The sequence below is a fragment of the Dermacentor variabilis genome, chromosome 10 (genome assembly GCF_050947875.1).
Source record: "Dermacentor variabilis isolate Ectoservices chromosome 10, ASM5094787v1, whole genome shotgun sequence".
In the NCBI taxonomy this organism is placed as follows: domain Eukaryota; kingdom Metazoa; phylum Arthropoda; class Arachnida; order Ixodida; family Ixodidae; genus Dermacentor; species Dermacentor variabilis.
Genome location: NC_134577.1, coordinates 81,863,772 through 81,935,860, shown reverse-complemented (window position 1 = coordinate 81,935,860; position 72,089 = coordinate 81,863,772). Strand labels below are relative to the sequence as shown.

Below are 72,089 nucleotides of genomic sequence, written 5' to 3'. Positions count from 1 at the left end.
CACCCACATTTAGATGCGGCCGGCGTGATCGGGACTGACACCGCGACCTAGAGCTCACGTGGGCAACGCCATAACTACTAAGAGCTACCTCGGTGGGTACAATTCTATCATATTTTCGATGGTGTACACATATGTCGCTAGTTTCTCTGGCATAGTAACGCAGAAGTTAAGGGCTCGTTCGGTCCAACGAAACAACGGCAAAGGTCACCTTTGAACACCAAACTTTACACCGAGCTATCAGTAGCGAAGAACAAACGTTGCCTTGCTGGACGGTGTTAAGAACGGCCAGCTGAAGTGCAAGTTTTGCCAGCCAGTTGCGACAGCGGCGGCAACTTTTCTTGGAACGCCACCGTTACGCTCTAGCCTCGTCGCCGTTGTGCCTGAATGCGATCGGCGGACCAACTATTGTTACTGAGCCCGCCACCGCCGCCCTGGTCTGCCGCGAGCGAGAGAGTGCTCGCGGGAACGTATTTCGAGGCTCCTTCCCACGCGCCGTTCGAGACGCAAGACAATGGGCACCTGGCGTCGCGCTGCGGGGGTCAGCTCGGGGAATAAAAGGCGCCTTTTCTGACGTAAGCTCCGAGTTCTACGAAGTCCGTCTGACGTCGGCTCCGGACCGTGAACCTCGCGCAAAGAAGTGTGTCTGTGTGAGTGTGTGTGTGTAAGCCGTCCCGCAGAGAGGCGACTTGTTTACGATGACTGGACGGCCGTTTCCCTCACCATGGGATCGAGGTAGGACCGAGTGTTTATAAACCGCTGTTGTGCGGCTGCTCAGTGCGCTTTCTCAAGCAGTCATGTTAGACTGATGTACTTTTCTCTCGCAGTCATGCTAGACTGATGAACTAACTGCATGTAGATACTGCAAATAAACCCACGTTCCTCGTTCTTCATGAGAAGCAGTCCTTCCCTTCAACAACGTCCTCAGCGAGGATAAGTTGGACGACGGCATGGGCCAGCTGCCTTCTAATTCATGCCCGACTCCAATCTTGACAACGAGTTACGAACGGTGAGATTGAGCCGCCAATCCTAACAACGGGCATACAGATTTCGTCTGCCGTCTCCACAGGATCTACGCTCGAAAGCCGGTGAAGCTAGAACTCTAACACGTGACGCGTAGAAGAAAGAGAGAGAGAAGGGGAGACGGAGAAAATGGCAGTATCAACTGAGTTTGACGCATAAGGAGTTGGGTAGCCGAAAGGAGGACAATTAACAAAAAAATAAGTATTTTCACAAAAAGCAGAGGGCGGGAGGAACGCTGCGCGGCATGAATGAGTGGCGCGTCGTGGCACTGGCTTATTTAGACGAGCAGGCAATAAAATAATATAAAAAATAAAAAAAAGGAAAAGGACATCCTACGAAGCGGCGCCGCTGGAACTCCAGTCGAAGACGGAGAGACCCTTCGAAGAAACGAAACAAAAGATGGCGAGAGTGACTCGACAGTCGTTCATCTGCCGAGGAAGGAACTTCGAGCTTTCTTGCCGGGACGGTGCCGGTTGGGAGTGGCTGCGCGGGCAAGTCGTGTGCGCAACGAAAGAGAGAAGAAACAGCGAAGGAGATGCGAACGGCACACCGCCGCTGACTCGTGACGCCAAGCTCGTCGGCGATGGAAGCGGCGCCCACAGCGGGGCATGCGTTCGGGGCCCGACATCCATCAAACTTCGGGTTGGGAGGGGGGGGGGGGGGGCTTCGAGTTGGCGGCTGTCAGAATGGAAGAAAAGGAAAACTCTGCAGCAGGTGCCGCAGGCCTGCATGCGTTTCCGTTCCATTTCTCTCTCTCTCTCTCTCTTCCCTCTCTCTCTCTCTCTCTCTCTCCCCTCTCTATCTCGCTCTTCCTGTCCCACCAGTTTCGACTTAGGCGCACGCTAAGCCCTCGAGCGCGTCTCTGAAGCGGCAGCGAACTAATCTCGAGAACTCCAACCGCACTCGAACCCGCGGGGAGGGATTCCACCGCTCGGTATGAGCCAGGTTACGACCTTTTGACCATCAGTGTACGGCCTTGAGCTCCTATAGCGAACGGCTCCCGCGTATCGAAGTATTCGTGGCCGAGGGGACGCCGAATTGGTCCTTCCAAGCGCACCAAGCCTGTCACGCACCCGCATATATACGTATGCCGTAGGCAACACAACTCCAATTACACGCACGCAGCGCATGGCGTTTGCGGGTATTCGTCTCTGCTGAAACCATTTATCATGTCGGGCACGTCACGCACTCTGCGAGATCGATGCATGCGAATGCAGGCACGATGGTAACACAAAGAAGAGAAGAAAATAGTGGAAGGGAACAGATTGGCACGAAATGTTGTCACGATGGATCGGTGAATGTAGCGTTCCGGTGCCGAGTGCCAGGTCGAGGGTTCGATTCCCGGCCGCGCTGCAGTCGCATTCCGAAAGGGACGGTATGCTAAAACTCTCGCTTACCGTGCTAAGGGTGCACGTTGAAGCGCTCCGGGCGGTTAAAAACGTTCCGGAGAACTGTAAAGGGTAGACGTATAAGCCATACCATTAAGAAGAAACAATAAAGTATGCACGTGTGCAGTCTTCATAACCTCAGCGCTGTTGCGAAGGGTGATGAGGTGAGCGTGACGTGACCTTCCAGAACGATCACACACCGCGTTGACAAATCAGTTTATATGTCGCGAATCGAAACCGCCAGTCTTCTCCAACATAAAAAGAAAAGACAAGAACGAAGTGCATGAGCACACAGAGCGCTGACTTTATGGACTCCTAAGTTTATTCACTTAACACATATGTAAAATCTGCCCCGACCCTCGGCCAATACCCGTGAGTGGATATGCGCCAGGGAAAAAATTGCCATCCACTCGAATTGTAGCACGAAGCTACAAAGGAAACCCATACGGGTTTCTCAGAAAGAAAGATTCGCAGTTGGAGAAAAACTCGCACCAGTTGCTGACCAGGACGAATTTGTCTTCAGCTGCGAGGCCTTCTTTATGAGAAACACGCATGGGTTTTCTTTGTAGATTCGTGCTACAATTCGGGTGGGTGCCAATTTTTTTCCTTTCATGCGCTTTCCTCCACCTTGCAAGCTTCCGCATAACTGACTTGCCATCTGCCGAAGACTTTAATGTCGTCGTCTCCATCATCATCATCATAATCATCATAATCATCATCATAATCATCATCAACACCTCCCAACTGCATTTATTTGAAGAAACAAAAAAGGAAGAAAAATTATACGCATGCGTAGATTGCATGCTTAGGAAAAGCAGAGAGAGAGAGAGGAAAGAAGTAAAGAAAGAGGGAGACGGCAAGAATATTTGCATACCACCTGTGTCGCTTCAAGCCGGGGAGGCGTGCTTTTTTGTAAGCGTGCCATATCTACGCCTGTGGTATAATTTTTTTGCTTTTCATTGTGTGTTTCTTCAAATAAATGCAGTTGAGAGCCAGCGTTCTGGGCGTTCACATTGTTCTTGCCCGTTGTCTTTCTGCCCGAGGCTCCTGGCTCCCTATACCCAACCCCAGAATGAGCCACACAAAGTCCACATGGATGTGGCAGCGCGTGCTTCGAGAGGGCCAGGTTCTCTGAGGCGCCTATCGATCGCTCCCAAACCACCACCTTGACGCCATCCGTAAAGGAAGCCCCAGCAGAAAGAAAAACTGCAGCGCTGGTTATCAAACAAGGTGAGCTCTTGGCGAAGCCTCACACGCATAGTCACAGAACTTGCAGCATGCAGGTGTGTCGAAATCTCCTGACAGGCACACTCCCAAACACCGTGGTAAATATGTTAGGCCACACACTCACACAATGCCCCCAAATTACGTAGGACCCCGGGCCGTACGGGACTAGAGGGGGAACGAGACGGCGAAATGCTCCAGCTCGAGAGCTATAACCAATTCCTAGCAGAGTCAACGATATACCCGCGCCCAACTGTCGCGGTCGACTAGAAACTCACCGTCTCGATCGCGTAGTCCATCCGCCACCGCACCAACAGCTGAGCACAAACGATGCTGCGAGTTCAGAGACGAGTTCAGAAAAACTACTTCCCAAATCTCGCAAAAAATAAAGCGCGATGTATCCCACACAGTACCCGCACACATTGGCCCACCTGGTGTTCCGCGATCGCCCCCACCTAACCAGCGACATCTCAGAGTTCTTTCAACGGGTGCGCCGTGCGGCCAAGGCCAGTGGAATCCTGGAATGAGGAAACCACCCGCGAAGCTGACGAGCAACCGTAACTGTATGAGTATAATAATGTTTTCGCTCACTCACTCTGTCACGCTGCTGTTAATAATGAGGCTCTTCTAAGCTGCACGTCAGGACGTTCTCTCCGTGCCCACATTTGTCGGCAACCTTTCTTGAAACAAAAACACGCCTTTCGTAACTTCTTTGCCAGTCGTAATACACAGAGATAAAAAATGGATATATAAAGCAATGGAAAGACAGGAAGGTTAACCCAGGGTGTATCCTCGGTTCGCTACCCTGTACTACGGAAGAGGAAAAGGTGTATGAAAGAAAGAAAAGAGAAAGGAAACGAAAGGAAATAATGAACAATGTAGATCTGCCTGTGTGGGCGCTGTCACACAGTTTGTGAAGGAGCCACATTGTCATAAACAATGTCGATGTCTCATTCGCACATAAAACACCCCACAATTCACAGCCACAATTTGTCGCACAAACCGCTCAGGAAACGCGGCAGCGTCATTTCAACGGCTCGCGATGGCATTACCCTTCCAAGGGTCCCGATTGTAAGAATTCTTTTAATGTTTCATTCTTATTGAACGATAACGAAGGCTTGGCAGGATGCCAAGCTTTCGTTATCGCCAGTGTAGACCACTCGCAACTGTGACTGGTGATAAGAAATATGAATAGTATCGAAGGAAAATAACCCTTACATATTGTATAGCCCTATTTATCAAAAAAGTGCAGCAAATTTTACAATGAACGCGAGGGCTCGGGCGATGTCGAGACGGGGCGAAATGATTTGACGTGCTTCTTATTGGCGGTACATAGCGACGTCGGCGGAGTCCGACGACGAAATCATCCTCACCAACGAGTGCTTCGCAGATCACAGAGTGGCGTACTACTTTTCGACGCGGACGTTGTCATCTATCGTCTCTCTTCATCTTTTTTACGTTTTCTCGGTTCGCCGTCTCCCGTAAAGGCTATCCGTCCTACTTTCACACCCACCTTACGGACTATATGGAACGCGTAAATTATAAACGACAACCCCGATTGAGATAAAAAAAAAAAAATGCGAGCGGCTGGCGCTCGCTCGATTTTAAGGACCCTCTTCGGAAACGTGGCCGAGGTTAGGAAACAGTCGACGATAAAGGAAGATAAAACTTAGGGGACGGAGAACGGGGGACGAGAAGAGGGGGGGGGGGGCAGAGCGGGTGTGTACGACCGCCGAATTTCCTCAAATTGGCGTCGTTATATTACCCAGCGAAGAAGACGACGACGACGATTTCTCGCCTCCCGGTCTACTTGTGCTGCCTTTTTCCAAACGATCCTCAGAAAAAAGGAGGAAAGAAAAAACGGAGTCCACGTACAAACTGACGCGCCGCACGACAGAGACAGCTTTGCCGGTGAACCGAGTATAGAGGAACACGCCGAGCGATTCCTCGAGAGGCAGAACAAACAGAGATATATCGTCAGTTCCAAGAGGCGCTGTGTCAGCGGTGCGGTGGAACACCGGGAAAGAAGAAAACAGAAACAAATAAAGGACGCCGCGGAGGCAGCAACCGGAGACGGTCGTAAAGACGACCTTAACGAGATATAGTAGAACAAGGAAAGCGAGAAAAAGAAGCCCCCCCCTCCCCATCCTTGCTCAACCCCCTTTCCGTGCCTTCATACCTCTCCAAGTCCTCCCGCGACAGACTGAGAGTAAAGCCGAAATGTTCTCGCCACCAACGAATCGGAAAGCAGAAGACGAAGTTACAAACACACACGCCCGCCCGCACCATGGCGGCGTGCCTTGAAGTTCATTCAGCGCGGCGCCGCGCGCGAAGCTTTCATGTCACGTCGTGCGTTTCCCTTCGTCGGAGGAAAGAATAGAAAATGGAATGTGGTCCCGCCGTCGTGTCGTGGCGCTCGACATATCAAACTCGAAGCACTGCTGCTTTCTTTCTTTTCTTCTTCTTTTGTTGCGTGCAGCACCAGCAATAGCGCAGTCTCAGCACTAAACCCTGGTTGACTCCGAGGTAAAGTGTTTCCTTCCGGCTACGCATTCGTACAAAATGCGGCGGCAGAGCCTATACTACAGCAGTAACGTTGCGGAGAAGCTCCCAATGCTCTGGTGTCAGGAGGCATGTGGACTCATTGCGCAAGGAAAGGAAAACGCGCGACGTCACCAGGAGGCGCCGAACTCTATAGACCGACCACTTGCATTCATTCATTGTTTATTCAGAGGACGACGACACAAAAAGAATAATGTTTTTTTTTTATGTCCAGGAGACTGAAAAAAGAGAGGCACGAATACCTGCGTATACATGCCGGTCCCGCTCCGTGTCATTCCGACTCGCGTATCATGTAACTACATCTCTCTCTCTCTCTCTCTCTCTCTCTCTCTCTCTCTCTCTATATATATATATATATATATATATATATATATATATATATATATATATATATATATATATATATATATATATATATATATCGGAAAATCAAGACAAAGAAATGGTCATGGGCAGGACATGTAATGAGGAGGGAAGATAACTGATGATCATTAAGGGTTACGGACTGGATTCCAAGGGAAGGGAAATGTAACAGGGAACGGCAGAAAGTTAGGTGGGCGGATGAGATTAAGAAGTTTGCAGGGACAACATCATGGCCACAATTAGTACATGACCGGGGTAGTTCGAGAAGTATGGGAGAGGCCTTTGCCCTGCAGTGGGCGTAACCAGGCTGATGATGGATGGGTGTCATATATATATATATATATATACACATGGTGGAATACGAACCCAGTTCTTGGCGTTACGCCTGCGTAATTGGTAATAGCATAGCTCGCACGCGTAATGGGAAGACGTGGGTTCGTATCCCACCTCCGGCCAGTTGCTTTTCATACACTGGAATACAGCAATGGCGTAGCCCCGCCCCTCCCTCCCTTCCGCTCCCGCCACCGGCTGCGCCATTCCTTGATTCCGAGACCCTCAAATCAAACAGGTGCCAAAAAAAGCGACCCGATTTCAGTGGAGTGAAATAGCTCAAGCCACGAATAAAAGCACGATATAAAGGCACGAATAGAGTTCCATTAATGATCAACATATGTCTTAACTGTATGAAGCTTAAGAACATACATGTCTTTTCATTTCCCATACACACAGTTCTGTAGTACGCGCAATAATAACCTACGCTGCAAAGTCGAACTGTATGCGTCACTTCAAAAATTTTGTACCTACCGCTATAAGTCCAGATTTGCGGTGATTGCGCGCATTAATTGTGGCGCAGCGATAAGCTGTACACTATAAACCTTGTAGACTTCAACAACGAAGTCCCTAACTAGCTCTCGGCTGCTCCCAGAGCTACACGTGCATATTAACGAAGAATACTCCTCTATGTAGCCCTGACGTCGCACGGAGAATGGAAGCACATGTTTGACGATGGATGAGATCTGCATCGGTCAGTCGGATCGCGCGCCGATTAGCGACGCATCGATGCACGGGTGGCTGAGGCTGAACGTTTGCTCTATCGCAAGTTGAAATCCAAGCATCGGCTTAGTGCTACCGCTGAAACGAGATAGACGATTCGATCGATCTCCGTTAACGGCGATTCGCTGGCGCAGCAGACATGGCATTCGCGGCATACTGCGCTCGACTCTGCATTGCACGTCTCAGGGCTCTCACAATACGCATGCGCGTTCTAATGAGACCACAGCAGTAATAATAATAATATTTGGGGGTTTACGTGCCAAAACCACTTCCTGATTATGAGGCACGCCGTAGTGGAGGACTCCGGAAATTTTGACCACCTGGGGTTCTTTAACGTGCACCTAAATCTAAGCACACGGGTGTTTTCGCATTTCGCCCCCATCGAAATGCGGCCGCCGTGGCCGGGATTCGATCCCGCGACCTCGTGCTCAGCAGCCCAACACCATAGCCACTGAGCAACCACAGCAGGAAATGGGATCTATGGTAATACGATGCTGTGATGGTCTTGCTCGGAATATTTGAAGCAGGTGTACCGCCAACGTTCGCCCGGGTTGCACAGAGGACGGCGTTGTGAGCGTTGAAAATGATTCGCAATATGGTTGTTAATACTAATTAGCTTGCTTCCTTTTGTCTAAATGCTTTGCTTCGAGTCCTCATTGACGGTTTGTTTGGGTAGTAGAGAGCTATGGCCCTATATTTTACCTATAGATGGTATGCTGTTGTACAACTGTTCTTAAAGTTATACACATCTAGAGTTGTGGCGTTCGCTTTTGTTACGGTGTTGGTTTTTCGTTCTGTTCTTTTCAAGAAGCTCGCGCTGCTTGTGTGATTTCTGCTTATTTATCTGCATAAATGTTTCTATTCATTGCCTTGCTGCTACCCTTGCACATGCTCATTGTGCCACACTTTTTCTGCTTGTCGGGCTCTATTTGGAGGAAAGGCTTCTGCCAGGCTCGCTTGCGGCCTCAGGAACCAACGCGCCTGAATGTGCAACGAGTCCAGTAGTGGACATTCAGATTCGCTGGACATTCCGCCTCGGTCGGACATATCGTTTCGCCGGTCATGCAGCCCGTTGGACGTTCCGTCTCGTTGGACATTCAGGTCCTGAACCTGTCAGGCTTATATGTTTTAGCGGCTCCTTCGCTTTTTCCCGCAGGAGCTGGCAAATGATTAAGCAGTTCACGTCAGTTATCTGGTGCACTATGGCAATGACACTAATGTACCAATATAGCGGCACGTCGCCAGATGCACGCAGAGCGCTGCGTTAATTGCAGAGGACAAGGAATACCACAGCAGCGCGCAATCAGGATGCAAACACGGCGAAGACTGGCTAAATAATAAAGCACTTTTGCCCTAAATCGAGACGACCAATTCTTATTGAGCCTGCGGAAAGACAGGCATTCTTACTGAATGTCTGTAAATTATTGATGAGAGGGAACCTGCCCCATGACTTCTCACGGGCACTGGCGTCTCTGCGTAGCAACCGCCTGGTCACCTGCAACCAAGTAATTCGGAACATTCCCGACTTGCATCGATTTCTTTCCTCTTGAATCTAATAACCCACTATTGGCCCTTATGTTGGAACAGGAAGGCACATTCGAAACTCTCGAATAGGGAACGCTTTGAATGGAATAGCAGAGGCTATTCGATTCTCATTCGAAATATCGCATGTTATCGCGCACCTCTAACGAAGAGTTCGTTTTTGCCACGCGTGTGCGGCAGACATTTACGGACACTGCTCGGTGCTGCACAGAATTATCCCGAGAGAAGTATGCTACAGGCGATGAAAGGAATGAATTAAGACGAAGCTGAGAAAAAAAGAAAGAAAGAGAGAAAGAAAGAAAGAAAGAGAAAAAGGAAGAGAGAAAGAAACGACTTTCCGCAGAAGGTAAGTGGAAGACACGCTGGCTGATTCTCGGAAAAAAATGGGGGGGGGGAGGGGGAGGGGGCCAGAGGGGACAGATATATGTGACATCTAGCGGCTGCTCAGCAGTTGACGCTATGAATGCTAACATCCCCGTGGAGACGGCGATGATGACTCATCCGCCGTGAGCCGGCGAGCGGACGCGACAAATTTCCGGCTAACGAGGCCACAGAGCTCAGAGCAGGGATGACCGCTGGAAACTGGATCGCCGCCCAGAAGCCGGGAGGTTGTGTGTACTTGAGGGGGCGAGGCGGCACGGGGCGTCGAGGGTGAGGGAAATCAAACAAGGTGTACGTGATGAACGCCTTTCGAGTGGCATGAGGGTTCGTGAGGTTCGTCGGACTGTAGCGTTATTGCATCTTATGTCGCGCTCTCTCTTTATTTTCACGAATTACATTCTTGTTTGAGCACGGACGTTTCAAACGTAATACTGTTTTTACTCATTACAGGGCTTGAGCGCGTGTTGGCGTTGGAATCGCTGCGTAATGTACTAAAAATGCAAAATGCTCACGCAAAATAATGTTGCGTTGGAATGCCTTTTCCTGTACATATGTATATTTCTTGTTGTTGTAATTTTTAGTATATTCGACACTAGGTACTACCAGAGTCCTTCCATGTTTTCAAACATGTTTCCAAACATGTTTCCATGTTTCCAAAATAATGGAAGGACTCTGGTACTACGATGAACATACACTATGCTCTAGCGAGGGGCCTATAAAATAGCGTAAATAAAGAATCAGTTAAGAAGCGCCGCAATTGTTATTGGAAAGCACGCAGTGGTTGCAATTAGCGTCAATGCCTTTTCTCTGGCGCTTTTCCTTTGAATGGAACGAGTGCCAAACAAACTAGAGCGACTGAAAGCTCGGAGCTTCAGCGTCTTGTGCTACTTTGGAGGCGTTTGGCTTTTTGCAGTGTTCCACGCTTCCGTTGCAAATTCTGGCGCAAGTGAGAAGATGCAAGTCGTTGGACCATACATTGGACGTCCAATGCCTATCTCTCCAGAGTAACTTAAACCGTCTCGACTTCAGAACGCTCTCACCGTCTAAAATACTGGTGCAGGGGTCTCATCGGTCGTTGCCGCGAAATAATTTTCAGCCAATTAATCTGTGAGATTGAGCTTGACGAGAAGCTCCGTCATATTCGCCATATCGTTTTCCAATGGTCAGGCAGCCGCATTCCGGAGGTACGTCATTGGAGAAAAGTATCCTGGTGACAAGAATTAAAAAAAAAGAAAACGTAGTCCCTATTTTCTACGTCGCGCACGCCTGATGCGCGAAACGTGTACAAGACGTCGACACGAAATTAAGAACAAGTGAGTGAGCGTCAGCAAGAAACGTGAAAAGTCGGCAACGCATGCTTGCCGGAGGCGCGAGCAACTGCTCCACTGTTCTACGGGAAATAACATTTTACAGAGACTAAAGGGAAACCGTCTTGCGCCTAAGGGGACAAGGCTTGCTTCGTAGAAGTAGAAAAAAAAAACATACAGGCAATGAATGTAGGGCGGTCGCTCGAATCTCTTTTTTCCGTGAAGCGACCTTAAAATGTGCGGTGTCTATACCCGCTTGCCTCATCTTGTCGCGGAACCGCGACACCCCCCACCTCTCTCTCTCTCTCTCTCTCCTGATTTGCGCCAAAAGAGAACCCCGGAGACTTCGCTATCCACAGTGGACGACGCAATGAGAGGGCGAACAGGCTCATCGAGCACCTCAACGGGGGCGAGTTTGTGACTCCTGAGTCCCCCCACCCAACCCCCCAACAGGTGCGCGTCGTCGAGCCACCGCGCCACGCACTGCCATGCAACAGACACGTCTCGTTGTCGTGTGCACACGATGTGGTCGTCTTCAAATGATGTCACACGCTCGCAATCAAGACACCTCAACCCCCCCCCCCCCAGCCAACACCCATACACACACACGTGCATGCACTCATGCGCATGCGCATTCACATTATACGGGTGACGCAGGGCAGCCTAGACAAGCATGCAGCTCAATATCGGCGACGTGTGCAAAACGTGTTCGCATGCGTGCTCGAGCGGCGCCAGTGCACGTCCAAATGGCGGCCTGTCAGTCGCGTCGTGGGATTAGCCGGGTGCGCGTTTTATCGCGTCTTGCTGGACCCAGTAAGTTTATTCACTCACTCACTCACCCACGTCGCACGTGACCACGCCACAAGAAAAACTGAATTTTTTTTCTTGATGCCGGCGGACTTTCGCCCACGACGCTGTATCCAACGCCAAGAACGTATGCTATCAACAACTGTCAGTGTTTCTTAATCTTCTTTTTTTCCTTTTTGCCGAAGGCTGTCGGTCGGACTCGATCTTTCCAAGGCAGGCAGTTCGCATTTCAAATCTGGTCAGCCTGCGTGCGCTAATTTGATGGCTGCGTATATAAGCGGCCGTCGCCGACGCCCGCGTTGTCTTGTCACGATCAGCTCCGTTAGCTGACTTCCTTCCTTCCTTCTTTCCAGCCTACGTATCTCCTTTGCGTTCGCCCACCTTCCGCGCTTCGTTTTCGCCTTCCCCTAATGGCCCGCGGTGACGCGTTACGAATCTGCCCTTTTCGGCGAGCCCTAATTGGTCGGGAGCACGCGACGCGGCTGTGACGAAACACCGGTAGGGCGGAGCCCCGGCCTCGATCCGCCCGCGCCTTGGCGTGAAGCTTAGCCTAAATGAGAGATTAAAACCGACTCTTTTCGCGGCAGTGTATGAGAAAAAAAGGAAAAAGCGCGAAACGAACAAGGATAAAAAAAGAAAGAAGGACGGAGATAGGGAAAGTCCCTTTATCTTGCGTCGATCGTTCTGCGGTCCTTGCGCATTCTTTTTTTTTTTTTTTCATGCGCGGTACTCCGCGCCTTGATCGTACTTCATCGTACAGTTTCTCGCCGCAGTACCGCTTCCGTTGATCATTAGCATGCATGCGAATTAATGATCGACCAAAATTTTATTTTCTGCAATGAATATAGTATAACACAAGGATATGCTGAGCATCCTGTTTAATGTTTGGTCTTATATACTAACTTCGCCGCGCCGCTTCTCTTCTGTTCTTCTAGTTGGGGTAGTTTCAGGACCGGCAAAATGAAAAAAAAAACAAAGTGCATGTGAAGTGTGGGAAGCCGGTCACGTAATATATATATATATATATATATATATATATATATATATATATATATATATATATGCCTGACGGTGGTCTGCTCCTGAACACTGTCAGTTCCGCTTCGCTCCTCAAAGAGGTAGGACGCGTGTCGAGCAAGCTCCCGAACAAGACTTTGTAATGTGGTGAAGACGGTGGTGAATCCGGGACCTCAAAGAGGTGCGAGGTAGTGCCAACGCCTTTCTCGAAAATTTAGCGCTAAAATCGTTACATAACCTCTTTCTTTTTCTTTGCTTCTCTGCTTGCTTGTTCTCCCCTTTTCTTTTTCTTACCCCCTGCGCTGTGGCGAACGCACAATCTCTGTTTTTTTTTTCGCATAGGTTGCCACGCGGCATAATGGGGAAACTGAATTATACTAAAGCCACGAAGGCCAGGTTCATGCGGATACCGCGAGATCTAATTGCGAAATGCAGTGCCCACGAGTCATCACTCATAGCCGTCAGATTGTTCAGTTCTCAAGTTCATTAAGCCACATGTCATAAGTAGGAAGTGGGCGTGACTTTCTATGCAGATGCAGGAACAGAACACTTCGAAGACATTGTGCATGGTCTCTAGGGGAACACTCCGATCTATCTGATCTGGTTCGTACATCTACTTCATATTCAGCATCATCACCACCACTATCACATCATCATCATAACCTAATGATCACCTCCTTCCTCCTCTTCCTGCTGCATCATCAACATAATTCTTTTCATCATGGTCTTGCATTATCATACTGATCATCATCATTTCTTCATCTTTCTGCCTCTTACTTCTTCGCTATAACAGCATCATCTCCTACCTGCTCGTCCTTCTTTTTCCCTACCTTCTACTACTTATTCTACTACTACGTCTTTGATTTCCATTCTTTTACTTGTTCCCTTCCTTCCTTCGTCCTTGCTCTTATTCTGCTTCTTCCCTTTCTTTACCTTTTATTTCTTCCTTCCTTCCTTCTCCTTCAGTGTTACAGTCACTCTCTCTCGCGCGTGCGCGAGCTGTTCAGTGTTGCGCAACGTTCCCACGAATGACATAACACAGGCAACGCCATGATTGATATTGACTTCAGCTGAACTTGTTCTTCCTTCGTGGCATCCATAGTCAACTACTGCTTTCGTCCGTTCGCTTACGAAAGTATTGGCTCCTGCCTTCACGGTAGGCTTCTTTCTTTCTTTCTTTCTTTCTTTCTTTCTTTCTTTCTTTCTTTCTGTGCGGTTCGTGTCACGCGGCGAGGACAGCCCGGCGAGTCCGGGGTTGGGGAACACGCGGCCAGGCCACCAATCTCCTTAACGTTAAGACCAGAAATAGGCGCGCGCACGGTGAGCTGACGCGCAGGTGCATCGCTGGGCCCCACACCTCGTAAACTCCGCGCGGATGTGTGTCGCGCGCGCCCCCCTGACGCGATTGTCTCCTCAGAAACGCGTCAAGAAAGAAAGCGTGGCAACACGCTTCTGTTGACTCGGGCCAACAAAGTTCGCGTAAGACTCCGCCAAGGGAGGACAAAAAAAAAAGAAGAATAAGAAAAGAAGAAAGAGTAATGTTCAAAAAGAAAGCTCCCCATTTTGTTTTACTTTATTTCAGCGCTGCGCGTGCCTTTTGCGCAAGTGAGTGAGTGACGCAGACTTCCGGCGTGCCCGTCTTCGACGCAGCGCCGTCGTTTGTCAAGACCAATGGAGCGTGGTCGAATCACTCCGGCCGAGCTGTAGGAGGGACGGCGTAAGAAAAGGAACGAAACCAAGCCGGAATAAAGGAACGAAAAAAGCTACGGAGCCATAGCGCGCGCCCCCGGTGAGCTAGCTACATGCATGCACTTGCTCGCTACAGCCAAGTCGAACCGCTCAAAAGCTGCCTCACGCGGAAGGGCGTAACTGGCTGCATGCGGCGTCGCGAAACATCTTTTTTTTTTTTCGAAAGTCAGTTTTTCTCGGTATCCTTTCCTTGACGCCTGCAGCGAGCTCTTCAAAGAAAAGAAAAAAAAGAGGAAAGCAAGAAAGAAATATTCTCGAAAGCAACAAGAAAGAAGAAACGCTCGTGCCTGGGTTCGAAACATGGGGGTTAGCGTATTTACCACTTCCGAGTGGCTCGCACAAATGCTAGGGCGTCAGGAAATAAAAGTTGAAACACTGTTTCCGGATGGTACGCTCAGTAAGTTTACGCTCGCGCGATCCACTTCAGCTTGCCGTTCCTTTTGTTGTCTTTCCACTTCGTTCTCAATCCTAGCCCGGCTTTTTTTTTGGGCAGCCTTTATTTCTTTTCTTCTACCCGCCGTGGTTGCTCAGTGGCTATGGTGTTGGGCTGCTGAGCACGAGGTCGCGGGATCGAATCCCGGCCACGGCGGCCGCATTTCGATGGGGGCGAAATGCGACAACACCCGTGTACTTAGATTTAGGTGCACGTTAAAGAACCCCAGGTGGTCGAAATTTCCGGAGTCCTCCACTACGGCGTGCCTCATAATCAGAAAGTGGTTTTGGCACGTAAAACCCCATAACTAAATTTTAATTTCTTTTCTCTCTCTCTTTCTTTTCCCCGAATCTTTGTCAAGGCGTGCATCCCGCTCGTCGCCGACACGCAGCCCCCAATTTACCGGCACAGAACGCGGCCCGTTTGCTCCAGGTACGCGGTAAGGAAAGTGCTGCTCTCGACCCCGACCAAGGCCGCTTGAAAAGGCTCCAATTGAAAACCCACGCTGCACTTCCTCGCGTATCGTTCCTTGAGCGTATCGGTTAAAGGTGTCGCGCTGATACGCTATTGAAAGTCGCGGGAAAGTTCGAAGAAACACTTCAGGGCCGCGGGTCGCAGGAGATACGGCGTCGGCGTCCGCCGTCGGTGGCGTTGTCCGTGAGAAAAAACAAAATCTATCTATCTATCTAGTTTACAACGACCTAGAGCTCCAAGTCGTCTACCTGATTAGGCCACGAGGTATGTGCTCCTGGTCGGTATGCCGTCTTGGTCGTTTCGTTGATGTCATTCCAGGATCTCGTTTTGCCGTCGTCGTCACACCGTCTACCTCCACCCATTGGCCGTTTTGTAATAGCACCACCGGACTTCCATGCTCTCCCACCAAGTCGGAGCTTCTGCTTTACAGAAAAGAGAAGAGAGGCAGACCCAAAGATTGGAAGCCGGCCTCCGCAAGCAGCATCAGTCTTCACACTTGTGACCGGGGAGGGGGAGGGTGGGTTGATACCCAGGGTCGAGGTCATTCGGGTCCTGGGCGTGTTTGTCGAATTCAACGGCGGTAACAGAACGGCTCTTTGCAAGATCATCGCAAAGATGGACAACGCTTTCAGCCTCGTTCGCGGAATCGCAAAAATACAGCGTGGCATGAAGGAAAACAATCTCCCCAGGCTGATCAACGCCTTCGTAATGACGCCATTCCCGCATTCTGAAGAAGGTGCTCAGGAGAACGACGAAGAGGAAGATCGAAAGAGCTCGTTCGTGGTTTGCGGTTATTCTGCCATCTTGGCTGTGACTATTCTGTGTCCATCTTGTAAATATAATTTTGCCTAATCTTTATCTACGTCACATTTTTGGCGGAGAAGGACGTACGTACTTGATTTCTATGCACAACCGGCTCAGAGCGGAGCGAGGCAAGCTCAACGCTCTCATCCGCAAAGTAGTCAAACGGGCTCTCAGGCTACCCATCAGGACCCATGACGAAGGTCTCCTCAAGCTGGGGGTACACAACACCGTCGAGTAGGTTGCCGAATCCCAAGAACGCGCGAAACTAGCTCGCCTGACCACCACAGCGGCAGGTAAACGCATTCTCGAAGAGCTCAGTTACCACCCTGCGGGATTCTCGATGGTCAGTACCGCGATCCCTAGGTGCATTCGAGACAAGTTCGAAGTGGACCCCGCGACCGAAACGTCCATCCCTTCCACAACGAGGGCAGACGAAAGGCCAGAGCAGCAGCGATCCTCAAACAGATCAATAAACAAGACAGAGCAAACCTCGTCGACGCCGCGGAGTATAGCGATGGGAAGACCTTTGCCGTCGTCGTGGCCGACTCCAGCGGCAACATTTCCAATAGCACCTCGATTCGCACTTCAGACCCCGAAGTCGCCGAGCAAGCCGCCATCGCCATGCGAGACAGTCGTGGGTCCGAGCTCTACAGTGATTCCAAAACGGCAGTTAGGGCTTTTCAGAAGGCTTGCATCGCCAAGCAAGCTGCTCGTCTTCTTAGCAGCTCGAGTCCATATGCTCTCACGGATCATTTAATCCACTGGTTTCCCGCTCACGCAGGCTCGGTCGAGGGTGCTCCCCCGAACCTCAACTAGTCTGGTCACGATGCTGTGCGCGACCTCACCGACCACGCTTCCTCTGTAAGAAGCGCCGACTCTCCCCCCCTTCCCTACGGCTATAGGGACACTCCTGCTACTCACAATAAGGTTACGAAATTCTTCTACGTGTCTAGAAATGTCTTCCCAGCCCCTCACCCCAAGTTGAATAAGGCGCAAGCCGTTCCTCTTAGACTCTTACAGACCGGGACATATCCGTGTCTGGGCGTTCTACACGAAGTTTGCCACGATGTACATCGCGACCACGCCTACTCGTCCTGCAGGCAGACCTCCACTCTAGCACACATGCTCTGGGAGTGTGGGTCAAGTTCAGCAATGAGGAGTGGGTCTCGCTTCTGCGTAGCCCTGCTCCAGACAAGCGAATCCTGGCTGTCTGGCGTGCCCGCGAACATGGCCGGTGGGCTAGACCTGCCGGTCCTGATCCTGGACTAGCTCGGTGCGCGACGAGTTCGCGTCCTCGCGGGACCACCTTGATGGACCTTCAGCCACTTTCGACCTCAATAAACAGTTGCAAGTAGCACCTTGTCCTGGTCACTGTTGTTTCTTCATTGGTGTGCTGTCTCTGTTGGCGCTTCGTCATTTGAATTATTTCACTCATACGCTCGTGGTAGTGATGCCGTCGTGGTCGTCGCGTTGTTGTCATTCAAGCTTTGTCATATGACAATCGCCATGCCGTTGTCGTCGCTACATCGTCGTTATACAGCCGTGGTCATACAGTTTTATCATTGTCATCACTTCAGTAACGCCATCCTATTGTCGTCATGCCGCCTTCGTCGTTCCAGCGACGTCAATCTTTCTTTGACGATTTATTCTGATCATACGGTTATCGTTCAGTCATGATTGTGCCGCCCTTTATATGCCGCGATTGTATAACTCCGGCTTCGCCGTCCAATTCTCGTCTTGCCGTCCTCGTCGCGTCATCGTCATCTTACAGCTTTCGTGGTACAGTCATTGTCCTCGTGCCGTTGTCATGGCACCGTCGCCGCTGCATCGTCGTCTTACAGTCGTCGTCATGCATGCCTCTTCGTACTGTCGTAGGGATGCCGTCGCTGTCGTTCACCGTCATCATTGTAACTTCCACGTCCGATCCTTGTCATGCCGTCGTCATCGTACCGTAGTCGTTACGCCACCTTTGCCGATCGATCGACGTCTTTCCTTGTTGGTCATTCTATCGCAATCATGCTGTCGCCATTCAATCGTGATTATGCCTCCGTTTCTTTTTTGCAATCTTCTTCATTGCGTCGTGGTCCACAAAGACGCTATCATGCATCCGCTGTCATGCCGGCCTCATGTTGCCGTCGTGGTCGTGCCACCAACGTCATTCCTGCTACTTCATGTGGTGGTCACCGTGCCATCGTCGTCGTACAGTCGTCGTCATCTCATTGCCCTCATAACGTCGCGGTCACGTTGTCGTCATTATGCCATCGTGATAATTTATCGGCATCTCATTGTCGTCAACCCATCGTCGTTATACGCTTTTGTCGTTCCATTGATATCATTCCTTCTTGATTATCCCTTCGTCACTGCGTCGGCGTCACACCATCGGCGTTATGAATACATGCTTGTGGGCGACCTTGGCATGCCAGGGCCATAGCAAAGTGCGACAATGTCCGAGTATGTGGCATATAGCCGAAGCAACGTCCCGGAATCGCCCCTACCCGTCTTAAATAAACGTGACGTCATGAGTATGGACTGTCGCTGCATTGCTGCATTGCCATTCGCATTACCGTCGACAAACATCGTGAGACGAGTCCTGGCGCAAGTTCTTTTAGTTTCATTGTCACTTCTTAATTACAAATTTAGTTTAGTAGTACTGTTTATTTATTTTTGCCGCATGGCACAGAAAAATGGAGTAGCCGAGGTACTATCTACCTTATTCCCACCCCAGTATAGCCAGTATGTATACACACTCGTATAAAACGTAAAACAGAACAGGACGGATGGGTGCAGCTTATGTGCTGTCCCTCTGGTTCCAATTTGCATCCGGGTTCGCACTTCTGTCGTTCTTTTAACTGCCACGGTTCCCGGCCTATTAACCGTTTTAAGGCGAAAGCCTTAGATCTGTTTCAAGATCGCGTTGTGAGGTACAAAAAATATCACGTGACCCAAAGAAGGCTAGAAGCGAACCAAAGCATGTTCAGAAGAGATGATCAATAATTAGCAAACTTAAAGGAGTACTGGCGCAAAAATTCGAAGTCGAGTTAACGCGAGAGATCGTTTTATGTGGGCACACGCACATTGCCTGCAAAATATAAACGGCGAATATAGCTTAAAGCATACTAAAGATCAATCTTAAAGTACGGGTGCGCGCTGCCAACCGCAAGACGTAGCACTTCGCGACATCGATATCAAGGAATGAATGTAAACACGAGAGAAAATTCTACGTCACGAGTTTGCGCTGCCATCGGGGCGGGCCCTGCGATCAAGTTTCTCGCCGCTCCGATAGCCCCGATTTTTTTTTTTCGCCGCTGACGGCAGCACGAAAAATCAGCTAAAATTTGTTTCCGACACGATATAACTCAGAGTAAAGTGACCTCGAAAGTGTGCATGTCGTAAAAGGTTGCACGAAATAGCAAATCGTTGGCGTGATTTTGACTCACGAGCTCAGCGCAGCCGCCGCAGCAATCGTCTCTGCGAAGCGGCTCGCCTGGATAACGTGTTTTCTCATCGCTATACCAAGGGCGTCGGGAAAACTAATTGTATTGTCACTTGTAAGCGACATAAATGTGCAGACGTTGATTGTGTTGACGAATATTGGTGCTTTGACGAATATGCCGCTTCGCAGCGATCGCCAGCTCGCCTGGCTTGCTCGTTCGCTACCGTCGGCGTCGATGAGCAGCAGAAGTGGTCCGAGTTTGAGCGCGCCGCTGGAGGCTTAGAATTAACCCCGCTGAAGAGCAGCCAGATTTGCACGTTTCATCTCGAGCGTGCCTGGCATATGCAAAACCCGCCGAGCTTAGAGCAGTCCGATGATCTTCCACCAAGACTACGTACCCACAAGCCTGATGCTGTGCCGACTTCGACCCCCCGCCTTGTGTCCTGCTCCGGAATATGCTTCATTCCCAAAGCGCCCTCGACGAATGGTTCGTAATACTTGTAGCAGTGTGTACGCATACTAGCTGATAGCTGTCGCTGGCCGCACTTTCTGAGTCGCTGCTTTGTAGTGGATCCAATCAAAAGTGCCCTGGCCACGTCTAATACGGCGGCGGCTCCCGCCTGCAGGAAAATAGTCGCCGCTGGAGGACGAAAACGAGGACCACGATGATGGCGAGCAGACGAACTAGCAACAAGAAGCTCGCGCGCCGGAAAGCGCGCTGGCGTGCGTACGTCACAGTTTTGTGCGATCACGTGCCCGGCTGTGTTTACATTCCTTCTTTGGCCCATTCGTTGCTCTCTGAAACCGAAACTTGGACTGGTCGCTACAAACAACACTAAATAATTACCTGTCGTACTCTGAAGCAAATGATATTTCGTGCCGTGATTACTTGGTCATTAGCCACTTATTGCAGTGGACAAAACAAGATAGAAATTTTTTGTGCCAGTACTCCTTTAAAGGGACACTGAAGGTTAATATTAAGTCAACGTGGACTCTTGAAATACTATCCCAGAAACCTTGAAACGCTTGTTTCATGCGAAGAAGAGACTTATTTTAAGAGAAAACACGTTCTCAAGCGTCCGCGTACCTCTAGCGCAGTTCAAATCGCCCGCCCTCCGATCGAGGGGTGGTGACGTCATGGTTTCATAGTGACGTTGCGCCGTCGGTGAGTAAAACGGCGCCCGCAGACGGCGCTACGGCTTTTCTGCGCAAAACGCAAACGCGCGGCCAGAAACAGAGCCAGGACAGAGCTGACAGCAGCGCGAAAGCGGAACTATGGTGGCTAGCGGAAAGGAAAGAGCGCGACGATAAGCTGGTTCTTTATTTTATGACGCCAACTTTGACGCTCGTTGCAATGCACGACCCTGACAACGACACATTGGCTCGCGATGCTGGGCTCGACTTCAGCGATTTAAGCACTGATGAACGTGACCTGCTGCTGAGGGCTCGCGCTGCCGGCGTCGCTGCGTACTACTACGACGGCAACTGTATGTCATGGCTGTACATATTCGCACATTTGTAGCTTTTCCTTCGTGAAAACCAAATGCCGCACTCACCGCCCCGTCTTCGACCTGCAGTTGTTCCTGCGCTTCGGACAATGCAGGCAAGACCGACGGAACAGCGCTACGGGAAAGCACTGCGTTGAAAGGCACTCCACGCGACTGCAGTAAGTCGGCGTTGAACTCGTAATCCTCTGGACGAAAGTGCAGCGAGCACAATATGCGATTTTCGGGCTCTTTGCCAACGCGCTGTGGTAGAGGTACGGCACTTAACCACTTGGAACGGAGAGGTACACTCGTTGGCACACAGTAATAAGTAACGTTGGATTCGCCGCTGCAACTGCCCTTGGCCAAGTTCCGCGGACCGTTCGCGCATCCCACGACATCACATGGACGTGGTATTCTCGCTGCTTGTTCCAAATGCAAGTTTCGCGAGCCAGTAGAACCAGCACAGCAAGACGCGATAACGAAACAACTAAAACTCCGAAGCGCGCGCGGCGCAGAGTCGACGAGCACAGAGTCGAGCGAAAACGAAACCTTTCGACCAGCCATACTACTGAAGGAAAATGTTATTTTTTCTTAGAATCCAACAGAAGTAGACAAGTAGCATTTTCTTCCATCTTATAACCTAATAAAATGATCTTTTTAATATAAGTAGTTGAGTACTAGTGACATAAATTATGGTGAGGAGTGCCTTCGTCATCAGGCTAGTACCGGAATGTCGCAGGGGGGTCTGAAATCGTGTCATGCATTTACCTCAATTTCTCAGTTACCTAAGCTCTGTTCACGATTATATTGACGCCTTGGATGTTCTAGAGCATTGCTTTATCACTTTAACTTGACTTCATAGTAACCTTTAGTGTCCCTTTGAGAGGAAGCTTTAGCTCGGGCCCAACTCCGACGCGGCCTATTCAAGTACATGTAAAACGCAAGTGGTGGTGGTGGTAAAAACTTTAATTCGTCAACAGAAAATGGTTTATGAGATTAGATGTGGGAAGTCATGATGGCTTCGTGAGGTGGCCGTCAGACCGCGTCTCACGGCGACTTCTAAAGCCCAGCTCACGGCCTGCAGTTGAACCGCGGGTTCCGAGCTGGTCACAGCAGCCTCCCACTGCTAAAAACGTTTGTGAGATGACCACTGGACTGATTTGAATGAAATTTGGTGCATTTGAGAGAGAACGTTAAATTCTAGTGACTGCTGGTAGCGGAGTTTCAATTTAGGGCCGTAAGCTTATTAAAACGATTTTCAAAAATTCTCCAGTCTGAAAGAAATAGAAGCACGAAGTTTACAAATTAATAGCTATGACCAAGAAGAGATATTGCGGTTCGGTAAACGGCATCCATTAGAACATTCAAAGTGGACAAATTTCATATGTCATTTTATATCTTACGTGATTCTGTTACGTTGTGCACAAGGGTTCCGCAAAAGCTGTATTTCCATATTACAAAATTTTTTTTTAGATTCATGTGTAACATATCAATGTTGTCCGCTTTTCATGTAGTATTTGATGCAATTCATAGAATTGTGATGTCATTTTTCATTGCTGAGTTAGAGAGTTGTAAACTCAATCGTTTCGTCTCCTCAAAATTTTCTATTTTTTGCCAATTTTTGATAAAAAATTGATCTAAACAAAAAAAAAACTTGGAGGACGCTTAAGCTTCGCCTTCAAGAGTGGAACGCGACCGCGTCATCGCGCCCAGTTCGATGGTTCGAGTGACGCACGCTGGAAGTTGGAAGGGAAGACAGCGAGAAAACTTATTGAACGCAAAGGTATTGGGGCATCCTCGCACCGGTCCCCGCACGGCCTCAATGCGCTCAAACGAGGCGAAGGGGAGAAGCGGGCGAGTGGCGCGCCAGCTGTGGGGGCAGCGCCGTACATTGCGAGGAGTGGGTCTTCTGTGTTTGCCGCAAGATGGCTCTGCGTGTGCGCCAAGCGCAGAAGAAATGTAGCGGAAACGTACTTCGCTACTCGTTTAACTGCGACTTCTGTAATTTACATGCTCATAATTACTGATATACACCGCAGTATAACTTTCTACGGCACGTTTCTAAGGCAACGTCGCATTCACTAGAGGCGCATTTGTCCCGCTTTGAACCATCGAACTCATAGCTGAGTAATGCAGGTGAAACTATTCTCCCTATTCGAGATTATTTTATTCAAAGCGTGTCTTATATTAGAGATGTGTTTAAGGCTCAAAAAGAACAGCCATAGTGGCGCCCATTAATGGACGACCTTGCTCAACTGAAACGCCTTTAATCCTTTGGTGTGAGCTGGCGAGTTCACCGCTCGCATCTTTTACTTGTAAAGTGATATAAGTGTTTCATTGTGTCATGTGCCAAGGAGGCAATAAAAAGACTCATGGCTGCGTGGTAGCGCATCTTGCAAGTCGTTTTTATTTATGAATAGCCTTCCGTCATTTTTCGCTCACGGCCGACGACACGAGCTCCTTAGCGCTGTCGCGTTAAAATTGGAAACGAACAGTCACTAGATTTTAAGTTTTTGTTTTAAATGTAACAATGCAACAAAGCTCGTCAACTTTGGTGCAGTGGTTGTCGAGAAAACGTATTTAGATGGAAGCACTCGAGATAAAGCCCACTGTCAATGCAGCCAACCGTTCCAGGAACACTACTCAACGTCATCACGACTTCAATGGAGCCACCTGGCCCAGCACTGCTAACATATGCTATATTCAAAAGCCTCCGTACATGCTCTGGATATAATGCAGACTAGACAGCATAATTACATCGAATTTCGGGCAACCATGATGCGAACATCTAACAATGTGAAGATCTTTCTGCTTCCTTCATAACCTCTAAGCTAACGTCTCCAAATGCAAGGCCTGGAACGGCGCTGCAGACATACGTGCTACTAATGGGCACAAACAAAACCTGGTGGGATGTTGATGAAGAGACGTTCTTGAAGAAGAAAAGAAAGCAGGCAAACTCAACGCCAGTGGACATCTCCGTAAATCGAAGCATTCTTGGTATAAACGCTGTGTGTGTATACAAGGTGTCCTACCTAAACTTAGCCAGAACTTAAAAATATGCCGATGCACTCTAAGGCGATGCGAACAAATGCGTGTTGTTGACTATTGTATACAGTAAGTCATACCATTTTTTTACTTAGCTTAATTGCACAATTAATCAAGATTTATTGACCAACTTCTGAAGCAACAAAGTTAGGCAAACAATTCAAATTAGGAAATTGTAGAGCGCTTTGCAAAACGTCCAATTAAACACGTTCTAACTTTCTATCTATAAGGCATTAGTGCATTTCTGCTTACTGCAGATGCCCCCAAATACAAAAGAATACCACGTGACATACCCGCTTGCGCGTCGTGATTGCAGCGCCCTCAAACGTTTCTCGAACAAACGTTTACGTAGCATCTTGCAGGGTGTGCTGCCGCTTAAAAGGTGACAGGGCACTGACACAGGCGTTCACTGTGTGATTTACGCCACCTCTGTGGTTCCCTCGCGGCAGTTCATGATAGCGATAAGCAGGTGCAGTGGCAGCACACCCGGCTAAATGCTATGTTCACTTGTACGCGGAGCGTTTAGAAACGCAGAAATCACGGCGGGCAAGCGGACGTGTCACGTGGTATTTTTTTAGACCGCAGCTCTTTGGCGACCGTTCCTGCGTTTCGCGGCGCCGTTGAGCTTCGCCGTCGGTGTCGCCGTAACCAAGGTCATGCGCTGCTCTAGCTGCGCACGCTCCTGCTGCCATCTCTCGGGGGCGGGGCGAGTATTGCTCTCCTCTTGCCCTCCAAAGCCGGATCACGTGTTATCGCCTATGCTCTCACCCCCTTCCTCCGCGCAGCGCGGTTGCGGTGACTCTCGGCGCTACCGTCCACTCCGCTCTCGCCGTCCCTTCTCCCGCTGTCGCGGCACTGCCGCGGTGCCGACGGCGGGCGCTCCTTGCCGCTTCGCGCGTGATCCACGGCTCGCTCCTCCGCGTCCGCGTCGTGTGGCCGTACGGCTCTCAGCCGTGTCTCTCGTTCCCCGTTTGCAGGGCGCGTTCCTCAGTGGCATTTGTCGCCTCTGGCAGGGCTTACACCTGGCTGTCCTTCTCCCGCCTCCACTCTTGCGCTATACACCTCTTACCTGGCGCAGTGCCGTTGCAAATACAGTTACAGCGTTTCGTCCCCTTCTACTTCCCACACCAACATTGTGTGACCACACTGAGGTATGTCTGTGAGTGAATGAGTGTGTGACCTCTACTCAATGCCCCTGTTCTCCACCCGTTTCCTCATCCCACCTCAGAACAAATATTAAATAATAATTGCAACTCTACCCCCCTCTCCGCGTCGGTGACCCACTATAACATGGCGCGATGGCACATCGCCGGAGTGCCGGCTCGATAGCGGCGCATCGCGGTGTGTGCTGCCCAATCCGAAACCCAGAACAGCCTCCATTCGGCAGTGCCTGTTCTGTATGCGGTTGCCTGTTGTTACAGTAAGGCAGCAGCTGCACTCAAAGATCGCATTACCAACAGGCGTAATCGTCGACCATGTTTTTTTTTTGTATTTCGCGAGCATCTCCAGTAAGCGGAAAAACACTAATGTCTAATAGATAGAAAGTTATAAATGTGTAATCGGACGTTTTGCAAAGCGCTCTACAACTTTCTAACTGGAATTTTTTGCCTAACTTTGTTGCTTCTGAAGCTGCTTGATTAATCTTGACTGATTTCGCAATTAAGCAGATTACAAGAAATTAGTGCGGCTTATTCCATACAATAGCCAGCAACATGCATTTGGTAGCGTCATAGTAGATTTTAGTAGTAGATACTTTAAAACTCTGGCTAAAGTTAGGTGGGACACCCTGTATATGAAATGTGGTTTTGGAGGTTTAAATACATGTATTTATAGATAGCAGCACGCTAAACGAAGAATATATATATATAACTTCCAGGCGTCCAATGCACTGTGGAAAGTGCGGAGCTATAAAGAAGTCGACGAGAGAGCGCGCTTGCTCGACAGCTCCCTTACCCCTGTCTCTCCCCTGGCTTTCCCTCGCCCTGCAGTACTCGTGTCCGCTGCGTCTGGTATGCCGCACGGGTTGCCACATATAGCCGGCTGCCTGCGCCCGAGTGCTATACGGCGGGTGTCCCGGCAGCACGTATTTCGGTATAGCGCCGGGTGCCCGACCGATATTGAGCCACAGCGCGGCTGAAACGCTCGGTGGCTTAAATAAACAGGAAGGAAGACCGGGGGGCGGGTTTCAGGCTCGGGGGAAAGGATGCGCTGCGCCGCGTCGATCGAGGAAGACGAGAGACCACAGCACGGCTCCCTTGGGACGCATATTCGTCGGAGGGGGGCTGGGAGGGGGCGGGGGGGGGGGGGGGGGTTCCGACGGGCGCGGTAGCGCGTCCATTAGCCCGCTCGGAGTGGACGCACCGCCTCGGCTTGTGCGCCCGTACGCTTCGTCGTTCGGTCTATATCTCAGCGCCCGAGTCTCTTACCGCGAGCGTAACGACTGCTGCGCTGAGGCGTGCGCGAATAATTCATTCATTCGTACGAATAACTTCAGCTGTATAGCGTAACTATACGTTATGGCGTCCCCATCCTCATTTGCGACGACTTAAATATCTCGTCTGAAACCAGGAAAAACGCAGCGTCTGTACAAGATGGGGATTGGACCAACAAAACAGTTTAAGTGGCCATTCATTCATTCATGGAAAAGTACTCGACCATCCTTTCCGTTTGCGACCAGCTAAACGGCTTCCATGCGCCACAAGCCGAGAACGGCACGATACACAAGTTGGAGTGGCCGGTTAGCTTCAGCAGGAGATCCTTCGTTAGTTCACTCGTTCACTGCTCTCAGGATGACGAGGAGAAATTCTAGAATACTACAGCATCTACGAAAAGGTGTTTTAAGGCACCCTCGAATACTTCCGACGCATACAGAAGTCTCGTGCTTACACTTGCAGATGCTACAGTCACGTGGTCACGTGCCATCAGCCAAGCTCTCGGCACGCAGAACTTGTTTATCCGGATTTGCGGCCCGCGGTATCAATATCATCGATCGAGCGGGCCGTACGCAGTTCCCGTAACGAGCAGTTTTATTGACACTTAAATGCATTCAATCAATCAATCAATCAATCAATCAATCAATCAATCAATCAATCAATCAATCAATCAATCAATCAATCAATCTTTATTTAGCATTCATTCATTTACAAAAAATGAACACTAGGACAAGAACTAAAAGCTGCTTTTTTGCAGCTTGACAAGGTTCTTGCCCCTATCTATGACAACGGGGACAGAATAATGTTTGTACACTTTAGTGTGTGCAATGCACAAATGTATAAATGAAAAACTTGTGAGGCTAAATGTACAATCAGTGATACAAGATGATACAGTACAAATGACATATATGAATATACACTCCGTGGTTTGTGGTCGGACTTTCACCGCCACTACGAAGGGCGCCAACGCGTAGAACGCGTCCTCCCGCGCAACATTGCGGTGCATGTTTAATACAGCCCCCGAGACTCGGGTGCTACCGTGCGAGAGCTTCGGGAGATGGCCGTCGCCTTCCCTGCTGGCGTGAGCGGCGCGAGCGAATAGGCTTGTATGTGTACAGCCACGCATACTACCGCCGCAGATGCGCTAGTTAATGACTCCGTTCTTTACGAAACTACGCAACGAAATAATAAAACGCTACTTAAATATCATCCCTAGTCACGAATTTATGCGCCTTCAAACGCACTATTCCCTTAACAAATGCTTTTACTGTTTTTTTTTGCCCGTCAGACTGCAATAATAATCATCGTCGATGATTTGTGGCTATCTGCACAATTCTTTCTTTCCTACATTGACTCTTTCAACAGGTTTGTGAAAATTGCCTTTGCTAGAACATTTCTCATGTCACGTCTGCACGCCTTTCTCGCCACTTGCTCAACTTTCAGTTGTTCTGACCTATTTGTCATGTCACCTCATATTATGGTACGCAATTTAATGCTTCAATAATTTATGGCATGTGGAGAAGCTAGCGATACAGCAATTGTCAGCCGTTCCAATTCATCCCAAATCAAATCCGAGCACACCCGAGCGTTTCTTATGAGTTGTGAATGCGAAAGCATTAAACGTTAACGGAACGCCGCTGAGCGGTCCTTCAATTTGTGAACTGCATGCTCGCGGGCAAGCGAGCGCGTTTTGAGTTGGCCTTACCGAGGAGCAGGCGCAGTTTGAACGCAGGCGAGATCCTGCGCGGGCAAGGATCACGCGGATAACCCAGGCTTCCGCGAGAGAGGGTGACGGGGCGTCGAGGCGATGCCTTTGCCCCTCGCGCGGCACCTGGCGCGCTACTACAGCAGCAGACGTTCCCTTTCGCCCGCTCGGCTCCCTCGAAGCACGTTCCTGCCATTGCTTCGCAGCCAATGGGAACTCCGCCGAGGCATGCTCGTGGCGTGGCGTCGCAGCCAATGACAACGGGAGCTTCGGTGCCGTTTCGTTGCTATAGGCCACAGGTGCGAGGCTTTTTCGCTCACTGGGCCATAAATTTGACGCTCTCGCACGAATAAATGGTATCTGTGTAGCACAAGTAGCAAGCGTCACCGGCAGCCTCCGCGATTCGCAAACATCTGCTAGTTGGTTGCTAGTATAGTAGTTCGTTGCTGTATCAGGTTGCCAGTAGTAGTTGGCTAGTTGGAAATGGGCGAAAGGCGCGACTGCCATAAATCCTGCTGACAGCCACTGTACGTTATATAGCACGTAGCTTTCAATCCCTTTCAAGCTAGCTCGGAAGCCGTTTCATAAAATCTTCGTCCCGCGTGTGTGACATCAGATGCATGCGGAATCGTGCAGAAGTGGTTTAAGAATATTATTGCAGTCATCGCTAAACAAAATTGGCACTAATTTAACGAAGATCGCTTTCTCGTCACGGACGACGAAAAACACGCACGAAGTGACTCGGTATAACGAAAGATGACATTAAAATCCAGGACGGGGCAACAGGCCAACCAACAACATCATATGTGACACCCTCATCTTCGTGTTTAGGGGAAGAGAAACGGTTTGATCTTTACAGACACGGGGAAACAATGAAATCATCCACGCACACTCGGATGCTGCTTTCAGCATAGAACAGCTGTATACTTAAAGGAATAATAGATGCAAATACTACGTCGCCATGGACTGTTTACATACCATTCCAGAAGCCTCGCAACGGCTGTGTCGCGCCAGGAAAGACTTAGTTCACGATAAAATTGCATCTGAAGGCTCCGAATACATTTATCACAATTCAAGTATCCCGCCACCCAACCGGGTTGGTGACATCGCATAGGCCATCATCGCTCTTTGATGGGGTCGGTGAGTAAAACGGCGCCCAACAGAAGGCGGCACTGAGCCAAGAGAGAGCGGTGGATGATTCACCACTGCAGCTGCTTTTGGTTAAGTGGCGTGGGCAGTTCTGGCATCCCACGACATCACAGTGAAATGGAATTCTCTGCTACTTGCAGTTTGTGCAAGTTTCGCGAGCCAGCAAAGCCAGCGCAGTACTACGGGATAACGAAACTACTGAAACATGAATGTGCAGAATCGAGCAAGAACGAAACCTTTCGATCGCCCGTGTCGTTGTCAAGGGTAACGTCAATAGGTCTTTCTTCTTTTTTAAAAAAAATGAAATAGAACTGGTAAAGCAGCATTTTCTTTCCTCTTATAATGCAATAAAATTACGTTTTCATAACTTATGGTTGAGAACTAGTGACAGATTTTAAATGAGGAGCGCTTTCGCCATCGGTAAAGTAACTGAATGTTCCGGGGGAGTCTCTAATCATGTCCAGAATTTACTTCCATTTCTCGATTACTAAGGCTCTGTTAGCGACGATATTGACGCCTCAGAGATTCTCGAGCACTAATCATTTTAGCTGACTTAACATTTGAAGAAGAAAAATATTTGATGTAGAAAAATAAAAGCGTGTAGCGCCAAGTGATCGGGAGAATACGACCTTTGCAATTACAGTCCTATGCGTTCTATAATCGACGTTGTTAAGAACGGCCAGCTGAAGTGCAAGTTTTGCCAGCCAGTTTCGACAGCGGCGGCAACCTTTTTTTTTGGAACGCCACCGTTACGCACTAGCCTCGTCGCCGTTGCGACTAAACGCGATCGGCGGACCAACTGTTGTTAGTGAACCCGCCACCGCCGAACTGATCGGCTATGAGCGGGGGAGTGTCCGCGGGAACGTAGTTCGAGGCTCCTTCCCACGCGCCGTTCAAGACGCAAGACAATGGGCATCTGGCGGCGCGCTGGCGGCGAATAAAAGGCGCCTTTCCTGACGTAAGCCCCGAGTTCTACGAAGTCCGTCTGGCCTCGGTGTTCCGGACCGTGAACCCGTGCGGAAGTGTGTTTGCGTAAGCCGTCCCACAGAGAGGCGGCTTGTTTACGACGACTGGACGAACGTTTCCCCCACCTTGGAATCGAGGGGGGGGGGGAGGGGCGAGTGCTTATAAACCGCTGTTGTGCGGCTGCTCAGTGTACTCTCTCTCGCAGTCACGCTAGACTGATGAACTGCGTGTAAATGCTGTAAATAAACCCATATTCCTCGTTCTCGATGAGAAGCAGTCCTTCCCTTCAACAACGTCCTCAGCGTGGATCAGCTGGACGACGGCATGGGCCAGCTGCCTTCTAATTCATGCCCGACTGCAATCTTGACAACTGGTTACGAACGGTGGGATTGAGGCGCAAATCCTAACAACGTCAGCACCACAAGATGGCGTCACGAGCGCCACTGCGTACGGCTGTGTCTAAGTTAATTTAAGGACAAGCTCAAATTATCTGCCGCAGCTGGCAATACGTTTGCGCAAAGGAGTTTTGGAGAACATGATTGTTGCAGTTATAGCGTAGGGTAGCAAAGTGCACTCAGTCGGGTTAACCTCTCTGCCTTTCCTTCCTCCCTTATCTCTCTCTCTCTCTCTGTCTCTCTAGTTCCGGTGTGCTATACAGTTGACGTGAGCGTCTGAAGATGACTTCACCTGTACCGCCCGGTACGCGTCCTTGTCTCCAGAGTTCCAGCATTCCCTAAACTGTACGTTTACGCACTGGCTCAAACCAGCTGAGACTCCCTAGTATTACATAGCTCTAGCTTGTCCATAAACGGCTTTTCGTTGTTTACAGATAACCGGGCTATCGGAGCCACGGACGGCAGTACAGCAAATCTGACCACCGACATGTCCTGACACTTTATTTATTTATTTATTTCAAGGTTACTGCCAGCCTCTGGTTAGAGGCCTTAATCAGGAGTGGTTACATACATGACGAACAATACATTGAGTACAAGGTGTGAAGCGTGAGCAAAATGAAATAGCACTGAATCTTAAAATATAAGCAGCGTGTCATTTGTCCAAGTACACTGCGTTTGAAGCAGTTTTGTGTCACGTGAGTGTTCTCGTCGGAGGGAAATCATATAGGACTGTACGTTAACGATTACGCCGCCGTAAACAGTTTACACACTTCACAATGGAGTATGAGAGGTCATTGCAGCATTATTACCTGTGTGCGCGCTCAGGTTAAACCCTGCGTCACAAGATGCCGCTACCACCGCCGCTGCTATACCGTATATACACCTCTCCAACAACACGGATTTTCACTAAGGGCCATGAGTTTGAGGACAGGCTAAAACTCTCTGTATTCACGACGGTGCGGTACTCACCGCTGCGGTCACACTGCCGCTCCCTTTCACGAACGAGCTTGCGCCCACATCCCAGGCGTCCACTTCCGGAAGCAGCGAGCTTCGCTAGCCAACCGCTCGAGGCAGCTGCGGCGAGCGCGCGTTACGGTCGTCGCGCGGCGAGCAATCTCTTTGCGCCGCTCCCAGCGGTGTTTATATTTGTCACCCTCCTCTCCACCGTCGGCCATCGCCTTGTCGTCGTAGGCACGTGCCGAAGTCAAAACACGCCGCGCAATGGCCCGCGCTAGCGGCCGATATAAATAACGCCGCGGCGCCTCACGCCGCACACGAGGCGTCTGGGGGGCACGCGCTGACGGCGACACTCTCACCCTCCCTCTCCGCCGACAAACCCTTTCCCCCCCTCACTGGTCCTAGCTCGCAGCAACGCCTTTTCGCGAGGCGCTCAAGCCCGCTTCGCGTTTCCTCTCGCCGGTGTCGCTCTATCTTTTTAGCGTCCTTCAACTTTTAAGGAAGTGCGCGTGACAGTAGCGCTCCTGCGCGAACGTTGCAAGCGCCACTGAAAAAAACAACAGCATTTCCATTTGTTGGGCGTGTTGGTAAACTGACTTGGAGAGCATATTTAGCGCCAGCAAAGAAGGACGGAAGGGAGACGACACCGGTTAGTTAGCGCATTGTGGAGTCGTCTGCCTTCTGTCCTTGTTTGCTGGCGCGAAATATGCTTTCCAACAACAGCACACACACACACACACAAAAAAAAAAGGACAGAGGTGAGCAGTCGCCAATATAAACCCAGTAGACCTACGCGGTTTCACCGCTCATGAAACGCATACCGGCGGTGTGAGCTGAAATGAGACTATGCCGCCACGTCCTCCAGTATGGCCACGGGTTTTCTACAGACCAAGGCAATGATGCATAAGATCACGCGTGAGGTCTTAGCAATGGTTGTGGCCGCTATAGAAAAAAAAAAAACATTGTTCAAAGCGGTGAAACGCGAAGAAGAATGGAAGCGCATCAACGCGCTCACCATGCTTGTTTTGCCTGAACTATGCCTGTTTATTTTACAAACACGTGGTTTGTTTATGCATATCAAACACAGGGCGCTTGCACAGCTGCGCTTGTCATCAGAAATCGAAATCAAATGACAGTACGGACGTTAACACTTTCCTTGCCGCGAGCCACGCATGCGCAAGCATTGACTGAGCCATAACGGTGCCTTTCACCCGCTGCGGTTGCTCAGTGGCTATGGTGTTAGGCTGCTGAGGTCGCGGGATCGAATCCCGGCCACGGCGGCCGCAATTTCGATGGGGGCGAAATGCGAAAACACCCGGTGATCGAAATTTCCGGAGTCCTCCACTACGGCGTGCCTCATAATCAGAAAGTGGTTTTGGCACGTAAAACACCACAATTTAAGTTTTTAACGGTGCCTTTCCTTTAGCCACCCGGCAGCCTGCACGAAAAGTTACGGCACAGCCGAACAAGAAAGAAATTGTTGCAACGCATTACACATTCGGGAGCCTTACAACACCTGATGAACACTTATTTCAGTTTGGCAAATTATACCCATTATGGCCATGCTGAGCTCTTACAAACGCGACCATTCCTGCTTGGATGGACAAACGTATTGCCTAGCTACGCCAGTTTTCTTTTTCGATTTTCTAAGTTTGCCTTTCCTAAACCTACGCTCTGCTACAGAAAATTTTCTTGTTGTCATAAACCTAACAAAAGAACACGCGTGAAAGTGCCTGCTTCTTGACCAATCCGCCGTATTGAGTATGAGCCAGCGTTTGGACGCAAGAACAAGGGAGCACGCGCTAACGGCGAGGGACAAAGAGGCGACAACGACGAAGGAGACCAGCGCGCGATATACCGCCACTGACCGAGACGCCCGAGACAGAAGGACGATTCGAACAGTGCATAGTTCGCGCACCAGAAGCCATGTTTCGCATCCCGAGAAGCCACTTGAACCGGGGGAGGACCCTAACCACGCCCACTTCAAGCGCCCTTCAAGCGCCGCCAGCATCCCAGCCGAGGGCGATGCGTGGTCCAGGTAACATTCATACCAAAGCTCCCACGCCTTTAGCGTTGTGGCTAAAGCTGAAGAACGTTAGGCTTAGTAGCTTCGCCTTTAGCTTAGCATAGCTTAGTTATTGGTTTAGGTTAGCTTACTTTGTTCTTAGCTTACGTGGTGCGTTGTGTCGTCGGCGGTGCGCCCAAGTGGCGACAGAGACGCCGCCGTAGAACGAGGGGGGGGGGGGGGGGGATCGCGCCGCAGGTCTTAGCAGGCTGGCGTTCGATGTCATAGAAGGAAGGAGAAGTGTGAATAGTCGAAGAACCCCTCGTATAAAGGCCCGCTTAATTATCGTGACGCATCGATACACAGATGCATGCGTGGACGACATCACAGTGTGTAGGTCCGCTTAGGCCTGCATGAGCAGGCCTTCAAGAAGCGTAGAGTAGTGGAATGCTCGCTAGTATGCATAGTAAAGGCCCCACATGCTGACGTACAGCGCATTCGAACACCTGTCCCGCTTCCAACAACAGTACTCGCTATAGCCTACGTGTGTCCCATTGAGTACAGGCAAAGGCTTGCTGCGGCACGACTAAAAGCGCTCACACAGGGGGCGACTTGCTAACGCTTACATTTAGCTTCTATTCTTTGAACCGAGCAAAACCTAAAGCGCTAACGTCGCCGAATCACGTGGAAGTCGCTGTGAGGATACCGGTAACTGTTGTAGGGCTTAACTGTTCGGTATATATTACTGGTGGGGGACCACGGAGGCTCGAGAAAATGAGTGCAATTACTCTCACGGGCGTCGTGTTGAGCTGCAAGTAACTGATTCTACGTATCGGTACTTAACGGTAGCTATCCTGCCATAGTTGTGAATGACAAAAAAAAAAAAAAGATTTTTGAACGGCTGGTTGTGCTGTAGGAAGAACGCCTGATAGCGGCCATTCCCGTGTTCTCGACAGCCGTCTTGAGAGGTGTGAAAAAAAAAAGTAATTTCTAACGTTCGAAACGATGCGCTGCTTGCGCAAGGGTTCCGTAGTTTTACTTGCCAAGTGTGGATTAAGAAATAAGGACCTAGGGTTGTTAACCACCAATTGGTGGTGCAATGAGAGGCGTGAGGGTTTGCACCATCTCCTGAGATCTTCCAGGCGACGGGCAAACTGCTCCTAAAAGTATAACGGCATTGACATTCAGTTAACCGTTGAAACACAGCAGGACGTGTTCAGGCTGACAGATATAGGCGGACTACAAAGGCGGCGCAGCTGGCTTGGTTTTTCTTTATGGTGCATCTTCCGTCCTGAAGCAACACCTTGTAGGTATAGAAGGCCTGCGCGTTTAGAGCTGTGACGTCACACAAGATGCCGAGAGCCATTAAGGTACGCTGGCAGTGCTTAACCCGGTCGTCTTCCAGAGTTGCTCAGGGCACTTCGTCCACTTTTCGCACCGTCTGTTACAGGGATGATTGTCACGTTGATGATCATGTCTTCTCGGCATATATAGAAGCGCTAGGAAGAAGGCTGGGCCGGGATGGTGTAACGTACCGTTCCATTCCAACGCTATACTCCTTCTCACTATTCATCAGTTGCCCGCATTTTCCCATCCATATATAAACACATCCGAACATTGGGTGTTTTTTATAAGGGCTGCCCGAATACGTTGATAATACTAGAGCTGACGTTCATGGGGCATATGCGTTTTCTTTTTTGGGTATGGACGTCACACCACAAAGCGCAAGGGCACCCTGTGTAATCTAGGGGGCGCCAGCGCCGCGGAAGCGAAAGGCCGACGTTTGAGAACTGCTCCCCCACGCTCGAATCCCACGTTGCGCAGGAGACAACCACAGGCTGTTTCCGGAGTGCGAGCGCCCCCGTTCAGGCCTCTCCTCGTGCCGGGGGGAGGGCGCATGCCCCTGCGGACGCGGTCGTCGCCGCCGACGCCCACGTCGAGGCCGTCGACGGCAGCCCAGACCGGGACGACCAGCTCCGACGGCGAGGACGACGACGACGACGCCGAACGGAGGCGTGGCTACGAGTACGTGGCAACGCGTCTCTTCCTCTTCACATTATCTATCTATCTATCTATCTATCTATCTATCTATCTATCTATCTATCTATCTATCTATCTATCTATCTATCTATCTATCTATCTATCTATCTATCTATCTATCTATCTATCTATCTATCTATCTCTTTCTACGTGTTAGGCGTTCACCTCGTTTCGTCTGTTAGCTTTCGTGGCTGGTCACGCGAGAGTCATATATAAAAAAACTTAGTACTAAGAGAGAGCTCTCGCGCTATAGTGTCCACGGGAGCTGCAAGCGTGGCAGTTCAGTAAACGCGAGAATTATGGTTAGTATGCAAATTTGCCCTAAACGTCGTTATTCCGATTTCAAATGCCTCAAATCGACCATTTGTGAACAACAAACACTATTGAAAAAAAAAAAACAAAGGTTGTTGTCTTCACTGTAACCGGTTGTCACACTATTTCCTGCAGTTAGTAACGGTAGAGTTAGTAACGTTACTGACAAAAAGAAAAGGCTACTCGATTTTACAAATGCGTTTCAGCTAGTAATTCCAAACGCAGTTAGCATCAGAGGATACAAAGTCTCTAATATGTAACTCATATATCGCGCCCACTTTGGAATACGCCAGAGCTATAGTCTGATTTACGCGTTATTGGCTAGAAACCTTGCATCCGGTAATGCCAACTGCGTTTGGAATTGGTAGCTGAAACCCATTTGTAAAAGCAGCTAGCTCTTCTTGTCAGTTATGTTACTAACTCTGCAGAGTTTGTAACATTGGTAACCAACTGCAGTTATATCAAGGTAGAAAATAAACGAGGAGAAAGGGAGTTGACCGAGGGGCCCGATTTTTATTAGTCATATCATAAGAAGCCAACAAACACTGACACCAAGGACAACATAGGGCAACCTACTTGTGCTTAATGAATGAAGTAAAGAAACGATAAATTAATAGAAATGAAAGTGGATGACAAAACAGCTTGCCGCAGGGGGGGAACGATCCCACAACCTTCGTGTGTCAATAGAAAAGTGATGACAACCTTTCTTTAAGAGTTAATATATGGCTTTACAAACGCAACAAATCGCAACGATTGCGCGTGCGCCGAGTGAATGCGTCCTTAAATACGTGAACTTCGTTTCTAGTTACGCGACACACACACGATAGTTTAAACGGTATACTTTCGCTGAAGACCTTCAGCGTGACCTTGTCACAGGAGTTACATAAACAGGGGTAAAGGGCCTCAGACAGGACGACCACTTTATCCCTGTTTATACAACTTCCATCCTGCAGTGTGTTTCCATATGTCGGCGCCCCCCACCTTGACTTTGGATTTCAGTGCGGCTTTGTTTCTTATGTTTGCCCTATGCTTATCTTACACGCACGACAAGCCGACGGCCACGTGACCACAACCTGACCTTTGACGAAGGCGGCGGTGCATGCGTCGTGGTCGTGGCTCCGGGACCCATGGCTGCTGCCGCGGCCGCAGCCTCCAAGCGACAGGTACACATGGGCATCGGCTCAGCGTATTTGCGCAAGAAAGTGTGCCTGCCGGCTGACGCACAAACTACGTCATGTTACTTACATTTCGGCCCCCGCTTCTAATGGTGCTACGGTTGTCAGCTTCTGTTCGTCTTTTTTTCTTTTTTTTTTTGACGTGGTAGCGTTTGTGATACGGATTCTGCTGTACCCAGAAATTTTGGACCTTGTCCATTCGGCCATCTGTCCAACTTCACCACAGTTCACCAGAATAAATGAACGGCCATCATTTTAATTTCGAACGATTTTAATCCTGGCCAAAACGATGTTATAACGTGGCAGGGAAGTTACGATTAGGTGCCGTAAATGCGCATTTACCAGAAAAGAGTATTCAACAGATGTCCCTAAAGGGCGAGGTTCAAAATTTCTAAACATTATTACGGCTTCTGCTATATGTATAACATGTTTTCAGTTAGTAAACGTTAGATGGAAGTTAAAGCGTGGGCTTTACTTCTCCCTTCTGCGTTCGTGGTTTATTCCCGCTAAAGGGGTTGGTCCACGGGTGTCTCTGTCACAGCGCACTTGCGTCGGGCTGCTAACATGCAGCTACTACAAAAACAGAGCCAGTGTGGAGCTTACTACTTGATACACAGTAAGAGATATTAAACGACTGCAGCGTGATGTTTAAAATGTATACGGCGTGTTTTGTTTTTGAAACAGAACAGCGCGGTGTTCACGGGGACAAGCAGGGAGAAACGATAAGGACGAGCGCTGAAGAACAGCGCGGTGTTCACGGGTTTCAAATATGTCTTACCAATTGCCATTTGTTGGGCGTGTTGGTAAATTGAAAGCATATTTAGCGCCAGCAAACAAGGACGGAAGGGAGACGACAACACAAGCGCATTGTGTTGTCGTCTCCCTTCCGTCCTTGTTTGCTGGCGCTAAATATGCTTTCGATGTCTTACCAACTCGCACAAACGTCTGTTTTAACGCGTTTTGTTTCTTTTATCGCTAACGAAATTTTAAAAAAAAATCGTCCGTAGCATCTAAGACTAATTTACTTCTTGAGCGAGATTACTCTCAGAGGCGGGCACTCTCCGCACGAGAACTCAAAATAAATATTTGACTAATTAACACTGTTTTGCAATTTTAAAGTAATCACATTACTGAACATCATTGCAATTTTTTAGAATTGTAGTCGGGGACGTTGAAAGTGATATCCACTTGGAAAGAATCCCGAGGATGGCAACATTTCCGAGATATGCGTTGCCAAAGTCTGCGACAAAATGCATTGGTGTTACAGCGATATTGGAGCCTCCTGGCAAAAAAAAAAAAAAAAAGGCATTTTGTTTAAAAAGTAAATTAAAGAACAGCCTTTAAAACAAATTACAGCCTTTATCTCATAACTGTTTCTAGCTTCAAAATTCCTCCATCACTGGCTTGATTGCGTTAATGCAATATGTGCGCTAAAGTAATTGTTCTGAAAGTTGATTAATGGAATTTTAGTAATGTGTCAAATATACCATTTTGATTTGCTTTGTAGGTAATGTCTGCCTCTTCGAGTAGTCTATCTCAGTGAGTAGGTTTGTTATATGCTACTGGCGATTTTTAAGCTTTTCTTTACCATAAAAAAAAAAAAGAACGCCCGTTATAATGTCCTGAGGCTCAGTAAATAACAACGAAGAAAAGCAAGCGTTGTGAACCTCTGGCTCGCAACCTACTACTCGCTGAGAATAGCGCTCCGCAAAAAAGACCCGCAATCTAATTGACATTTTTTTTTAGCTGGAGAACAGAAACACAAACATTGGTTAACTGCAGCAATTAAATATAAGACGCAAAAAAGATCCGCACAAGGCCAAATAATAATTTTTTTTTCCGGTTTTCTCTTCGGTGACTTTGGCAAATGCGAAACCACGACAAGCGGCGCCTGCCACGCTGATTCAGTATCTGCTTCCGCAAGCCGAAACACAAAGCGCTGTCAAACAATGCCGGACTACTTGGCGCAAGAACACGTGTGCGGAATCACCGTAACTGTAGCTCGCTCTTCACTGCCACCATGGAGGAAGGAAAAAAACAACAACAAAAATTACTAGGGGAGCACGACGTCAGGCAGCTAGCCTCGGTAAGCTGACGTCACCACTCCTCCTTCGAGCTCATTTGAGCATTGACTCTTGGGAAGCAGGCCCTCCATGGTTACCGGACCCCTCAAGACTTCGTTTGGCTCCTGGTAACATTTACTGACGTCCTCGTGGTGATTGGTCCTCACTACCCGCTCTACTTTCTTCCAAAGTCTCGATGCGCTCGCCTGCAAGAAATTATCGCCTGCTTACGAGGGCTTGTTTCCGACAAGTAGTTCTTTTATTATATAACGACCATGTTTCAGAACTGGCACGTGACGCTACCTTCTAGTCTTTTTTTCCCTTCGTTTATGGCTGCTGCGAGTGTAGCAGTCCTAACAACCTAGCAGTTAACGGAAAGACGCTTCTTTATTGTGCCTGCCCAGCGGTGGCTGAGCGTGTATGGGGTTATGCTGCCGAGAACAAGGTAGCGGGTTCGATTCTGAGCAGCAGCGACTGTATGTAGACGCCGTTGAAATGCGAGGACGTTCGTTCTCTATACCATTAGTTGCACCCTTAAAATAAACCTTCACAGTCCCTTAGTACCCAATTGGGTTCGGGTAACTTTTATTAATCCTTTGCAAAATTAACTAGCACGCGAATACACAAAATATCCAGCCCAGATATAAAGTAATGCACGTGGACCTGCGTGAAATTGAAGCGCATCATTGCCATCTGCCTCTGTCAAGATTCCTGCATATTTCGTCTGGACTGTTGTGTGGTCGCAGACGAAAAATAAAAGCACCTGGAAAGTGCTCTTCCTATAATATCCATCGAGCTGAACACCCGAAATTCCAGGATGCAGTATCAACGTACCAATGTATACCACGTGATTACGCTAACCTCCATAATGTGATGTTGCATCTTGGTCTCTGAGTTCCTGAGATAGTTCCGTTATTCCACTGTGTTGCCTCAAGCGCTCTATGGAACAAAGGACAGAGACTAGTGCACAGTGGCGCTAACAAACACAAAAGTGCATTTAGTGCATCTTCTAAAAGTTAGCCATCTAGCCGAATCACACAACAAATGAAACATTCCGGTGGAACACGCTGAGAAATAGAGGGATATTCATGGCGTAAAGGTACCTAGTGATCGCGGCTTACGGCGCGAGACTTCAGTATCTGCGCAAACAACGACAGCTTTACCCCCCACCACACAAGGGGCTAAACGCACAGGAAGCGCGGGACTGGAGACAGCTCCAGACCAAGACTTTCCCCAACTTACACAAATGCAGCTTCTTCTCAGAACACTACAAAGACGCATGCCCCTGGTGTAACGAACAGCCCACTGCCTACCACGTCACGTGGGGGTGTACGGGCCCCAAACCGCCAGACATACAAACACAACAGCCGGAGGAGCAGTGGGAGGCCACCCTGTCCAGCTCAGACCTAGAGACCCAGCGCGGACTGGTAATCCAGGCGAGAGCAGCAGCCAAGGCCACTGGAGTTTTGAAATGAAGACTCCACTCACTGTACATTTCTTTTTTTTTTCTCCGTATTTCTTTCCTCTTTTGTGAATAAATGTTTTCTACTACTACCAACGACACACATGAGCGAAGGGGAAGGCGGCCGCGGTACTGCCTCGTGCGCGGTCCCTCGACGCGCGACGAGGTCCCTCTCCCCAAAAAGGAGGAAGCGAGTTCCCCTTGCGCCCCGATATTCCCGCCGTCAGGTGACGCCAGCACAGGAGCACTCGCGCCCTCTCTCGTACTATTCCGCAACTACACCGACTTGCAGCGCGACATGTGTTACGCGGGAAAGCAGGATGCCAGGAGACACGCGACAGCCATGCGGGGAAAGCAACATCATGGGACGCGGGGGGGTCTCGAGCGTCCCCACAACACCGCTTGCATATAGAGATCCGGCCTCCAGCCTCTTGGGCCCGATTCGCATAACCGTCGTACATAGCCGTCGCCCCGTCTTGTCACCGTCCCGGCAGCGGCGTCTGTTATGACATAGCGTTCCTAACCAGTCTGTTAAAAACAAAAAACAAATAACGGACGCACATGATGAACAATTTCAAACCATAAGATATTTGGCCGCTTAACGCAAAACGGTAATAAAAAGGGAAGGCAGAATGTGAGCGCTTGCTTCGTCCCCTCCCAAATTTATTTCCGTTTCTGGCACAGGTCTTATGGTCTCAAATTGTTCACTGTGAACCAACAAGCTCAGCAACACGTACCACTGCGTATATGATGGCTGTGTGAATGAGGCCTAACCTCGGTTGCCGACTCGTAATGCCGACTCGTCGTATACGAGTCGGCATTAAGAGGGAGCTTTAGCTCGGGTGCTCCTATTTAAGTACATGTTTCAAGTTTTATTCATCAACGATGTCAGTTTTACAAAGAATTGTATACAGAATTAGCACTACACAGGGAGTCCCAAAGTTAGAAACTGTCAGAGGGACTCCCATACATGTACATGTACAAGAAGAATTCGTTTTTCACGGCAACCACTGCACCAAATTTGACGAGGTTTTTTGCATTTGAAAGAAAAACTTACATTCTAGTGACTGTTGGAGTGGAATTTTTATTTAGGTCGTCAATCTTACATTAAAGATTAGCAAAAATCGCAAATTTTCAGAAAACGACAACTATCTAGTTTACAACTCCGTAGCTCTGCAATAATAATGATATCACAATTATGTTAATTGCATCTGATAGTACATTTAACGCGGACAAAATTTATGCTACACATGAATCTGAAGAAATTTATTAATACGGAAATACAGCTTTTGCTGAACCCTTGTACAGGAGGTAACAATACACGTAAAATATAAATTCACATACCGAATTTGTCCGCTTTCAATGACCTAATGGATGCCGTTTACAGAACCACGATATCTGTTCTTGATGCAGGGCTATTAATTTGTAAACTTCGTGCTGCTATTTTTTTTTTCAGGCTTTCGACACTGGGAAAATCTTTTTAACAAGATTCAGGGCCTAAAATAGAAATTCCGCTTGCAACAGTCACTAGAATTTAACTTTCACTCTCAAATTCAACAAATTTCATGAAAATCGGAAAAAAAGCATTTCTGCGTTTTACACGTATTCGAATAGGTCGCGTCGGAGTCGGACCCGAGCTAAAGCTTCCTCTTAATAGCGTCCTCGAGCGTACATGTGTCGTTCGGGTGCGACCTGCCTCTCGGTGTTGCAACGCAGAACCGGCGCCGGCGGCCCCCGACCCCCGTCGGGGGCGACGGATTCCCTAGCGTCCGCGACGAACTGCGCACCTGCACCACGACGCTGAGCTCGGCCGTCGGTGTCCCGCACGCCGCCACCTCGTGCGCCGCCGCCGGCTGCCGTTCCTCGTCCCCTCCTTCCTCCTGCTCCACGGCGTCCGACGACGACGACGTCGGGCCAGAGCGACGCGGCCGGAGGAAGAGCGCCACCGACGACGCCAGCCAGGACCGCCGAAGCGTCGGCAGCAGCCGAACCAACACGGGCGAACCGGCTCCGAGACGCCTCCGCCACCACGTGCGTGTCTCGACGGCTCGCGGAGTATAATCCCTAGGGGGGGGGGGGGCGAATTTACAAAGCTCTTCGTTCTTATGTGAAGCTCTTTGCCGTGGGCCGGGCCTCCTTCGCTAATATGTCCAACGAGAGGATTGGCCAGAAATTTGTCTTACGAACGTGCGTTTCTGGCGTAAGAGGTTCTCGTGAATATGTGGGCCACGAGTTCGACCTGAATATGCCATACATACCTGTTTTTGGTCGCGACTGCCAGAAGCAAATGGTACAAAAAAAAAAAAAGAAGATGAATCCTTTCACCTACATCTTGCCTCACCCACTGCATAACGTATTGGCGATATTTTGTCATTATCATGAAAATCAGGGCAGGGATAATGTAACGATTCCATCCGAATTCTATATGTTCCTTTTTCTGCTTCGCCAGTGGTTCGAACGGCGCTCCGCCTTGCGCCACGACAGGGATCGGCCGGTCGCCTCGGGAAAATGAGAAAGGAATGGAATCGAGCGAAAGGGAATCGCTGCCCTTTACGTGCCTGCAGTATAGTCCAGTTATTGACGCTCGTATAAGACGCCACTTGTTTCCGCGAAAGTGTACCGTTATGTGTCCGGTGGTTCCACAGCATTTCGCATCGGCATGCAGCGCATTTTTAATGCGGTACGTTGTGCCACGTGCCCCTTCGAGGTCGTTCGCGTGTAACGGAGTCGTAGCTCAGTGTCTCGCGTGCGTCTATGTCGGCGGGCTAGACATCGCAGTATAAGTAGCGAGCTGAACCTTCTTTGAACCTTCTTCGCGCGAGACGCCACCGCCGCAGCGGATGGTTACAGGAAACGACGATGCGCGGATTCAGTGCAACGTCATGTGCGGGAAGGATTCTTGCTTGAATACCTCCGGTCCAGGTGTTCGCGGGTACACCGTCGCTGATTAAAACAGGCTTAATGAAATAACGCACTTCTACGGGTGAGATGGGTTTCTTGCTGTCTGCCAGTTTATAGTCGTAGCAGTGTAACGTTAGTAACTATTGCTTGTGTAACTATATACGGTAAATATCAGTAGTGATGTTGGTGGTTTTTCGATCATTCGAATAACGCTTAAATATGATAAGCCACGATTTTAAGATATATTTACCTGATTACTAGTAACACATTCGAGTTTCCACATTGTGCGGCTATAGGTGAGACGTGCGGTAAGGGCAGATTTACGCTCGAGCCTCCCATCGCCGCAAGCCGCACGCGTGCGGTCGCGCGAAAGATTGCACGTATCAAACACTTGTGCGCAAATTTCGGTTTGCAATGTGTAAGGTATACACTGTGCACACAGTGTAAATGGTAATTTGTGGACAAGTGCTGGGTACGTGCAATTTTTCGCGCGACCGCACGCGTGCGGTGTGGCTTGCGGCGATGGGCGGCTCGAACGTAAATCGGCCCTAAATCGGCCCTAAGGCGGGCACGTATCGGTGTCTGAAGGGTGCGGTGCCCCGCGCAGTCCAAGCTTGGAGCGCGCCTGATGCTGACGGCGCTGGGCGGTTCCTCGGTGGTGCTGCTGGCGCTGCTGCTGGCCTACAACACGCAGCTCGAGCAGGACCTCATCCACAGGCGAGTCCCTGTCGGTCTTATCTCTCGCGCACCGGCGTATCGTGGAGGACGCCGTTGCTGGGAGCTCGGCGCTTGGAAACTTTTTTTAGCGTCACTCGAGAACAAGTTATGATCATCGATATTGCGATTTCTAAAATTGTTTACCGATCTTACTTTGCATTTTTCTTTTGTTATAGTATTAGCGTAGCTTGTCCTTACCGCTCTACTGACTTCTATAGTTCAAGGTTACCTGCGTATGCTCTTGCAAAAACACTTCTGTTATGTTTTGTACTATTATTATTATTATTATTATTATTATTATTATTATTAAAAGTGTATTATTATTAATAATAAGTGTTCGCGATATTTTGTCAGTATGTCGAGATTCCCCTATTTTACCCACCACTTTTAAATTTGAGTCGAATGTAAATTGAGCAGAATGTTCTTCCAATTGCATGCTGCAGTCATGCAGAAATTTACTCGTTACAGCCAACGTAACGTGCACGTAACGTGCATGTAAGCTGCATCGGATAATCTCGCATACTTATACAACTCGTAGTTAAGGCAAGCGTTTTAATCATCATGTAAGATCACACAGATGCGTACTAATTCGTTCAAGTTTGCCATGAAGATGCCTCATCAGCCCTTATTAGTCTCCTTTATTTTCGAGGTTCCTTACAACGGAATTCTACCGAATTCTCACAAACGCTTTAGCTCATTCTAACGCATTTCAAGTAGTCTCAGCAGAATCATCGGAAGAACAAACTGGCAAGAATACACTCGAAAATATTTTGCACACAGTGGCACTTATCTTGCGCCTAGTCTATCATCATCATCATCATTACCACACCATAATAATAATAATAATAATAATAATAATAATAATAATAATAATAATAATAATAATAATAATAATAATAATAATAATGAGCCTGGTTACGCCCACTGCTGGGCAAAGGCCTCTCCCATACTTCTCCAACTACCCCGGTCATGTGCTAATTGTAGCCACGTTGTCCCTGCCTAGTCTATAATGGTCATCAATCGTGCGTACGCTTCCTTTGTTCAACACACAGCGCTCGTTGCTTTAGCGCACGGAACGCTATCTCACTTTGATAGCTATGATACCTGTGTGCCGTTTGTGACCGCCGAGAAGAATGTTCGAGAGAGAACAAAAAAAAAAAAAGAACGCGCGCACGATGACGATTATTGCGAAGGACAAGATAAGCCCCAAAGGATGCAATTTCTTTAGGAATATATTCTTCGGAAGCGCGTTCGGCTGCAAACCCTCTTCGCCGCACTATCTGACCGACTCACTAAGCTTTTCTAAGGAGCCAGATGGGCTAGGACCGAGCTCGCAAAGGTTGTCGCTCGTATCCGAGCGCCATTGCCCGGCCGCGCCTTCGCGAACAGTACATGTCCAACAACGCGACTGGCCGGCACAGTCCTGTATGGATGCATAGATGGCACGCGTCCCTCTCGCAGGGTGAAGTCGGTGTTCGACAAGGGCCAGGGCAAGCGGCAGGCACGGGCCGACGCCAACTCCACGCACTACACTGGTGTCGCCGGGAGCGGTGAGTGCATGAATGTATATATGGGGTCGCGTTGCGGTTGCCAAGGCCTCGGAGGACAACTGTCGCGTGCTGAACGACTCACGCTTTCAGAGGAAACGTCGCCACGGCAGCTCCTCTCGAAATACACGAACATGGAGGAGAGAGGGATATCTCTATCTCTCTGTATATATCTATACCTGGAGAGAGAGAGAGGAGAGAGAGAGAGAGAGGAGAGAGAGAGAGAGAGATAGATAGATAGATAGATAGATAGATAGATAGATAGATAGATAGATAGATAGATAGATAGATATAGATAGATAGATAGATAGATAGATAGAGAGAGAGAGAGAGAGAGAGAGAGAGAGAGAGAGAGAGAGAGAGAGAGAGAGAGAGAGAGAGAGGCTTTTTACTGGAAGGCAGAAATTTTTGCCGACATGCACAGGACCGTTAACCGGCTACCCCCTGCATAGGAGTTGGAAAAGCGATTAAAATATTCGAGAGGGAGAGTGGGAAAATTAAGGTGGACAAAAATAAATACGAAATGCGCGAATGCACCTGATAATCATATTTACAAGTGAGGCGGTTGGGGCTTTTCTATATCGTAAAGCGCAGCTTATGTAAAGCTTTGCGAGAAGGCCAATTTCTGAGAGGTATACACACGAAGACGTCGTTTTGTTCAGTATCAATTGAACCAGGAAACTTAGTCAACGTTTGTTGCATTTAAGATAAGAAAGAATAAATGTGGAGATCTGTCTACTGTTGGAAGTAGACTTTAGATTTGGGCAACACCTGTTCTCTTTTACAAAAGTTAACAAAAAGAGTCTAGCTGACAGCTGTATAGCTCAGTTAGAAAGAAAAAGAAGGAAGACCATGCCATCACTTTGCAAACTGAATCTATTGGAGCACTTAAAGGAGGGGCAAATTGATGGATTATACGTGCATTCTGCATTGTATCTCTAATTTACGAGTGGCTTTTCCATAACTCATATACTAACGTAACATTTCCGCTTAAGCTAAAAATTAACATGTTCTGTTTGTCTACTGTAGACGCCCTAACCAACACAGATTATATAATTTAGATCTGCTATTCGTGCAGTTTTATGGATTCATGATTCGTTCCTGCGTTGTTTATTAACTGATCAATTTTCGGCAATCACTGTAAAAATATTCGCGGGTATAAATTGAAATTGTCTTTACAACAGTAGGTAGGTAGATGTCGACTTTGCTTCTATTATACGCAGCATCTATATATATATATATATATATATATATATACACTCCCCTTTACGTTCCCATTTTCTGTGTTCCATGCCGCCGGTACGACATTTTGCCCGCTAGTCTACGACAACCTTAGACCGAAACACGATTGTTAGGGTTATTGAGCTGTGCTCTTCATTCCAAGCGTTATTTCTTGTAACATGCACACACACACATTTCCCGCATTACGTGACGCCTGCGGTTGAAAGGATGTTCGACAACATCCACGGCCATCGCCTTGAGGGGCGCTTCCTAACCGTCCCAGAATCGCACGCGGTAAACGGAGTACGTGGGTTCGGTTCTCACCCGCGGCAAGGTTGTCGACCGTTTCACGGACATTGTTTTCCTGATCATTTCTATGTGTTATTTAAGAAAACTAAACAGTTATATTTCCTTTAATGATTTCTCGGGGCTCATTCTCTCGTGTTAATGTGGTTGTTAGTAACCTAAATTAAGCTCGCCCCCCCCTCAAGACAGAAGTTCACAGAACGTACTCTAGTCGGAACATCGCTTTCGTAGAGAATCCTTGTTCGACGCCTGTTCATCGCTTCCCTTTCCCTCGTTATTGTACCTCACCACTAGCGCGAACTCTCTTTCCCCTCGCTCTCTCGCAGCGGTGGACGAGGCGGCGCCGGTCCCGCACCGCGGCGGCAGCTCGACCACCCCCGAGCCCACGCTGCCCGAGAGCGCCGAGGAGTTCGAGCAGCGCCTGCGCCAGATGGTGTCGCGCTTCTGGACGCCTCGCGACGAGGCCGACTACGCCGGCAGCGGCGGCTTCGGCTTCGACCCGCCCCGAGCCAGAGCCGCTCGCCGCGGCTGGCCCCCCGCTGGCCGAGGCGACGACGACGCCGACGCGCTCCCGCGGCCGCCGATGCCGGTCGGCGGCGACAACGAGCCGACCGAGCCGATGTCGCAGCCTCTGGTGAGGGACGCGCTTCGCCGGAGGGCCGACTGGTTCCTGGTGCAGGCTCGCCGCAGCCACGGCCGCCTGCCCGACGCCAGCTGGGCGGGCGACGGCGGGAGCGGCAACGCGTCCCGCGAAGGCAGCGTGGTAGAGATTGAGAAAGTGTGGCAGGAAGGCGACGACGGGTACGACGGCGACGGAGCGCCGGGACTTCGGTGACGCCGAGCGCGCTTCGTCGGCTGCTCCGCTCCCGTTTTTCGGCGGCACTCGATTGGCGGGACGCGTTCTGGCGTCTGATATCGACGTTTCTTTTTCTTTCTTTCCTACGCGACGTAACCAGCCACAGTTGGGTGCGGGCAGCCCCTGCAGCGCGGGGCGCGAGGCGAGCGCGAGCGCTGGGCTGTCTCGAATATAAGCCACCTTGAGATGGCTGTGGCTGGCACTTGGCGGATGCCTGTCGTTCTTTTCTCGACGACAGCCGCCTTTCCGAGAAGGTGGCTAATTTACCCCTACCCATTGGTTCTGCACACCTGGAGAAAAATGACCAAATACTTACGGTTGATGGCTGCTCGATGATGTCGTAGTACCGTGGTAAGTATACGCGAAGTTTTTCGCCTAAAGCGTGAGGTAGCGCCGCGCGGTTGGTCGCAGCAACCATGCAGACATCCGACAAGCTTTCTAAGTTCCAATTTCCAACAGTCCAATTCCAACAGCCCGAACAGTTTTCCTATACGCGCTTCGTCCGTTGGATCGGACGGTTTCGAGCACGAAAGTTTTTCGGAGCGCGGAATCTGACGAAAACGCGACGTTTTGTCGCAGCCCTCGAATCTAAAGGCTCCAGTGGCTGGTTTTCTTTGATTACTGAGGGGCACAAGCTTCGAAAAAATTTTTGCGGTCATCTGTGCATATGTTAACGATTTAACGGTTGCTGCGCCACACCCACTATAGCGACATTCCCGCACGCCGGTAGCTCGAATACGTTTGGCGCAGACGCCCATGGTTACGACCGTGACTGTCGCCTCAAAAGGTGGTTTAGCTCGCACATGGCTGATGCCCCTGAATCAGACGTCGAAGTTTTTGGAATGATTCCAATTTCGTATACTTAATACGAGGAAGTACAAATTGTTTCTATCACGATCACTATTGGACGGATAATGATGGATGAAATGGTGAACAGCAAGCCGATATTGTAGCAAAGACCAACAGGGAGGAGAGAGAGGCGAGTAATATGATTCGTGGCGCAGATAACCAGTGCTCCGTTAGTGCAAGAATCGACGCCCAGGAAAACTCTCTGGAGATCGGCAGATGACTAGGTAAAGTGAAATTGGGAAATGCGCACCCATGTAGCACGAATTAGCCGATGCGCGACATTTCCGACTATAGCCATCGTCAAGAGAGGCCATTGTCCCTGCCATAGTCATTTAGTCTGACGACGAGGATTAACAGGCAATTATGATGTCGGCTTTCGCCGCTGCTGCTGCCAGAGCACGAAATTCGAAATTGGGTGTCTTACATCGCATGACTATAAAACACGTGAACGTTGCCTACAGAAACTCCCTCGCTTCTGCACAGCTTCTCCGGTAGCGCCACCAAAAGCTGAACACAGTTATCCTTCACTTTTCGCATCAAATGCACCAGGATTCTTCAGGAGCGTAGTTTATTGCAAATAATCTGCGGACAGCATAATGCGGGCTTGTGGGCACTTGTTGCGCCATCGCCTCCCAGATATGTGGTCGCTGTCCAATGCCACATGGGCACGCACATGCGAGCACGTGCTAGGTGATGGTTAATCACCGACACATTCATTGCGGAAATGAAAGAAATCAATGAAATGATGGGGTTTTACGTTTAAAACCATTATTTGATTATGAGGCACGCCGTAGTGGAGGACTCCGGAATAATTTGGACAACCTGAGCTTCTTTAACGCATTCGTGGTGGAGTTCCCGCACGAGAGCCCAAGCCTATACTTATTTTCGGCGACAGCCCCCGGAGACCGTAAAATCGTAGGTGACCAAGGTCACTACCGGGTCCTTGCGAATTTCAACACTTCCACATAAGGTGAAAGCGTAGGGGTCAGGCCAACTAAAGAACGTGTACTAATCATCATCATCATTGCGAAATCCAGTGTCGACGCAAAATCAAAAGCGCATCCGGCCAACTAAAATGACGTACGCTAATAATAACCATACTTATGATTGCGAAATCCAGCACTGGTGCAAAATTGCAAATGTCAGGCCAAATAAACAACGTACGGTAATCACCATCACTGTAAACGCACTACGTGACGAAGACACCTTCAGCGATGTCAGCTGTTTTCGTCAAACAGGAACAACAACAACGAGGAACGGCGGATCATGTCGGACCAGCGTGACATTCGTAAATTCTGACGTGTCCTAAACCTTTCACGATACCTTCGAAGATTTGAGAAACAGGTAATCGTAATTCGCATGACTAGCGATTGCATGATTAATTGCATGACCAACATTAAGGGATCTGCAGCAGTGGGACGGAGAGACGGCGGACACTGAAGCAATAGCTCTGGGCTGACACTGAAGCAATAGCTCATACCCCCATTATACAGAGGGTCGAGTTGCTTCAGAACATAAAGAGTTTCCTACAATTACTTGAGGGAACTCTGTTGCTGCGATCAGTCGGCACCATGCTAACGATGGGCAGTATACATCTTTGTGCTTCGTGCTTGGGTTTGAGACGTCCTCGTGACTTCCTTTATTACGCTTTATCTGGGCCTAAATTAGTCTTAATTCCAAGGCAGTTCATACTTTTTTTTTAATGCAGATGGAAATAAGACTCCGCAGGCACGCATAATCGCTGCTAATTGCAGTGGTCACACTTGTTCTAGTGTCCACGTCGTAATAGTTTCAACGTCGGGCTTCTGGGCTAGGGGTCTTGTGTTCGAATCCTGCCATCGGGCAATTTTAATGTTTATTTAATTATTTATAACGCAGTATTCTCTTAAATATGATCACTTTGTTAAGTCGCAGAGCCATTTAAAGCCAGAAGGACGAAGTCCTGGATTTAAATGTGCTTGCAGCTTCCATGAATAATAATAATAATAATAATAATAATAATAATAATAATAATAATAATAATAATAATAATAATAATAATAATAATAATAATAATAATCCCGTGACTATGACTTGCCACTGCGACACTAGCGCCATAGTTCCCTCTAGTAAACGCACGAAATTCTATGCTTCTGAAGTAGCGAAACTTTGGCAGGCGCTCCATCTTGAGGACCGAGCCATTATTCGACCAAACAACGCTGAGAGCTGAGTCACGTACGCAGGAGGACAAACATCTCATTAGAAACAACAAAGCTGTGACATAAAAAGTACGAGGACAAAGAACACGTTACAAGCGCTAGAATGCGAGTTGCGTTTTTTTTTTTTTGTCAGCTAAATCGCCCAGGGAACCTTAATATGATCATACATTTTTTTTGCAAATTTCAATCGTCTATTCATCTCGGTGAAACTTCTGTCAAAAATTATCAAATTTATTCATTATCCATTCGTTCCCATAAATTTCTGAGTTCAAAGCCTCCGGTTCTTGGCCCATTTCCCTCCGTCGATACGTGTCATGTCTCGAAGGATCATCCTCTTCATCATCCTCTTCATCATCATCATTTTCCCCGAAAAATCCACCTGTGCTTTTTGTAAATGTCTTTTGCAGTCGGTATATTACTTTTTGGTTCCCCACGCACTAGGTTGCTCAGGATAAAATTGTCCTTCTCATGATTTAGTGTTAGCCCTACGGGCACGTCATCGCTGCGGACACATGCCTCCTTGTAAGCGAAGGAGAAGAAAGAAGAAGAAGCCACTCGCGTGCACTCCAAGTGTATGCCGCTAAAGCCGAGGCGAAAACCTGAAGGACGCCGCTCGTCTAATTTAGCATTACAGGTTCTCCAAGCAATCGTCGCAGAACAGTGCACTTCACGAGATGGAACAAGACAACAGGACAGAATACGTGGAGGAACGAGCGAGCGGCACAACGGAGGAAGATCGCGGGGAACGCGACAGTACAGTCGCATCGACCCGAAGCATCATCGAGGACGGAACAGCGCTGCTGGCGCTTGCCTTCGGAGACGGCAGTGTAGACGGTGACCGCAAGAGCGACTGCAAACAACGAGGCACGGGACAAGACGGCCACGGGCGCGACAGCGTCGGCGGCCAAGTCAAAAACGAGCGCTGCCTCGAGACGCAAGACCGAGGTTCGCGGGACAGGCATGCGCAGAACAGACGCGCCTCGGACGAAGAAGAAGGACGCTGGAGTCGGCGCGACGACAGCGGCAAGTCGCGAGATGACGGAGACGAGGGTGACGATGAGGACACGGTCGTCAGGTTTCGCGTTGCAGCCAGAGGCAGGACGGTCGCCAGGATAGCGGCGACCGCAGGACGTCCCAGGAGGCAAGCCGTGGTCGCCACTAGTTCAAAGACGACAGAAGGCTCGCAACCGGAGAAACGCACGTCTGCCATGGACGAAGCGAGCGGCGCTACGAATCGGATGCGTACCGCACCGCGTGCGAGCCGTGACGGACAGTCTTCGCAGTCCTCGAGCAAGAAGCGGCACCTGGCGGTTCCAGGAGGCGTCAGGCGTAGCGCGAGGGCGGCGAAAAATGTTCGCGGACGGAAGCCACGTTTCGAAGGGACCCACGACGTTCCACGACCCGCGTCGCCGCCGGCTTCGGAGCGAGGCACGTCCAGCCATGTCGACGACGTCTCGCCTTCTTCGTCGTTTCTGGGTCGGGCCTCGGGTCGCTCCTGGTCGACGCGCTGCAACCCGGCCCTCCTCGTCATCTCGGTCGTATCGGCCGGCGTCTTCGTGTGCATGTCTTTTCAGGTGGTTAAAGTTTTAAGTTCTCGGGGTTGTAAATGCCGAAAAGACAGCGGTCTGATTATAATGGACGCCGTCGTGGGGGCGACTCCGGATTAATTTTGGCCGCCCGGCGCTCTTAAACCTGCACCCACTGAGCGGTGCACGAGGTGTTCTTGCATTCAGCCTTGATCGAAATGCGGCCGCCACGGTCGGGATTGAACCAGCGACGTCGGTCTCAGAGGTGCAACGCCATAACTGCTATACTGTGCCAGGCGACTGCTGCAGCCACTGTTCGCTACATGCTTTAAGAGCCAACGTTATCGGCGATTGTGATAGTTGTCGTTGTGGCTGTCACATTCAGTTTCGCTCTACCCGCAGTAGTGGCTATGGCGCAGAGCTACTGAGCACGCATGCCACGGATTCGGTGCCGTACCGCTGAGGCCACGTTTTTATGGGGGTGGAATGCGAAAAAAACACCGACTTACTGTGCTTCGGGTGCAGGTTAAGAGAGCCCCGGGCGGTCAAAATTAATCCAGGGTTGGCTTATAACCCACTCTGAAGTTTCGGGAAGTTAAACCGCACAATTTAACATGCTGTTACTCTTTATATTTTCCTAGAGCGAATGTTTGTTTGCCCACCTCCTGCGAAGTTTAACCTGTCGTTGTAGTCGGCTGTCCCGCCAAGTGAGCTGTGCCGGTATACCGAGGGAGGGCACAAGCAAAACTGGGCCGACCTCGGAAATTGTGTAATCGAAGACGGTGACTTGGTGGGCCGATCCTGACTCAGGATGGGCCTACAAATTAGGTCCTGAGCCAGCACCGGCGAGCCAGATTTCACCAAGAACTCAGGATTCCCGACAGCAGCGCACGATACCTGCCTTCGCTATGGTGTTGACACACTTTGTTACGTGGACCAATTGTGGAGGCAGGGCGAATAAAGACGTGGGCGGTCCTGTCCCGATAAAAAGGGCACTATCGAAATGCAGTCGCTCGGGTGTTGCTTGTGAACCTATAGCTTCGCCGTCTCCTGCCCTTCTTGGGCGACGGTGTCTCGCCGACTATGGAGACGTCGCGGTGTGTCGCTCGCAGAGATGAAAAACGGAAAGAGAGAACGCGAAAAGCATATAACTGACGTTAGCTAGGGGGAGTTTGGCGAGAGAACACTTGAGTATTGGCGCTGTTTTATCAGTCTCAAGTGGCGTTCATGTGCTCGTACCCTAAATGACGTGTGCCCACGTCTCAAATGGGAGATGCCACTGACATTCTTCTTGTCTTCTTTTTTTTTTTTTGCGAGGGGTGTGTAGATGCGTTTAACGACGGGATTATTAACAGGGTGCAAATTCGGGCGCTCGTTGTAAACTTGCGAAAGCCCGTTCATCCTGACGTGTCATGTAAGACAAAGTACAAATGTGACGTTTCGTGTACTTCTACGCACACACATCCTCCGCACGCAATACTGCCTTGCGCCGCTCATGGGCGAACATCGCCTCGTTTTTGAGCGTGTGACGGCAGCCGTCAGAACTTCGCGTCCAACAAATATCATCGTGTGTAAGATATATATATATATATATATATATATATATATAGGAGGTTTCTTCAAAGTTCAGCACGCAGCTAGGACCCCGACGTAACATACGCAGGAAAGAGACGGCGAACTTTTTGGAAGACTTATTTACTAAACGTTTTCGGCTGGTGGACCAGCCTTCGCCAGAGTACAGTTTATATATATATATATATATATATATATATATATATATATATATATATATATATATATATATATATATATGTGTGTGTGTGTGTGTGTGTGTGTGTTAGAAGGTTGCTTTACCGGTCTAAGCAGATTTAGTGTAAATGTTCACCGAAGGTTGCGTTTGCGTTCGAGCGGGTACGAGAAGCGAGCACCGCTCGCTCGCGCTCGATCACGTTCGCTGGGTGCCTCAGCTCACGGCGTCCGGCCGCTCCCAGCTGTCAAAAACGTGCCGGCCCACTGCCAGTCCCTCCAAGTTTCCTCTGGGTGCAGCGAAAAATCTCGTCAGCGACGAGATTAAAGCTGAGTCACGTCCATTCCAGCGCTGCCTCGTGGGAAAGCGTCGCGATTGCGGCTTCGCGAACCTCTCTTGCGCCCCGGAGAAACGTATATACCCACACGTAACCTGACCACGCCTCACTGATTGTGCTGGTAAACTGGGATAACTATAACGTTATGCCGGTTTTGTAGGCGCGTGATTGCACGGTACTCGCGTTTTCTCTCTCTCTCTCTCTCTCATTTACCCGGCCAGCATCATTCATTCATTCATTCATTCATTCATTCATTCATTCATTCATTATTATCAGGAACAGTGTTTATTCCCCTTTCCGGAACGTTATTATTTGGAGATATTGTTATCATTCCCCTATTATCCAGAACAAGATTGTTATCACGCACCTCTGCGTTGAACCATGCTTAAGTATGCGGGACTCCAATTACTTCAACTACTTCAACTACTTCAACATGGTTCCAGGTAGACGTGTGTGAAAGAAGCTCCCGTATAAGAATTACAGGTACGTGGAACACCTCCGGATAACAGTCACCATTCCAACTGAACCCAGTTCAGCATACTTAATGATGTCATGTGTGTTTAAATAAGTGAAGTACAGCTCATCGAAAGCCGTTCCATATATTTCGTGACGTTTTATGTGGAACGCAGTTCCACTTAGGCACGTGCAAAATGTTTGTAAATATTTCCCGCTTACAGCTGGATCCTTAGTAGAACGAGATTGGGAGTGCCGTTCCACTGCAGGTAGGCGAAAATGTAGAAAGTGCCATAAGGATGGTGAAGTGCTTCAGAGTGGAATAAGCCAATCAGCTTAATGGCGTTCGTCCTGTGTCCATCGTTGCTCCGTCCCGTCTAAAGTTGGTACCGGTTAATCATGTTCCACACTGATGATTAGCCACATGTGCACGCAATTCGCTCTTACAGGTCTTCTCGGTGGTCCGCACGCGTGGCTCCTCCGAAGAAGACTGGCCCGTCCAGAACAGGACGAGCGAATCGACGGGCGACCAAGCTCACCGAGAGGCGTCGACGTCGGGCGCCGTCGCCTCCACGGACGAAGACGAGGACTTCCAGACCGCTGCGGGCCCCGACGTCGAATGACGCCGCGTTTCTTGAGGAGTCGTCACCCTGACCCTTTGGGAACTCTTCGCGGTATAACGCTACTCGTATGTTTGGCGAACACTTGTGTGCTCGGTGAGATTGTGTGCTTTAGGCGAAGATAGGCAAGCTCGGCTTCGCCGGTGATTGGTGTGTTATAGTGTAGTTGCGAAGTTATGGTAAAGAAACAAATGTTCAATTTAGATGTCGTTAATCAATGCGCCTTGTCTTGAATGCAGCGTTGAGGACTTGATGAGGTCCCCCGTGGTTGCTTAGTCACTATGGTGTTGGGCTACTAGGCACGAGGTCGTGGGATCGAATCGCGGGATCGAATCCCGCCCACGGCGGCCGCATTTCGACGGGGGCGAAATGCGAAAGCGCCCGTTTACTTAGATTTAGGTGCACGTCGAAGAACCCCAGATGACCGAAATTTCCCGAGTCCCCCACTACGGCGTGCCTCCAAATCAGAAAGTGGTTTTGGCACGTAAAACCCCATAATTAAATAGAAATAACTTAATGCGCGTAAATGGCAACAAAGCATGTGGACAAATTTCGCAGACGCTGATAAACGTTGTGTGTAGGCCTGAAAGGCCGCCGAAGCCCGAGTTATTAAATCGGGCATTTCTATTCTAGTTGCAGGCTGTTTCCTTTCGAATGCGATGACATTTATTTGGTTTATAGTTCCCTTTCTGATGATTTGGCATTAAGATAATTGAGATAATTAAGTGCACAGATAAGATATATGCGCACAAACACGGATATCAGCCATAACTAAAGCTCAAACGACCCTAAATGTCGAAATAAAGTCAATTTGCACTGGGGGAAGTATTTTTTCACAACCAGGGTGGAAACTTGGCAAGATGCTCTGCGTGCCCTAAGAGTAAGCTTCAGCTGAGGGCCAACTAACATTCTGCCTAATCGGGTACATGTAGAACACAAAAATGTTTTTATGGGACCACCGCTAGACTGAACCGAGTGAAATGTGCAGCATTTGAGAGAGAATGTTAAATACTATAGTGACTTTGGGAAGCCGAATTTCAATTTAATGCGTGCAATTTTTTTAGGGTCTTCAACAGACGTGTTAAGCACAGACATGCTATTCTCAAATCCTGGTAATTACGCCCATGTATACCGGCGGCACTTTAATGTTAGTTATTTTTTATAAGTAGCGCCCTCGTGCATCTAAATCCTCCGAAAATATTAATTAACGCCACATGTATGTTTCGTCACGCAAGAGCACGGTAGCCGAGCGGAAGAGGAGGCCTTAAAATGCCTTTTGATAAACTGATGCTAATTGCTTTGGAATTATTTGTCTTTCTGAAAAAAGAAAATAACGTAAAGTATCTGCCGAACACTATAGAGTCAAACGGCAGCGTCGCGTGAATAATAAAATTGACCCGTCATCCCGGCCCTGCAAAAGTGGATGTCCATGGAAGCTGTTGCAAAACCACCACTACAACTTCTGAGCAGTGTGTGGTTTGGGTGCTTGTTTTGTGGGCGTTATTTGTTGAAACATACGCTCTTCTGTACGTTGTATGCGTGATTTCAATGAATCTATGCGCTGTTCGCTTCACTTTGCGGGGTGCTTGTAGCCTGTAGCCTCTGCATTACAAGGGGGATGAGCCGTGTTGCATTTTTGCTTGCGCATGCGGGGGGGGGGGGGGAGGGGTTATGAGCCACAGCTCATTATGATAATTTTTGTTGACGGATGGACACGGAAAATGCCGAACACCGAGTTGTTAACAGCTCCGGTCAAAAAAAAAAAGCATTCGAACCTTGTACACGCGGATCAGTATGCTACTAAATGACTAACGATACATAGTTTCGAAATTGTAGGAACCACACCACACGTTTCTGTCGCGTAAAAGGATTGGCATTAGCCAGCACGGAGGTTGGAAAAACAAATTCATTTAGGTTGGTTTAGGAACGTCGCACTTTTGGCGCGTCATTGACGTCTTCGTGACGTTGTGACAAAGAGCACCACTAGCTGACGCCGCGTAGCAGTAAGGCCAGGCGCATATGATGACGTTGCCCATGAATAGCCGGCGTTTCTTTGGCCACGCTCACTCGTGGCAGCCGCTCCAATTTACAGCAACGGAGCTAGCCAGTGCGTGCCAGGCCGTCATGACACGCCCACCTCGTGACCATGGAAACCAAAAACTGGCTCGTAGGTAACAAGTGTTACGATAAATTATTTCAGACCCTGTGAGGCTTGCGGCTGTTCGTTTCAACGCTTAAAGAGGTTGCACCTCCCTACAGCGCAAAAAAGGACACGTCGGAAAATGTTTCCTCAAACGTAACTGAATCAACGTAAAATTTCATGCGTGGTTCTTATAAGTCTAATAAGAACGGCACGAAAAACGTACGTAATCGTCGGACTGCATAGAGAATGGTTTTGAGTCCTTCTGACTTCTTGCACAGGCTCAGTATTTAATACGCGTCATGGAACCGGTTTGCGACGGAAAGCGGATATCGAGTGTCGGATCCGAATCTAGCCTATAACGAGGGGTCTCGCGTCCGAGAAGAAACGACCTCCGCGTCCGCTGCTCGTAACCGGAAACTTTTGTTTTCTAGGCGCATACAACAGCAACCAGCTCTAGGAAGAACCGGGCCACTCAAGTGGCTCGCGTTGGCTCCGTCTCGGCTCGGATGCACGATTCATTTCTCTAATGGCAGGGAGAACGAAGAAGCGGTCGCGCAAGGGGGCAATCCACTTTCTCTTCTTTCTTTTTATTGCCCCTTGTCGGGAAGAGCAAAGGCGACGTCGTCCTGTTTCTTTGTTTTTTTATATACGCTCTCTATAGAAGGGGGGAAAGTAATAAAGCGCCGACCGACCCCGGTGTAATGTTTGTTTGCCAGGTCCCGAGCGGCGGCATGAATTTATGCCCCATAAACCGCGCCGGAGAGAAGGGAGCCAGCCAGCGGTCTCGCTAAATGTTCGGCCCGGATTGCAGGCCACGCCGGTGGGCCCTTGATCCCCGTCGCGAGTGAGACGCACGCGGGAGCTCGACGATCACGAAGACGACGCGGTGGCTCCCGCAGAGAGTTATAGCAACCGAATAAACGATAATAAATAACAAGGGACTCGGGAGGCGTGGGCCCTCTTCGCATTTCAGGCTCGTATACGTCGACTTAACAGACAGCGGCCCAGACTAACCAGGCCTCTGGTCGTGATACCCATTACGCGCGACCGTCAGTTTTTTTTTTCTTCTTTTTCTAAGTTCATCTCTACCGCGGCTATGATAGTTGTGTTGGGGCCGGTGGCGAATGACTAGCAACCGAGGTTCGTGAAGTGCCATGGTCCGTGCGGCGTGAAGCGGCTACTGGCAGGATACCAGGCGTGCAGGTGACGGGGCGACGCGAAGTCCGACTTTCCCGGTATAATAAGAGCAACGGATCCTTTACCGCCATCGTTTTGGCAAGTTGGGAAGACAGATAAATTCGCATCGTCTATGTCTGCGTAAACGTTACGGCACGCACGCACGCACGCACGCACGCACACACACACACACACACACACACACACACACACACACACACACACACACACACACACACACACACACACACACACACACACACACACACACACACACACACACACACACACACACACACACACACACACACACACACACACACACACACACACACACGCACGCACACACACACACACACACACACACACACACAAACGCGCGCGCGCGCGCGCACGCACCCACAGAGAGAGAGAGAGAGGGAGAGAGAATAATAAATTTAAAAGATCGCGGCAGCTTATTTGGGAAAGTGGGGAAGGGCAAGAGAAATTAGTACTGTTCACTACATGGACAGCAAGGAGAAAGAACCCCATGCAAAGTGTTTCAATAACTGGACCACCGTCCAGGTCGTGAGGGATAAGCTGTGAAAGTCATGTGTGTTATCTGCTCATTGTGTGCCACTTAAAACGTTTACCTTCTGTGTACCCTCTCACTTCTCTTCGTAAGCCCTTTCACCCGCAGTGGTGGCCGTCCATAGTGTGTAAGGGGCTGCGCTGCTGCTAAGCGCGAAGGTCGCGGCAGCAAATCCCGGCAGCGGCGGCCGCATTTCGAAGGGGGCGAAATGCAAAAATGCCCGTGCACCGGTGCACGTTAAAGAACCACAGGGGATCGAAAGTAATCCGGAGTCCCCCCTCATAATGTTGTCCCGTCATTGCCACGGAAAAGCTCTAAATTGCAAGTATATATATATATATATATATATCCTTTCCTCTTGCACTGTGCAGTGTAGCAAACCGGATTCATCCAATGTTCTTCTGTTAACCTAGCATTCTGCACGCAAAAACTTGTACGCAAAAACTGCGGATGATGATAATGATTGCATCTGCTATAACAAAGGTGGAGGTATACTATACGTGGTAATGATGACGGTGACGATGCTATAGTGGCCCGCTACACGTCAGTTTCGTTTCGGCTGCGATCTTGTATAGTGGTATCGTTACATAGCACTTGTGCCGCACTGACAGTCATTTCCGGCTGCAGGTTTTCTTTATTCCGCCTATGCCAAGCTCTTCTTGTTGCGCTACCAGTTTCAGATTTTGCTTCGCCGCTTTGCGCAGGCAAGTTAGCGCGCTTTGCAAGCTACTGTGGACACTGTGGCGTTACAGGCAAGTCAGACGCCTTTGCCAGGCACGACCACCCAGTACGATCCACTACAAATATTAGCATTTATTTTTCCCCTAGAGGACATCGGAGTTCGCACATCGGATGGCGAACGTAAGTTGCTTGCTGGACCGACCGTGACCGCCAGAACGCACCTCTTCCTCGCATCGACCCTCGGCGCCCCTGCTGTGTCATCCGGGCACCGGGGAATCACGTTGAGAACGTCAGTCGTCGATTGAGACTTCGTGTAACCTACGCCAGTAGCTTTCTTTTTAGATCGGGCAACTCGGTTCAGAGCTGTGCTACGTGTGCAAACCGTACCTGATGACACTGAGCACGTGCTGTGTCAGTGTTACCGCTGTACCACCGCTCGGATAGCGGCAAAGATAGATCGATAGAGAGGGAGAGAGAAACCAAGAGAGGGGAAGGGTGGGGAGATTAACCAAGGACGTGCCCGGTTGGCTACACTACCCTTGGGGAGGGGGAAAAAAACTTCACTTGGTACACGCGGACAAACACAGGCTAGATATCTTTTAGGGACATGGGACAACAGCGCGGGCGCCAAACTTTCGTAGCGTCTTCTAATAATCAACTTTTTACCGCGAAATTAGAGGAGATATAGTTGTGAAAAAAACAAATCAATAGTATATACCACTGAAGCAATCTTCGAAAAAAGAAGTAATCATACAATTTTGCTGGTAATTCCTGGTAATCATACAATTTCCTTGTTAGCAGCTTTTAGAGCGCACCTGGTGGTTGTCGCTATGACGTAAGGCACAGCACACAGCCTTCGAGAATGTTCAGCGCGCCATGTCGAAGTCAGGTCATGCCTATACAGGGTGTCCCACATAAATTGAGCCAAAGTTGTAAAAAAAAAATAAAAGGCACTCGGGACGCGAGTTGAACCGAATGCAGAATGTTGGCACTGGCCTATAGAGTTACTCGGGCTATTTTTCATTTCCTCCTTAACTAACGGATTAGTTAGGTTAAATCATTCAACTTTTTTAAGTATTGGCTGCAGACCCCAAGTGTGGTACGCAATGTTGTAGAGAACCTAGAGAAACCTCTCAATAAATTGTTTCCAATGCGATATATCTCACACGGTCCTTTTTTTTTCCGCGTTCCAAAGAAAGCCCGCGAAATAGGAAAAAATGAAATACCATGTGACGGGGCGCTTGCGCACTGTTATTGTGCTGCTCTCAAGCGTGCGATGGATGGACAAGGTCGGGAATGCTCGGCCAGCAGTAAAAAAATCTCGGAGGCGCGGAGTGCTCGGACTTTCGGGATATTCGCTGCAATTACAAGGTGTGCGTGTGTGTGTGTGTGCGCGCGTGCGTGCGTGCGTGCGTGTGTGTGTGTGTGTGTGTGTGTGTGCGTGTGTGCGTGCGTGTGTGTGTGCGTGCGTGTGTGTGTGTGTGTGTGTGTGTGTGTGTGTGTGTGTGTGTGTGTGTGTGTGTGTGTGTGTGTGTGTGTGTGTGTGTGTGGGTGTGCGTGTGCGTGTGTGTGTGTGTGCGTGTGTGTGTGTGCGCGCGTGCGTGTGCGTGTGTGTGTGTGTGTGCGTGTGTGTGTGTGTGTGCGTGCGTGCATGTGTGCGTGTGCGTGTGTGCGTGTGCGTGTGCGTGTGTGCGAAAACATTTATTGTAATGAGGTCCGGAGGCTCGACTTCCTAAGCCAAGGCGGGCAGCGCCCACGTTGGCACTGTCAGGCCAAGCCTTTCAGCGACATCATGGGCCCCCTGGACTGCCCTTAGTTGGTCCTGAAACAATGGGCTTTGAATCCTTTTCTCCTACTGTGTCCATTCTTCAACGAGGTTGGGGAGAGTCGCGGGACACCCCGCCAGCATATGTCTGATTCCAATGATGCCATTACAATCGTTGCAGTCCATCTTAATCTCCCTCTCTGGATAATTACAAGGTACCAGCGTCGTCTTCTTAGGTGCAATTTCAAGGCTGCCACTGGGAGAGTTAGTTACCAACCCTGACGCTTTGCCAACCTTGCTTCAGTACTGTGCACACACCGCTCTTTTATTGCCAATTTACAGCCGAAGAGAAGTGTCGCTGTAATCTGCCTTTAAGCTGCAGCGCCGGAAAATCCTTGACACTCACAGCGCGGCGTTTTCGGAAAGCTTTCCGCGCTGGGAGGGCAGGACGTCAGCGACTCCACGATGTGCACGATTAGGAGCCGTAAGCTCGGGAGCTTCTCAAGCTGCGCGATCGCGACGCCTTTGACTGAGCACGGTATGCCACACATCTTATAGCTCCCCAGTACAAGGCCCATACTACTTCACATATACGAGCTCGTAAAACGGGTCAAATGTCGCATCCTTTCCGTCCTATTTTTTTAATCTACATATACAAGTGCGCATGGCTGATTCTCGCAAACGTCATCTCGATGAAATGCGGCCCGAACGTTGCGAGAATTACGCGTGCTCCGCTCCGGGATTTGTGCCGACGCCGTCTCATGTTTACGACCAACGGCTTCAACGGTGGCAGCCCGACAATTCAGGAGCGCAGCACGGAGAATTACGAAAGCCTCCATTTCTTTTTCTAGGCGACGCAACAATGTTCTACAAACGCACAACATCGTGGAGAGGTGCTATTCGGCGCTGCGCGAACGGCAACTGTCTCGTAAAGTTCAAACGGAGGGAGGGAGGGGGGGAGGGAAAAAGGGAGGGAGGGAGGGAGGACACTCGGTGAGAAAAGTCGTATTTCATTGAAGAAACGTGTACATCGCTTGTGTGATTCCTGCGTGCTGTTATTTCGTAATACCTTTCTTTCTTTTCGTGCGGGAAGAAGGGATAAAAAGAACGAAAACGAATTTTGCACACTCAACTGTAGTTGACGTGTACGTAATGCGCAGTATTCGGTATTTGTGGAGAACGGTTGAGTGAATAATGTTCATCGACTGCCGTGTAGCGAACGGTTATGCAGGGGCTATAGGCTGTAGTGTAGATACTTATAAATGGGACAGAATATTTCTAATGGCAAGACAGAAGCTTGAAAGCAAATTCAGATCCCGCTGCGACACACACCCAGTCGCCCCTTAGGCGCATAATTTCAGACTGCGCTATCAGCGGGATCGGCCCACGAAAACGGCGAGATAAGCTCGCCCGATATAAAGTGGCTGGACTCGGAGAAGACTCGGAGACGAGAATGCTTAGAGCAGTAAAATATATGCCGTTACAACGCACATTATTGAATGGATATATATGTGAAGAGAAGCTTTCTCGAAACGATTAATTAAATGCTATAAAAGTGGTTATCTTGCGCAAGGTGTTTTGCAGGACAGAGGTTACGTGCCTGCCGTGGAAGATGGCAAGACGCGGAGACAACCCCCCCCCCCCTTTTCCTCGGCCGCGACCCACGTGACCCACGTGACCCACGGGATCGCAATGCTTTTTTTCTCCAGGATCGGTGCACTTTTCTTTAGACGATCTCAGGGATTGGCTCTCATTGCTATCGCACTGTCTCCAGGACGTTAATACTTTAATGGATGCGAGAAACCGACCGATCATGCAGACGCGGCGATACTTGAGAAAGAAAGCATACAAAGCTTTGCTTAAATAAAGGCATTCGAATCGATAAAGGATGCTGCATGGGACTGCGCCAGACTCCATTTTTTACGCGACCGAATGTGTGGCGATTTTCCGAGCCTTCAGCCATAAGGCGTCGTGTACCAGCAGAGTGGGATTGGATTGGATTAGAGCAAACTTTATTTGGCAGAGTGGGAGGCCTTTTCGCACCTGTGTGTGCCCCTTTCTGACCAGCGCGTACAACGCATAATTCTCGTTTCTTTTTTCTTTCTTTTTTTTTTTTACGTGCCGCAACCGCGATACGATTATGAGACACGCCGTAGTGAAGGACTCCGGAATAATTTTGATCACCTGGTGTTCATTAACGTGAGCCGAAATCAAAATACTAGACGAGCGATTTCTTTTTCTTTTTTGCGTACGCGGCGGCGGGAACCGAACCCGCGAGCTCGAGCTTCGCCGCTGAATGCCATAAAGGAATGATGCGCTCGGAGGCGTACGTATACATTTGTTGCATGGAAGATATTTAGGTTGAATCTTCTGTGTCATTGCGCAATTCCATAGATGACAGAGCGGACCACGGCCTCATCTACATAGGGGTAGTACACACGGCTATAGATATAGATATATAATCCAATTCATAATGCCAGTGCTGTCCTGATTATGAGCCATTCGGTAGGACAATCGCAGCAGCTGCAGCAGCCATGCGTCAACAAAGTCTGAGACGGTTCGCCCAGAAAGCTAAGCTTTAAATGACGTAGAAACGCGTTACGACGCGCGTATAGTAAAAGCAAGGCTGATGCCCTCGGCAAGTGGTGACCGTCGCCATTTTGCTTCCGCGGCAACCGCCGAAAAGCGTTTCGACACTGCGCCATAGGGCACACGAATACCAAGGACACACGAAAACCAGAGTCCACAAGAACGGCGCAGCCGGCCTTTGATCGCGGATTCCAGTGGCAGCGCGGTCCGTTACACGACCTGAGGGAGATTCGAAGCTGCCGCGTGTTCTTATCGCCGAGATTCACGACTGTCACACGACAACCGTTTCGCCGATGTGAACGGCGTTCCACCGCATCGATGCTCGCTCTGGAGACATAATCTGTCCAAGAGTCGCCCGCCGCAACCCGCTGTCTCGCGCTTGTTTTTTTTTTTTTTTTTTAATGGCCGCCGTCGCTGGCCGAAGACAGAATGCGGAGAGCCGCCGATGGATCCAGCGCTGCAGGAAACGGTTATCTGGAGTATCGGGCAGGAAGCGAACGCTCCGCGTCTAAAATAAATAAAGAAAGAAAGAACCCGCTAAGGCAGCCGCGTGTTATGTGGCAGCATTGGGCAGCCTTGCCCAACAGACGACGATTGCGACACGAATAGAACACACTTCGCTGAAGTGCACAACGCGACTGTTCTGAAGGCACTCGGGCCGCACACAAGCCGCTGTAAACGGCCATGTTCTTCGAACGCGCGCGCGGACTGTGCGCATAAATGTTTACAACACTATTTATTAGGTAAGTTCGATGCATGACTCGCGCCGATTATCCCACCTAACACTGTAGATACATGTGTGTTTGTGCTTCCCGAGAACTGCTTCTTAGACTTGCCAGTATTTCATGTAAGACATATTCCAGTAAATAATATGGTTGTATAATTGTATATATAACTAGGACTTGTTTTGTGATGCTTCGATAACGTGCTCTTCTTATTCTTAATATTCCGTTATTATAGTTTCTGACCACCTCTTGAATGTATACGCCGGCTCCGATATTACTAAATATAACTAACTAACTAACTAACTAACTAACTAACTAACTAACTAACTAACTAACTAACTAACTAACTAACTAACTAACTAACTAACTAACTAACTAACTAACTAAACAAATAGACAAATAAATAAATACCTCGTGAGAGAGGGGGAGAGGGTCTGTGAAAGCCCTAGACAGAAGCCATGGGCCGTTACAGTTTCGCGAACGCAAGTTAGTACGTGATGATGTTCATACAGCTAACGAAATAAAAAAAAAATCCATCAGTTCGTTCCTTTAGTGCATTTTATAGCAATAGAAAGACGCCGGAGGTACTTCACGAATCTTTCACACATTGACATGGGGAGAAGATAACATTTAACAGACGATGCAGCCGCAAGCTAGCGCTAAAGATATCATAGCTTTGTGGAGAAGTATCACGCGTTAAACCGCTCCGGGAATCGAAACACGACGCCTGTATAAAAGGGAAGTTTACCGGAACGAGATCAAACAAGTAATTAACTATTCGTGAAAAGTCACTCAAGGCTGCTAGGCTACGAATCGAACAACCTAACAAGCTTAGGCGATGACTCACGGGGAACAACGTTTTGCAAGTCACTACAGCATATACGCCAACTGGACCTGCAAGACAAAAATGGTGTAAACCAAAGTTGAATTGCTGAAATGTTTGCTGGTGGTATAATGCGAGCGCGTGGGGTGACAACGATAAGACGACGACGGCGACTATGATACAACCTCACGCTGCTTCTTGACTTAAGCACAAAACCCACGAGAGCGATTTCGTGCGCGACGGCGACGAGCGACGGCTTTGAGCGACAAAACGGTCCGTCGCGAGAGCAGATCGCTCGTCCTTGTCGCTCGGTCGCTCGGCTCTGGAATACTAGAATTCGTCGGCCGAAAGTGCTATGAGCGGCTAGCCAAAAGCGCGAAGCCGGAACTGAATGCACATGAGTCAAGTACTCCCTATTGTCGCACCGAACGAGCGAAGGACTAAATTTTGATACATGCAAAAAACCGACTGCAAGTTCTTCAGAAATATCTTATACTGCTCCTTACAGCAAAGCACGTCAACTTAAAATAATAAAGCACGCGTCACGCCAGTTTCGGCGCGTATTTGCTGCCCTCGTGCCGGCAACACCGCGGAGACGTCGCTCAAAGTCGTCGCTCGCATGGGGTACGACTTGAAGGCGACGAGCGAACGCGACAACCAGCTCCGTCGCGTCGCTTGTCGCTGTCATGCGCAAGATCACTTGCATGGGGCTTATACCTTGCATATCGTTTGTCCACGCCGCGTCTCCGCGCAGCTTCAATTAGCCTCAGCGCTCCCGCTACCTATAAAACCCTAGCGCGACTCTCCGAGGTCAGATCGCCGAGCCCTGAAAACCGGGGTACATTTCGCAAGAAAGCAATCGCAAAAAAAAAAGTTACCCTTTTCTCAATCACAAACGCGGCGACGTCCCGCAAACGTCTTGTTACTTTCCTCTCTTTAACTTTCACGTCAAGGGATCATCATCAAGAGAGACGTCGTCTGCATGCCCATACGACAGCAGACTACCGGGCAAAAACGTTGTCCTCTGCGTCTCGCATAGGACAGCAGAAGACAGGGCAGGCAGGTAGAATATGACTGGTGGGAGCTCGCCTACATTGCTGACACCGCACGGAGAAAGAAGAAAAGACGTCGCATCGCTCACAAGCGTCTCCGCCCAATGCCGGTGGGCCGCGAGCATTGAAGCACACGCTCGCCTCTTGACAAATTCAGGCCAGCGGAAAGCGATTAAGACTGTCGGGCGCGCAAGCGGGCGTTTGCCCCTCGCCGCTATGCGCCCCATCTTCCGCGGCTTTGTAGATACAAGCGTGCCTATGCAGGATGTATGCGCGCGCGTCCTCCGCTTGTGCTTGAGGCGCGCACGGGTTCGAGGAACGAGGAAAGAAAGACCCATCGACGACGCAAGATTGAGCGGCTTCGACCTCGACTTTTGTATAAATTGGTGCTGCCACGAGGCGTGTTACAATACTGGCCATACAGACGGCTAAATAGACAGCGGAACGGACTGCGGCCATCTCAAGTCCCGTTCCAATTCCTACGAAGCCGGTAAACAAGACGAATTCATGAATGCAGCATAAAAGTCAAGAACGATGCGGTCTGTCTTTCTGCCCAGAAAAGCTTCCTGCTTAGCTTCCTGCTTGCAATCTTGGCGAGAAGTGTGTATGCCTTCTGTGTTATTATCTGTGCATGATATACTAGGAATATGGCTAGAACATCGTACGAGTGTCGGTAGGTTGATTACCGTATATTTGAGCTTTTAAATGCCTACTCACAATAAGTCAACATTGCACTAAAGTCTAAGTCATTGCCTTCGTTCAAAAGGCAGGTAAAAAGTCCACAAACAGACGTTCCACAACTGCTCTATTATTTTTTACGCGCCTTTGCTTTACCTCTCCCCTATTCCGTCGTTTTTTTTCCTTCCCCTTCCCTCGGTGCAGAGTGTCAAGCCAGGGTGGTGAGGAGGCACTTTGTAACTGTTCACCTAATGGACATGTCCATTTCGTCTGCTGCTTATTGGCTGGGGGCGCCTGTATCCTTCTGACGCCGCACTCCGGCCCAGACAATCAGAACTTCAGCAGCAGACCAAATAACCCTCCCTCCCTCCCCCCCCCCCCCCCCCGCCCGGAAGTCTTCCGGTTAACTTCCCTGCTTTTCCCACCAATTCTCTCTCTCTCTATTTCTCCTTTATTGTATTTTGCATTCTTGCAACATTTGTATCAAACTAAATTTGATTGACATTCGGTCGTACTCTTCGTATACTGTTTGCAATTTCGTGTACTATGTTTCTTGCTGTGCTTTATGCTAGTTATATATAAGTTACAGCAAAATTTTCAGATTACGCTGTAAACTGTCTGCAGTGTTTAGTTGCAAGGCCTTAACGGGCGTCATAGATGCCTCTTGCCTAGTATTCTTTGGTAGAAAAAATTTCTTGTTGTGTATTGTATGCTGTTGTCTAAGAATATTATAATTTGGAATATGAAGAAATCTAGGCCCTGTATAAATAAATAAAAATGAAAGCTCGCCTGTGCGCAAGAAAACGTAGTCACGCTTTCTGGTGTTTCTTTAGTAAGCGTTTCTGTTATGTTGGCACAGGGAAGGTCTTAAGGTGTAGCGGAAATATCTGTCGTCAGAGCTATGGTGTAGCCAGGGGAGGGGACACGTACACCGAGCACCGTGACCCATCCTCCCTCACCGAAATTTTTGGGTTAGCATGCAACCCGCCCAGAAATTCACCCCATGCCCGTCACCACTCACCCGGCCCGTCTCAGGCAAAGAAGGTTGTTACGAACGGCCTGCAGAGGTGCCGACCTGCAAAGTTTTCCCAGCCAGCCGCAGCCGCGAGGGTGGCGTTCTTCGGGGAAGCGACCATCGTCCCCAGCCGATCGGCGCAGGGATGTCTGCTGCGGCAACAACCTGATTTGTGAAGACAAGAACGAGCCGCGTCAACAGGGGGGCGCCGGAGCAAATATTGTTAGTGGAGTCGCCGCCACCTTCATGGTCTGTTTGGAGCAGGGGGAATTCCTGGAAGGAGATGCTTTGCGGTGCCGCCTCGCGCAGCTTAGAAGTCGTCGGTCAATGGACAGACGCGGCGGCCATCGTCTGCGGAGTCGACTCTGGGATAAAGAGACGCCTGCTCGGTTCAAGCACCATGTCTGCGAGAACCCTATCACCTTGGCGTGGTCAGTGCAACTTGTGCGGAAGTGAGTGCGTAAACCCTCCCCCTCAAAGGCTACGATGACTTTGGACGCTCCGAATTGGTTGGCGGTGAAGTGCCGTTTTCGCTCACCTAGGAATGTAGGGAGGACAGAGTGTTTATAAGCAGCCGTTGTCGGCTATTCAGTGTGCATTCCTCTTTCAGTCATGTTAAACTGATGAACTGTAACGTTCTCATGTAGATACAGTAAATAAATCCCATATTCCTCGTTCTCGATGAGAACCAGTCTCTCTCTTCAAAAACGTCCTCAGCGTGGATACGCTGAACGACGGCATGGGCCAGCTACCATCTATTTCATGGCCGACCCCAATCATTACAAGGTGCACCCCTCTACCCCTCCCCCCTCGAGCCCGGTACTCTGATGAAGACCGGTCGGCACTCCAGTCGGCACGTTAGTTAAACATGCATTTTGTGTGTCCTTTTCTACAGAGCCGTCGTAGTTCATTTTGATCACACACAAGCGCCGTTGCTTCTGAACTTTCCCTTCAATTTTCCAACAGTAATGCTACCTATACTAGCAATCCTGAAATGACGGGCCGAATGTGTCATCAGTGCACAGAGAGCTCGAAACGCATTCCGTGTACGCGTACCTTAATTACGCACTTCCGGAACTGGAACGCCGCAGTCCGTGTTCGTACTTCGAATCAGGAGACCAACCGCTACGTTCAGTTTAGTCATAACTGGCTAACAGCGTTAACGAGCAGTGTCGTCGCGAGCAGAGACGCGCGTATACATTCGCTTGTCAAACTCCGTTGCGACATGGGCGTATAAGAACGCGCCTCTTGCGAAACGCGTCGCAGTCTAAACACATGCCGCACGCGGGCTCACTTTCGACGCCGACAGAACTCGGCATCCGTCCTAAGTGGGGCAATTTACACCGGCCGCGTCTCGTACTTATACCATGTTCCTCCTCTCCACCGCGGCTCGTTGCTAGCCGCGCATTCACGCACGAAGGCGTCGAGTCGCGCGGCCAGGTGCAAGAGAAATGTGACCGCCGAGCTACATCGGCATGGTGCACCGTATTGGAAAGGAAGACGTTCCAGTCATTGAGGTCTCTACGCATTTCACGCTTGAAAAGATAGCGCCAAACAGCCAAGGACGAAGAAGGAAATACGAGGAGGAAGGAGCGCTAGCTTTCATCAGACAGAGTCGGTGTTCATGCGTGTATAGCTCTACAATTCTTCGTCCTCAGCTGTGTTTAGGAGGTGTTGCTTGGCTACCAACATACCACTTACCACTTAAACAGCGTTCCTTTAGAAACAGTAAACTCTTACAAGTACTTAGGTGTCCATGTAACTACAAACCTGTCATGGTCAATTCACACCGAATAAGCTATTAACAACGCTAACCGTATGTTAGGCTACTTGCACCCTAACTTCGCTAGCTCACCTTCTAACCTAAAACGCCTACTCTACAGAACTCTAATACGCCCTGAATTAGAATACGCTACTTCTGTATGGGATCCTGGCCACGATAACCTGAAAACGGCCCTTTAGAACTTGTCTAAAATAACTCAGTTCGATTTATCTTTTGTGATTATAATATGACTGCGAGCATTTCTTCCGTGAAACGTAATCTTAGACTTCCTTTGCAGACTGTTCGACGTAAAGTTGCACGTCTAGCACTCTTCCATAGGATTTACCATCATCCTACGCTGCACACGCAATTCTTTACACGCCCCATTATGTATCGCACCGTGTTGATCACTATCATAACGTTGCGACCTATGTATGCCACACAAAGCATTTTCCACAGTCTTTTTTCCCTCGCACATGTATAGATTGGAACCACACCTTCCTGCTAATATCGAAAACACTACTGATAACAGCCTTTTTCGTGATACTTTAGCTAACATTGTATAACGAGGAACATCTTTTTTTTTTTGTGACACAGCAGCTAACATTATACACAAAGAAACCTCTTGCATTCTAGTATTGTGTTTTATTCATATTGATCTCTGTGTTTTGTTTACTTCCCATGTTCCACATTTTCCTTTGTACCACTCCCCTCTATAATGCCTCTGGCCCTGAGGGCATGATAAATAAATAAATAAATAAATAAATAAATAAATAAATAAATAAATAAATATAGTTGATGCTTAGTTAATGACATGATGTAGCGCATGGGCACGTTCACAAGGAAATTGTTTCTAGCACTTCTTTGGTCAAGTGTGAACTCCCACTAGCCCACAATCTAAAAAAAAATTACACCCTTTGCGTTGTATATTTACTCACAACAATAATCGTCAGCTGTCTTGCCTGCATTTCCTGTCTTTAACGCTGTGAGCCCGGCACTTCCAAGTCACGAACGACTTGCTCGTTATCAGCATGACAGAGCATTCTCGAGAGTACATTAGCGAGCGCACCGTTTTCAAGAA

At 49.2% G+C, this 72,089-nt stretch overlaps 2 protein-coding genes across 2 annotated transcripts; both read left to right on the top strand.

Annotated features, from left to right (window-relative positions):
• The first annotated feature begins 33,683 nt into the window (after positions 1-33,683).
• LOC142559305 (uncharacterized) lies at positions 33,684-48,500 on the top strand. Its single transcript, XM_075670922.1, has 7 exons — positions 33,684-33,731; positions 35,523-35,723; positions 37,102-37,213; positions 42,467-42,781; positions 44,259-44,368; positions 45,830-45,918; positions 47,769-48,500. Exons 2-7 carry the CDS (start codon positions 35,596-35,598, stop codon positions 48,275-48,277), a joined length of 1,263 nt encoding a protein of 420 aa, XP_075527037.1. The 5' UTR covers positions 33,684-33,731; positions 35,523-35,595; the 3' UTR covers positions 48,278-48,500.
• Positions 48,501-51,905: 3,405 nt separating this feature from the next.
• Positions 51,906-56,235, top strand: LOC142559623 (uncharacterized). Its single transcript, XM_075671198.1, has 2 exons — positions 51,906-52,919; positions 55,858-56,235. Exons 1-2 carry the CDS (start codon positions 52,020-52,022, stop codon positions 56,029-56,031), a joined length of 1,074 nt encoding a protein of 357 aa, XP_075527313.1. The 5' UTR covers positions 51,906-52,019; the 3' UTR covers positions 56,032-56,235.
• Positions 56,236-72,089: the final 15,854 nt, after the last annotated feature.

Excerpts from the sequence above, each read along its gene's own strand:
- LOC142559623 (XM_075671198.1), top strand. The coding sequence starts at position 52,020 with ATGGAACAAGACAACAGGACAGAATACGTGGAGGAACGAGCGAGCGGC. Across the intron at positions 52,920-55,857 it reads TCGTGTGCATGTCTTTTCAG|GTCTTCTCGGTGGTCCGCAC; the intron begins GTGGTTAAAGTT and ends TCGCTCTTACAG.
- LOC142559305 (XM_075670922.1), top strand. The coding sequence starts at position 35,596 with ATGCCCCTGCGGACGCGGTCGTCGCCGCCGACGCCCACGTCGAGGCCG. Across the intron at positions 44,369-45,829 it reads GAGCAGGACCTCATCCACAG|GGTGAAGTCGGTGTTCGACA; the intron begins GCGAGTCCCTGT and ends TCCCTCTCGCAG. Across the intron at positions 45,919-47,768 it reads CACTGGTGTCGCCGGGAGCG|CGGTGGACGAGGCGGCGCCG; the intron begins GTGAGTGCATGA and ends GCTCTCTCGCAG.